Here is a 71,266-nt window from a genome sequence, read left to right as displayed (position 1 = left end):
AAGAATATAATGTCTCATATAACTCCATGCTCATCAAAATAATGAAGACAGGGCATCTTCCTCAGTGTCAATGGAACCTTTCAATGTTATTATTTCAGTCTTAAGTAACGAAATACCATATTCATCCCTACCAAGTTCAATCACTAAGATTACATTTATAATAATAATGCAGAATTAAATTTACTGAATCAGGTTGGTAGAACATCTTGAATAATAGAACAAATAGATATGTGGAGTGGTTTGCCATTAATTTATAAGTCTTTAGATTAAAAATGAATACTTAATAAATTCCCGAAAAGACTTTGTGCAAGACTTATAGGTTCTACTCCATTGATAATACCTGTCACAATTGCAGGTACAGAAATACACCCCAAGTAAAGTATTCAAGAGCTCCGATATACCCACTCGTCAGAGAACCTGATTCAATGCAAACAAATTAAGTTCAAAAAAAGTCAGAAGTTAACTCCGAGAGTTAGAGGAAACATTGAACAATGGTAACCAAGATATTGATAAGCTGATGAGAGATCTTGAGATTAAAACCATGAAAAATAAACATTCAAAACAGATCACAGAGAAAGGAGAATGCTTGTTTCTTTGGAAACTAGAGGGAGCCATGGATGTTCTTCTTGTTCATAGACACAGTTACAGTCTCTGGTAAGAAGACAAGTTAATTGAAAAACCGAAAGAAGATGACAGCAACGGATGTTATAGAGGATTAAGTGCTAATGGTATCTAAAAATGGTTTTATCTTTAATGTATCAATACGGTTCTCAAATGTGGAAAAGACTCAAAAATTATGTTAACAGAATTCTTAACCTCTCCAATTTGTTAAAATTTTACAATTTTGAATCAAATCCATGAAAAATTCTGCCTCACTTTTTCTTATCCTTATACGAAACGCAACCTTGTCTTTCACTTTGAGAAGATAATAATTTAATCATGAAGTGACAAAACAAGGAAATAAAATTAAAATACTTACTTCATACATATATATCACTGGTCCAAACCAAATATAAAAGTTTGATTCAACAGTAAGGGAAAAAAAGTGATACATCTAATCGAAATTAACCTTATCTAAGAATTATGAGCTCTTAGTTCCTGAAGTTATAATACATTACCCTAGCATTGGGCTCTACAAATATGAACATCAAGCAGATCTTTTTCATTGATGAGCTCAAAAACACAAACATCTCCAACTTCTAATGATGAAGGCTATTCAGAGTCTTATTAATCAACACTATAAAATATAATTTCATTAATACTATGTTAGTTGTTCTACTTTGATATTAAAAGATAACGTTCTACTGTAATTAGCTCAATTTAAAACTCATACAACAATTAATCGAAGCAGCTATTGAACTACCACACCAAACAACAAACGAAAAAAGAGCAATGAACTCACCAGAAGCCCTCGCCACACAAATTCAACTTCGACCCAAAAAAGATTGAGAAATATAACTGGAAAAAATTAAAGGATTCTAAAATAAATTCAGATAGAAAGATAAATAGAGGGTTTGGGTTTAAGTTCAGTTTGTATGGTGGGGCGAGGAGGGAGGAAAAAGGTAACAGATAAAATGCATTTATTTACATTATTTCAAATCTAAACAACTTAGAGAATTTTCAAGAATCCAGGTCATAAAATTGTCTTAGGAAACTGTAGAGCAGCACATGCTAATCGAGCCGTAGCAATGTACACAAACACATCAAGACTCATGGGTTCAGATATTGGGGAAAATTCAATCTGAGTGTTAAATTGAAGAAAAATTTGGCCAAAATTAATAAAAGAACGTTGTTCAAAACAAAATTTAGAAAGCATAAAGATTAAATTCATGCAATAAAAATTTTCTCAACAGCCCCGAAACTTAAATTGGGACGAGGGAGAAGAACATACCATTGAGAGGGGAGTCTATTACAATCGGCAACGCGAAGCACCGCCAAAAGGGAGAAGGCTGCCAAGGATGACACAGGGACGGATGGATTGGGATGACGCCGACGAGGACACACACATGCACAGCAGAAGGAGAAGACTCCGACGACCCCTTCTTCTTCACCTTCGTGCACGGGAGCTACACGGCTGAGGGAGGAGCCTGGTGATCGGAACAACGATGGAGCGAACTCCGTTAGATCTGACAGAGGGAAGGGTAAGGACGGCGGAGAAGGAGACCAGTGATTGCTATACCTTGGCTCTGACGAAGGGTTCTCGCGCCAAATACTTGAAGGTTATGGCGCAAAATAAATTTGGCATGGGTATTTTAGTGAGGCAAAACCCCCTTCCCCCCAAAGTTATCTGCTGCGGTGAGGGCCCAATACCGCCTCGATTCAGTTTATTTGGAGCGGGGGAGTATTTACGCAGCAAGAATCGCAACAAATCAGGCAGTTTGGAGCGGTTGGGGAGAACGGCTGACAATTTAGGCGGCAATAAGATTATTAGATGCGGTTGGAACAAAGAAGGCAACCATTTTGGATCTATTGGAGGCGGACCATCAAAACGCATGAAGAACTGCAGCAGCTCACTCGAACAGCAGCTCTCTAGAAAAAAGGCTGGTATTTTACCGCAGGTAACACCCGGTTCCCTTGTAGTGCACTAACCCAAATCATACAATAAGAAGCAATTAAACGTATAAGAAGATAGCTCATGAAAGCAGAGAATATAGAATCAAGCATTGAACCCTCACTGGTAGTGTATATGCCTTCTTGTCTCTCAAGTGTCTAGGGTTGATCACTCTACTCTTCTCTAGTCATGCTTTCTAAAACTTTATTCTTCATCTAACCAATCAACAAATATTTAATGTACCAATGCAAACATCATGAGGTCATTTCAAGGTTGTAATGGGGTTAAGGTAAGGGTGATGATATATGTATGGCCAAGTGAGCTATAAATTGAATCCTTGAGTAACTTAAGCTATCACCTAACATACACACACTCTATGAAATTTTAAAATCATGCCTAGCTACCCAAAATTCCCACTTTTGCATTAAGTACTCATGCATCAACTTTTCTTTAATTTTCTCACATATGCATTGATCTTTCTTTAAACTTGACATTGGGGTAATTTTGTCCCCTTATTTACTTTTCTACTTAATTATTTGAATATTTTTAATTTTTCTCTCTTTTTTTTAACCTGAAAACAAACATAACATTTCAATGCATATGATTTTTCCTTTTTCACATGAGTAGGCACCCAAATTCCCAATATTTAAATAGAGTAGAAACATAACACATTCCTATCAACCCATGTTCCCACAATTTCCCCACACTTAGTTAACACACTATCTTAAGCTAACCAAAGATTCAATTGGGATAATTAATTATTTTTCTGCTTAAGGCTAGTGATGTGGTCATATAAAGAACAAATGGGGATTAAAAGGCTCAAAGTGGCAAATAAAGCTAATTGAAATGGTAGGCTAATTGGGATAAGTGAGCCAATAACAAATGATGGCCTCAATCATATGCATACATATAAATACACTAAACAATGGACATATAGAGTGGAACAAAGTAAAGATTGCAATTATAGAGAAGAACACACAAAAAAAAATAAATATCATGGTTAAATAATGTAACCATATAATTAAGCTTGAAATTCACGGGTTGTATGTTCTTAGCTATAATTCATGTTCCAAATACAAGCTTTAAACAAGTTTAACATAGAATTTAGATTCGAATTAGTGAAAATTTTTCAAAAATGGAGTCTTAAAAAGAAACTTGTTTTTCAACCAAATAGAACATACATGCAAACACTTATTACTATGCAATCTATCCTATCCTAGCTAAAGAAAAATAACCTATTGGTGTTAAGAAAAAGCAATTACCTCCGAAAGTCAAGTATTGACCGACCTCCCCACACTTAAAGCTTGGCACCGTCCTCGGTGCCATCAATCAGGAACATAAGGGGGCTGGTAACAGCATCTCCACAGTCGGGGTCGTCATGGCTCCCGATGCTAGTAGGTGAAGTGGAGTCCGAAGTGTCTGGTTCTTCTTCAGGTGGGTGGTTGCCAATAATCAGCTCCTTGAGGTATGTGAATCGGCGCTTGTTACAGCGCTCCATTCGCTTTGCTTGCCGGTCCGACCTCTGAAGTATTTGAAGGAGCAGCAGATTTGTGGAAGGTGCTTGTGATGTAGAGGGAGAAGGGATATTTTCGGCCGGGTCTACAGTCTGACTGATAGTGGCTGCTAGGTCTGATGTACTTCCTATTGGGGACTTTCTGATCCTCCCGCGAAATCATGGCCTTGGTATCCCCAGCTCTGTAGGAGACTCCGGCTGCTGAGACTAGATCTAAAACCAAGGCAGGAAAAGGGTAGGTTGCCCGCAATCTGTACGTGTTCCATGACTTATCGGAGGTGTCTTGGTAAGTTGAGGAGCTGGTCTACAAGGATACACCAGATGAGAATAGCCATATTTGCAGTGAAGGAGGACTCGTGAGTGCTCGGAAAGACGTAGTGGGACATAATTTGTGCCCATACCCGAGCCTCCAAGGTAAGTGCTGAAGCCAATATGCCCTTAGGTTGGGATCGATGGTATCCAAAGATCCATCTGTTGCCAGGTTGTGCTATAACTCTGAGGACGTTGTCCTAGTCAAATTGGTATGTCTGGCACTTGACATAGGCTTCCTAGTAGGAGTCCAATCCTTCTGGAGCAGGGAAAAGATCTAAAATTTGCTAAATGGCCCCTTCAGATATAGGGACTTGCTTCTGACAGACATAGACAGACTGCAGGTTTGGCACGTGAAAATTAGAGTAGAATTCAACTACCCATGAAAGGTTTACCTGCCTTGGCTGCCTCCGTAAGAAACTCTATTGTCTACGCTCAATGCGGGGATCTACAAGATCAACAATGTTGGTAGGGAGGATGAGTAGGTGCTCATTGTGGTAATTTCACTCAGCCAAGATGGGGAACATCTCCTCACAGTAGCGGTTAGTGAACCACACAGTGTCTCTTGCTAGAAAGGCTTTCTCGGTTTCATCGATCTTGATAATCCTCTTGACTCGCTTTGTTGATGGCTTGACTGATGTTGAGGGTGGTTCCTCCGTTGGTGCTCTTTTCGTTCCTTTTTTCGCCGGTGGCTTGTTAGAAGCTTTCTCTTTACCCTTTCTGGTGGCCATCCTGAAAAGGGAGAAAAGAAAGGTACAAGTAGCTAGAACCGGGAGGAGGAAATAAACAAATAATAACCAAAGGGTTAGAGCAAGGAGGAGGGAAGTACAAGTGGTAGTCCATGACAAGGTAAAGAAGAATGTCGTAAACACATTGTCATGATTCCATGTAATTAGGATATCAATGGAAATATAGCAAGAAAAATTAAGAGAAGTAGATGCTAGATGTTTATTAGCATGCTGGCAAAGGCATGAGTAGCATAGATCAAGCATTGATTACTTAATTTGATTATCAAATGTAACAAACTAACAACCACGTTTATATTGACAATTATATTTAATTAATAAAAGAATGCAAGGATTTTGTGAAAAACAGGCAGTAGTGTAGAAGAATAGAATAATTAAGAATTTATAATGCCATATGGGCTTTTCACAAACACTTGGTGTGCATGTAAAATATGTTCGGGAAAGTATGAAATGCAAACATGCATGCAATCTAAAAATAAATATTAATTGTCAAATTACTCCTTAATACATCCACAAGCAAAAATATAGAGAGGGGATGGAGAACGTGAGTGAGAACGAAAGAAGAGGAGAGGGAGAAGAAGAAGATAGAAAAGATAGAAGAAGAAGAAGAAGAAGAGGAAAGAAGAAGAAAGAAGGAAGAGAAATTAGGATTGGGGGGAAGATAGGAAATTTGGGCGGCGTGCTGTTTCAACTGTGCGGCACATGCGACGCGTACGTGTGGGTCGCATAAAATTCAAGTGACGCGTAAGCGTCTAGGACGCGTTTGCGTGCTTTCAATTTGTGCGTTTCACATGATGGCAACCCCGTACACGCACAACTTTCGGGTTGGTGCGCACGAGGGCTAGAAAAGGCAAACGACGCGTGCGTGTCAGGCACGCGCACACGTGGATGGGGACAAGGTAAAAATGATGCGCACGCATCGGGGACGCGTACGGCTGATGAAGATTGTGCTTCTAGCACAATTCTAGCCCTAAGCCAGCACAACTTTCGGGTAGAACACCCATTTATGCCGATATCCAAGGGCACGCGTACGTGGGTGGGTGAAAGCGCAAGCAACGCGCACGCGTGAGGTACGCGTACGTGTGGGCTTGTCTGTGCAGAAAGCACACTTCCAACACCACTCCTACCCAACTCTCATTTACCTTCTTATTTGTCATGCACACACAAATGACACTTACGCGTCAATGACGCTTGCGTGTCGTATGTGCATTTTTTTAGTGCAGTATGCAGCTAATTGTGCAGAAATTATGAATGGCTACTAAGAAAAACAAAATAAAATAAAGCTAAGAATGAAAATGAAAGATCGTACCATGGTGGGTTGTCTCCCACCTAGCACTTTTCTTTAATGTCCTTAAGTTGGACGGTCCACCAGCTCAGTCTTCTGCTGTAGGTGGATCCTCCAAGAAGAAGATCTCCAGCTTCTTGTTTTTCTTCATCTTCTCACCATGATATAGCTTTAAGCAATGTCCATTGACCTTGATGAATTTGGAGCTTGAAGGATGACTTAGGTGAAAGACTCTGTATGGCTCTGCCTTCTCTACTCTATAGGGACCTTCCCATCTTGATCTCAGCTTGCCTGGCATGAGCCTCAGTTTAGAACTGTAAAAGAGAACTAATTCCCCTGGTCTGAACTCTCTCCTTTTAATGTACTTGTCATGTACAACCTTCATCTTCTCTTTATATAGCCTGGAGTTATCATATGCTTCTAGGCAAAGGTTATCTAATTCTTGTAGTTGCATCTTCCTTTCAACTCCGGCCTTCTCAAATCCCATGTTGATTTCTCTTACCGCCCAGAATGCCTTGTGCTCCACCTCTACTAGGAGGTGACAGGCCTTTCCATAAACTAAGCGGAAAGGGCTCATCTTGATTGGTGTCTTGTACGCTGTCTGATATGCCCAAAGCGCATCTTGTAGCCTGGTGATCCAGTCCTTCTTATGAGGCTTGACTATCTTCTCCAGGATACGTTTTATCTCTTTATTAGACACCTATGCTTGTCCATTAGTTTGTGGGTGATAAGCAGTTGCTACCTTGTGAATAATGCCATGCTTCTTTAGTAGAACGGTCAATCTCCTGTTACAAAAATGGGTGCCTTGATCACTCACGATTGCTCGTGGTGATCCAAAACGATAAGATAATATCATTTCTAACAAAAGAGACAACAGTGTTAGTATCATCAGTACAGGTAGGAATTGCTTCCACCCATTTAGAAACATAATCTACAGCTAACAATATATAGACAAAACTGCTAGAGTTTGGAAATGGACCCATGAAGTCAATGCCCCAAACATAAAAAATCTCATAGAATAACATAATTTTTTGGGGCATCTCATCCCTCTTGGAGATATTACCAAACCTCTGGCATGGGGAACAAGATTTATAGAAGGCAGTAGCATCTTTAAAAAGAGTGGGCCACCAGAATCCACAGTCTAAAATTTTTCTAGCGGTTCTTTGAGGGCCAAAATGTCCACCACTCTCAGAAGAGTGGCAGGCCTTTAAAATAGACTGGAATTCTGATTGGAGCAGACACCTTCTAATTATCAGGTCAGCACTATACCTCCATAAATAAGGATCATCCCATATATAATATTTGGACTCACTTTTTAGCTTGTCCTTCTGATGCTTAGTAAAATCGGGAGGAAAGGTATGACTAACTAGATAATTAGCTACAGGTGCATACCAAGGAACTACTTCAGATACTGCATGCAAGCTATCAAATGGAAAAGCATAATTGATAGGAGTGGAGTCATGCTTGATGTGCTCAAGGCGACTCAAGTGGTCCGCCACTAAATTCTGAGAACCACTCCTATCCTTAATTTCTAAATCAAATTCTTGCAGTAGCAGTATCTAATGTATCAGCCTTGGTTTGGACTCTTTTTTAGCTAATAAATATTTTAGAGCTGCATGGTCTGAGTACACTACCATCTTAGTACCAAGTAAGTAGGCTCGGAATTTATCGAGAGCAAAAACAATAGCCAGAAGCTCTTTTTCAGTAGTAGTGTAATTGGACTGAGCAGCATCTAAGGTCCTTGAAGCATATGCAATCACAAAAGGATTCTTACCTGTGCGCTGGGCCAGCACTGCTCTTACAGCATGGTTGGAGGCATCACACATAATTTCAAAAGGGTGGATCCAGTCTGGCCCTCTCACAATTGGAGCTTGAGTCAGGGCGATCTTGAGCTTATCAAACGCTTCCATACAGTCCTCACTCAGCTCAAATTCAACATCCTTCTGTAGCAGTCTAGATAAAGGTAAAGCTACCTTACTGAAGTCCTTGATAAATCTCCGATAAAAACCTGCATGGCCAAGGAACGAACGGACTTTCCTCACGGAGGAAGGGTAAGGTAAACTAGAAATGACATCTACCTTTGCTGGATCTATAGAAATACCAGTATTAGAGACAACATGTCCTAGAATAATACTTTGTTTGACCATAAAATGACACTTTTCAAAATTCAAAACAAGGTTTGAACTAATACACCTGTCTAATACTTTAGATAAACTATCCAAGCAAAGGCTAAAGGAATCACCGTATACGCTAAAATCATCCATGAAAACTTTCATACAGCTCTTAATAAGATCAGAGAAAAGACTCATCATGCACCTTTGGAAAGTAGCTGGTGCATGGCATAAGCCAAAAGGCATCCTCTTGTAAGCATATGTTCCAAAGGGACATGTAAAAGTAGTCTTTTCCTGATCTTCAGGAGCTATATGAATCTGAAAATAGCATGTGTAACCATCTAAAAAATAGTAATGCGATTTACCTGACAGACGATCCAGCATTTGATCAATGAATGGCAGGGGGTAGTGATCCTTACGAGTAGCCTAGTTGAGACACCTGTAGTCAATGCACACCCTCCAGGAATTCTGCACTCTAGTTGCTATGAGCTCTCCTTGCTCATTTTTTATTGTAGTGACTCCAGACTTTTTGGACACCACTTGTACTGGGCTGACCCATTCGCTATCTGAAATGGGGTAGATGATGTCTACCTCCAGTAGTCTGGTCACTTCCTTCTTGACAACCTCCAAAATGGTGGGATTCAGTCTTCTTTGGGGTTGACGGACAGGCCTTGTTCCCTCTTTCAAAAATATTCTATGCTCACAAACTTGAGGACTGATGCCTACCATATCCGCCAAGCTCCACCCAATTGCTTTCTTGTGTCTTCTCAGCACACTAAGCAACTGCTCCTCCTGTTAGGATGTGAGTTCCTTTGCAATGATAACTGGGAGCTTCTTATTATCCTCAAGGTAAGCATACTTGAGGTGGGGTGGAAGGGGCTTTAACTCCAATCTCTGCTCCTGACTGGGCACTGGATCTTCTGGAGCTAGTAATGTTGGCATAGTGTCATCATTGTGTTCAGAGGGTTTCCCCACACTTGGACCTTGCTCCATGTGCATCTCTTCTACTTCTTCTTGGTGAACTATAGCTACGGTCTCATCAATGATGTTGCACTGGAAGATGGAATGGTCTTCCAGAGGATGCTTCATAAGCTCACTGCTCGGCCGTCTATCTCAAAAGAATAAGTTCCTGAGAATGCAACCAACTTGAACTTTGAGGTCTTCAAGAATGGTCTTCCAAGCAAGGTGCATGACTGGTGCGCGTAAATTGTGATCATCAACAATGGCACCAAAAGACTTGGAGCTCTCAAATGTGAATCACACTTTGTCACAACTTCGAACAACTAACCAGCAAGTGCACTGGGTCATCCAAGTAATACCTTACGTGAGTAAAGGTCGATCCCACGGAGATTATTGCTATAAAACAAGCTATAGTCATCTTATAAATCTTAGTCAGGTGGATTCAAATGGTTATAATAGTTTTCGAAAATAAGAATAAACAAAGCATAAAATAGAGATAGAGATACTTATGTAACTCATTGGTGGGAATTTCAGATAAGTGCATAGAGATGATGTGTTCCTGTTGAATCTCTGCTTTCCTACTGCCTTCATCCAATCATTCATACTCCTTTCCATGGCAAGCTGTATATAGGGCATCACCATTGTCAATGGCTACTTCCCATCCTCTCAGTAAAAATGGTCCAAATGCTCTGTCACAGCACAGCTAATCATCTGTTGGTTCTCGATCATGTCGGAATAGAATCCATTGATTCTTTTGCGTCTGTCACTACGCCCAACACTCGCGAGTTTGAAGCTCGTCACAGTCATTCAATCCCTGAATCCTACTCGAAATACCACAGACAAGGTTTAGACTTTCCAGATTCTCAAGAATGGCCGCCAATAATTCTAGCTTATACCATGAAGATTCTGATTAAGGAATCCAAGAGATACACGCTCGATCTAAGGTAGAACGGAAGTGGTTGTCAGTCACACGTTCATAGGTGAGAATGATTATGAGTGTCACGGATCATCACATTTATCATGTTGAAGTACAACAAATATCTTAGAACAAGAATAAGCTGAATTGAATAGAAAATAGTAGTAATTGCATTAATTCTCGAGGTACAGCAGAGCTCCACACCTTAATCTATGGTGTGTAGAAACTCCACTATTGAAAATACATAAGTGATAAAGGTCCAGGCATGGCTGATGAGGTGCAGAAGCTGGTGAATTAAAAATTTATTAAAATGGTTACGTTGCAGGTATAGTTCTTAACTCACCGAAAATCTGCCTATCAATTTAGAAATATGTCACTGAAAGTTTAAATTAAAATTACTGGGAGTTTTAAGTCCCAGGTCATCTCCCAACGAGTTACAGAAAAATGTGATGTTTTATTAATCAGATATTCCAAAAAGAGTTGAGCTAAGTAAATTGGGATTCAAATTGAGGAATTTTAAATAATAAAAATAAGAGGCCTTGACTGGGAATTGATTGGTTAGAATCTCTATCACTGATGGTGTGATTATAAGATTAATTTATAATTAATAGTTGTTCTGTTTGGTTATCTCTTACTAGGTAAGAGAAAGTCAAACAAGTGGAAATGCTAGATCTGTTCACAAGTTGCAACCCACTTAGTTCAAAGGGATTGGCGTCGGTGACAGGATAGCAATCCAACTTTTAACCCAATTACAAATTTTTCTTTCAATCTTTCCAACTCAAGAGTTCCTTTTAATCAACTCCCCATCAAGTAATGAAACTACTCACGCATTGTAAATAAAGAATCCATGGCACATGAAAGGGAATTAAAAGAAGACATGATTATTGGAATGGAATTTAAATTAAAAAGAAATAATCCTTGCATTAATTAATCATAAAAATATCTGAATGACAAAATTGAACATAACAAAGAACATGGAAGAATAAAACCAAGTTAAGAGAACAAACTAGAGTGATGAAGTCTTGATGAGGAAAATAACTCTTCTCAATGTTCCAATGCGAAGATTAATTGAAAATTAAAATTCTAAAAACTAGAGAGAAAAACCTAAGAGAGTGAAAAACTAGATCTAAAACTACTCAATGAATGTGTCTCTTGTTTCTGCATATTCCTTGAGTCTAGTCTGCTGTTTCGGGCTGAAAACTGGGCCAAAATAGGGTCCAAAGTCACTGGTTTCAGATTTTGCAGTTTATGCAGATCGCGCATGTCACGCGATCGCGTCGTCCATGCGGACGCGTCGCTGGCGCTTTTCCTCTTCACGCGTTCGTGTCGTCCACGCTACCGTGTTGCTTGTGCTTTCCAATCCGCACGGCCGCGCAAGCCATGCGGCTGTGTCACTACGATTTACGCTCCTTCGCGCGGTCGCGTGAGCTATGCGACCGCGTCACTTTTCGCTGGTTATCTCCTCAAACTCTTATGTTCCTTCCATTTTTGCTAGCTTCCTCTCCAATCTCCGTCTCATTCATGCCCTATAAAGCCTGAAACACTTGACACACAGATTACGGCATCGAATGGAATAAAGGAGAATTAAAATTAAATAATTAAAGTCTCTAGGAAGCAATTTTCAAACATGTAATAAATTCAGGAAGGAAATCTAAATGCATGCTAAATTGATGAATAAGTGGGTAAGGATCACGACAAAACCACACAATTAAACACAATATAAACTATAAAATAGTGGTTTATCAACATCCCCACACTTAAACATTAGCATGTCCTCATGCTAAATTGAAGGAGACAAGGGAATAAGTATGAACATGCAGAAACTCATGCAATGCAATCCTACATACATAAATAAATGCAACTATATCATTATTATCCACTTGATCAAAAGTAAATAAGCCCTTCAAAACAATTACAAATCAAATTCCACTAATTCTATCATCATATAATAAAACCGATAAAAGTGCAAGAAGATAGCTTTTGAAGGCCAGAAACATGAAAATTCAAGCATTGAACCCTCACTGATAATGTATGTATGCTCTAATCTCTAGTGTATAGGGTAATCACTCTATTCTTCTCTAGTCATGCTTTCTAACTTTTGTTTTTCTCCTAACCAATCAACAACAGTTAATATACTAATGCAAACATCATGAGGTCTTTTCAGGGTTGTAATGGGGCCAAGGTGCAGGTAAGGATATACATATGGCTAAGTGAGCTTTATAAATTGAATCTTTAATTAACCTAAGCTCTCACCTAATATAAATATATTCTATATGCTTTTAAATTCATGCCTAGTTACCCATAATTCCCTTTTTCAACCCATACTCATGTTTCAACCTTGTATTTTAATTCTATCATATGTGCATTGATCTGTGAATTCTGAGTTTAACATTGGGGTAATTTTGTCCCCTTATTTATTGAATATTTTTTTTTGAATAAATAAAGCTTATCAATGCACATAGATTTTTCATTCTTATATTTTCACATGAGCGGGTATCCAAATTTCCTTTAAATTTTCATGACACACTTCCTTAACAACTTCTGTTCCCACAATTTCCCATACTTAACTAGCACACACAATTCTATCTTAAGCTAACCAAAGATTCAATTTGGGATATGCAATTGTTTTTCAGCTTAAGGTTAGTAATGTGGTGAAATATAGAACAAATGGGGTTTTAAAAGCTCAAAGTGGTTAACAAGGGTAATTGAAAAGGGTAGGCTTGATTTGGATAAGTGAGTTTAAACAAATAATGGCCTCAATCATGTGCAAGCATGTAAATATAATAAATATTGGACATATAAGATAAAACAAAATATAGATTACAATCATAGAGAAGTAAACACACAAGAATAAAATAATTATGGTTAAATAGTGTAACCATACATAAAGGCTCAAATCTTTCACAGGTTGTGTGTTCTTTAGCTCAAACATCATGTTCCAAATACACCTCAAGCAGATTTATCATAAAAAACTTTGAAAAAATTTAGTGAAATTTTGTTCCAAAGATAGATTTTTTTAAAAGAAACTTATTGTCTTTTCAATCAAGTAGAACATGCATGCAACTATCCTAACCTATGCAATTTATTCTATTCTATAAAAGAAAGAAAAAATCTAACTAAAATATCCTAATTATTGGTGTCAGAGAAGAGAATTTACCTCCGGAAGTCAGGTACTGACCAACCTCCCCATACTTAAGGCTTTGCACCGTCCTCGGTGCCATCTGTCAGGAACAGGGGTGGGCTGGTGGCAGTATCTCCACAGTCGGGACCAGTATGGCTCCCGGTGCTGGTAAAAGAAGTGGAGTCCCGGGTGTCTGAGTCTCTGAAGTGTCCCTTGAGTAGCTCCTTGAGGTGTTTGAATCGGCGCTCGTTACGGCGCTCCCTCATCTTCGCTTTCTGTTCATGCCGATCCAACTTTTCAAGTATCTGCTGGAGCAATTTCTCAGTGGTAGATGCTTGTGGTGTTGAAGAAGGAATATCTTCAACCGGCTCAGTAGGCTGGCTTGTAGTAGTGGCCAAAAATCTGAGGTATTTCCCGTTAGGAACATATTGATCATCCCGTGGAAGCATGGCTTTGGTGTCCCCAGCTCTACAGGAGACTCCGGCTGTTGAGACAAGATTTGAGACCAAGGCGGGGAAAGGTAAGTTGCCCACGATTTGTACATGCTCCATAGCATTCCGAATGTGTCTTGAGAGATTCAGAGGTTGGTCTGTAAGGATGCACCATAGTAGAACAGCCATGTCCGCAGTGAAGGAGGACTCCTGAGTGCTCAGAAAGATGTAATGGGACATGATCTGTGCCCATACGTGAGCTTCCAAGGTAAGTGCGGAAGCCAAGATTCCCTTAGGGCAGTTGCGGTGGTATCCATAAATCCAACGGCTGCCAGGTAAAGCGATGACTCTGAGAACGGAGTCCCAGTCAAATTGGTATTTCTGGCGCTGAAGGGTGGCTTCTTGAAAAGCGTCCAATCCTGCTGGAATAGGGGGAAGACTCAGAACTTGCTGAATGGCCTCTTCTGTGATGGGGACTTATTTCTACCGGACATAAACAGACTGCAGGGTCGGTATGTAGAAGTTGGAGTAGAACTCAACTACCCAAGAAAGATTGACCTGCCTTGGCTGTCTCCGTAGGAAACCCCATTGTCTTCGCTCAATTTGTGGCTCAACAAAGGTGGCAATATTGGGCGGGAGGATGAGAAGGTATTCATTGTTATAGTTCCTTTCTGCTAGGATAGGGAACATCTGCTCACAGTAGCGATTGGGAAATCGCGCAGTGTCCTTTGCTGGAAAGGCTTTCTCTTTGTCGTCAACCTTTATTATCCTCTTAACTCATTTTTTTGAGGGCTTGACTGCGGTTGAAGAAGGCTCTGCCACTAATGCTCTTTTAGTGCCCTTTCTTGCTGGTGGTTTGGAAGTAGCTTTCTCTTTTCCTTTCTTGGTGGCCATCCTGAAAGAAGGGAAGAGAAAGGAAATTAAATTCAAAGGGATAGAGCAAGGAAGAGGGTATTATAAGTGATAGTCAATGTACAATAAAGATAAATGGCACTAACACATGGTCCGGAATACATGTGAAAAGCTCATCAATGGAAATATAGCAAGTGCATGTAGGAAAATTAAATGCAAGAGGTGTATTGGCATGCAGGAAAAGGCATGAGTAGCATATATCAAATATTCAATGTCCAAGTTAGGTTACCATTTGTAACAAACTAACTATCACGTTTGTATTGACAATTAAATTTAATTAATAAAATATGAAAGGGAATATGTGAAAGTTAAGCATTGCAGAGTAGAGTAAAGTAATGTAGAAAAGTGCATAGTGCTATATGGGCTTTTTCACAAACACATGGCATGCATGGTAAACAAGATATAAAAAGTAAGAAATTGAACATGCAAGCAATCCCTTAAATAGGAGAAAAATAATTGTCAAACAATTTGCAATAATCCACAAGCATATAATGAGGAATGATGACTCAAAAGGTTTCTAACACCATGTAAAAGAAGAAGAAGGAAAAATAAAGATGTGAAAAGAAAAAGAAAAGAAAAAGAAAATAATAATATATATACATACTATAATAAGAATGATAGAAAAGAGAGAGAGAGAAAGTGAAAGGTGAGGTAGGAGGGGAAAGGGTGAAAGAAGAAAGAAGGGGGGAAAGAAAAAATAGGGTTTGGAGAAGAGAAAGATAAGATAATTTGGCTGATTGGGTGGAGCTGTGCGGCGCATGCGACGCGGCCGCGGAAGGCACGCGTTCGCGTGGATGCGCATCAGGAAGGGGGACGCGATCGCGTCAGTCACGCGGTCGCGTGACCTGCATTGTGCTGCTGGCGCGAGTGCAGCCTCGCTCCAGCACAACTCTCTGTTCAATATAATTCAATTGCCAAATTAAGGTGACGCGATCGCGTGGGTAATGCGATCGCGTGAGTGTGCATCAGAAGTTAATTGACGCGGCCGCGTCGGCGACGCGGTCGCGTGACAAGGATTGTGCTTCCAGCACCAATCCAGCACCACTCTCGCACAATATGGCATTGTGCACCCTTTTACGTCGAAAATGCAGGGCACGCGGTCGCATGGGAGGCCATACTTCCCATTCGACGCGGACGCGTCAGCGACGCGGTCGCGTGGGTCGATATGTGCCATTAGCACGCCTCCAGCCACGCTCCAGCGTGACTCTCTGTTCGTTGCTCTTCTGCACCTTCTCACCATGGTATAGCTTCAGACGGTGTCCATTGACTTTAATAAGTGCAAAACTTGAAGGATGGCTTAGGTGATAAACTCCGTACGGTTCAGCCTTCTCTATTCTGTATGGACCTTCCCATTTTGATCTCAACTTGCCGGGTATGAGCCTCAGTCGAGATTTGTAAAGGAGAACAAAATCTCCAGGTTGGAACTCTCTCTTCTTGATGTTTTGATCATGCACAGCTTTCATCTTTTCCTTGTATATTCTGGAGTTCTCATAAGCTTCTAGGCGAAGGTTCCCCAGTTCCTGCAGTTGTAACTTTCTTTCAGCTCCAGCATTCTCAATCCCCATGTTGCACTCTTTAACTGCCCAGAAGGCTTTGTGTTCGATTTCAACTGGGAGATGACAAGCTTTTCCATAAACTAAGCGGAAGGGACTCATCCCAATGGGTGTCTTGTATGCTGTTCTATATGCCCACAGTGCATCTTGTAGTCTGGTGCTCCAGTCTTTTCTGTGAGGCTTTACTATCTTTTGCAAGATACGTTCAATTTCTCTATTTGACACCTCGGCTTGCCCATTAGTTTGGGGATGGTAAGCTGTTGTAACTTTATGGATTATCCCATGCTTCTTCATCAATCCGGTTAGTCTCCTGTTACAAAAATGGGTTCCTTGATCGCTCACGATCGCTCGTGGTGATCCAAAGTGGCATATAATATGGTTTCTCACAAAGGAAACAACAGTGTTAGCATCATCAGTGCGGGTAGGAATTGCTTCCACCCATTTGGAAACATAATCTACAGCTAACAATATATAAAAATATCCACTAGAATTTGGAAATGGACCCATGAAGTCAATGCCCCAAACATCAAAAATTTCACAGAAAAGCATATATTGTTGAGTCATCTCATCCCTCTTGGATATGTTACCAAATTTCTGGCATGGGTGACAAGATTTACAAAACTCAGCAGCATCTCTAAAAAGAGTAGGCCACCAGAATCCACAGTCTAAGATTTTTCTAGCTGTTCGTTGAGGGCCAAAATGTCCTCCACTTTCAGATGAGTGACATGCTTCTAAAATAGATTGGAATTCTAATTGAGGTATACAACGTCTAATTATCTGGTCAGCGCCACATCTCCATAAATATGGGTCATCCCATATATAATATTTAGACTCGCTTTTCAGCTTGTCTCTTTGATGTTTAGAAAAAAGTGGAGGAAATGTGCGGCTAACTAAATAATTAGCAACAGGTGCATACCAAGGGACTACTTCAGATACTGCTTGCAGGTTGTCAAAAGGAAAATTATCATCTATAGGAGTAGAATCATCCTTAATATGTTCAAGGCAACTCAAGTGGTCTGCAACTAAATTTTGATTACCACTCCTATCCTTGATTTCTAAATCAAACTCTTGTAACAGCAGTATCCAACGTATAAAGTCTTGGTTTGAATTCCTTTTTAGCCAATAGATACTTTAGAGCTGCATGGTTCGAATACACTACTACTCTAGTACCAAGTAAATAAGCCCGGAATTTATCCAGAGCAAAAACAATAGCGAGTAGCTCTTTCTCAGTAGTGGTATAATTGGACTGGGCAGTGTCTAAAGTCTTAGACGCATAGGCAATAACAAAAGGATTTTTACCTTCACGCTGAGCCAGTGCTGCTCCTATTGCATGGTTAGAAGCATCGCACATGATTTTGAATGGCTGGCTCCAGTCGGGTCCTCTCATAATTGGAACTTGAGTTAGAGCAGTCTTTAGCTTATCAAATGTTTGTTTGCAATCCTCACTGAACTCGAACTCAATATCCTTTTGTAGTAATCTGGATAAGGGAAGTGCCACCTTACTAAAGTCCTTAATAAATCTCTTGTAGAAACCTGCATGGCCAAGGAACGAACAGACTTCCCTCACAGAGGAGGGGTAAGGTAAACTAGAAATAACATTCACCTTTGCTGGGTCTACAGAAATGCCATTATTAGATACCACATGTCCCAATACAATCCCTTACTTTACCATAAAGTGGCATTTTTCGAAATTCAATACAAGGTTTGTATTAATACATCTATCTAATACTCTAGATAATCCATCTAAGCAAAGGTTAAAAGAATCACCATAAACGCTAAAATCGACCATAAAAACTTCCATACAGTCCTCAATAAGATCAGAGAAAAGACTCATCATGCACCTTCGGAAAGTAGCTGGTGCATTGCACAAGCCAAAGGGCATTCTTTTATAAGCATAGGTCCCAAAAGGACATGTAAAAGTAGTCTTTTCCTGATCTTCAGGAGCTATATGAATCTGGAAATAACCTGTGTAACCATCTAAAAAGCAATAATGTGATTTACCTGACAGGCGATCCAGCATTTGATCAATGAATGGAAGTGGATAGTGATCCTTACAAGTAGCTTGGTTGAGACGTTTGTAATCAATGCAGACTCTCCAAGCATTCTGAACTCTAGCTGCTATGAGCTCTCCATGCTCATTTTTCACTGTAGTGACTCCGGACTTCTTGGGCACCACTTGCACTAGGCTTACCCATTCACTGTCTGAAATGGGATATATGATACCGGCCTCCAATAGTCTGGTCACTTCCTTTTTGACAACTTCCAAGATGGTAGAATTCAATCTTCTTTGTGGTTGACGGACAGGTCTTGCTCCCTCTTCTAAAAATATTCTGTGCTTGCATATTTGAGGGTTGATTCCCACTATGTCTGCCAAACTCCACCCTATTGCCTTCTTATGCTTCCTCAACACATTAAGTAGTTGTTCTTCTTGTTGAGAAGTCAGTTCTCTTGCAATAATAACCAGAAGCTTCTGCTCATCCTCAAGGTAAGCATATTTGAGATGTAGAGGGAGAGGTTTCAATTCTAACTTTTGATCATGGAAAGGCTCTGGGTTATCTGGGGCTTGTGAAAATGGCGAAGTGTCCTCATTGTCAGTTAAGAAGGTCCCCACACTTGGACCCTGTCCAGTGTGCCTCTCTTTAAACTCTTCCTTTTGAACTTCAGCCACACATTTGTCTATGACATCACATTGGAAGATAGAACGATCTTCTGGGGGGTTGTCAATGACTCCATTCAAATTGAAGATTACTATGCGGCCATCTATTTCAAAGGAGTATGTCCCTGAAAAAGCATCCAATTTGAATTTTGATGTCTTCAGGAATGGTCTTCCAAGTAGGATTGATGATGGCTTATCTGAATCATTATGGGGCATCTCCAAGATATAAAAATCAGTGGAAAATGTGAGCCCTTTAATGTTCACCAAAACATCTTCAGAAACTCCAGCAACTGTAATAATGCTTTTATCTGCTAACACAAAACGAGCTGCCGGCCTTTTTAAGGGAGGGAGCCTTAAAACATCATATATAGACAAAGGCATTATACTGACACATGCTCCTAAGTCACACATGCAATCATAAATTACTACACCACCAATAGTACAACTAACTATGCAAGGACCTGGATCACTACATTTTTCAGGTAATCCTCCCATTAAAGCAGATATAGAACTACCTAAAGGAATATTTTCTAATTCAGTAATTTTATCTTTATGGATACATAAGTCTTTTAGAAACTTTGCATATTTAGGTACTTGCTGAATAACATCAAAAAGGGGAACAGTTACCTCAACTTTTTTGAATATTTCTACCACTTTAGGATCAGGTTCCAGCTGCTTCCTAGGCTTCCTTGCAAGTTGTGGAAATGGAATGGGAGTAGTGTTTTCTGTGGTGCCTGCACCTTTTTGTGCCTCTTCCTGTGGTTGAGCTATCTCTTCTTCAGCTATGTCCTGTATATCCTCTTCCTCTTTAACATCTTCAATTTTTACCACCTCTTCAGCTGAGGCGTATTCTGGTGAGCTTGGTTCCTTCTGATTCCTCTCCTGCAGTGTGGTTCCGGACCTCAGGGTGATGGCATTAATTCCTCCCTTTGGATTGGGTAATGGTTGAGAGGGGATTCCAGTGGTGCTTGAAGGTTGGTTACTGGAATTTTGTGCTGAACCAAGTTGTGTCATAAAAGCTAGTAGAGTAGAGGTGAAACCATTTAAACTGGCATTAATACTGTTCACGATGGTATTTTCCATGGCCAGTTGTCTTTTCTCAAAAGCTTGTAATAATTCTTCATTAGAAGATACAGAAGAATGAGTAATTTGAGAGGGTTGCTGCTGATTGTTCGGTGGTCCTTGGTTTTGCCTAAGGTGAGGTGCTCGGTAAGGTTGATTTTGCTGCCTGTTGTTGTAATTATTCCACCTCTGATTTCCCTGATTATCTCTGCCTCCCCTATTATTGTTATCCCTCCAATTCTGGTTTGAATTGTCCTACCATCCATGGTTATTGTTTCTACTTTGATTGTACCCTTGGTTGGGGCAGTCATAGAAGTTGTGAGTGGATACCACCATGTTGTCTTCTTATTGGAGCTACGGGCATTCATCAGTGTAATGGCTGTAATCAGCACAAATTCCGCAAATTCTTTGTGGAACTAGTTGTTGGTTTTGCTACGGTTGAGTTTGCTGAGCTTGTTGATTTAACTGCATTTGCTTCAGCAGGTTGGTCATTTCACAGATGCTTCGATTTAGAGTAGCAGTCTCTATGCCAGAAGATACTTCTGCAATGGCCCTTGAACGGCCTTGCTTCTGTCTGTGGTTCCGAGTAGATTCAGCTAAATCACTGATTAATTGCCAAGCTTCATCAGTGGTCTTGTACTTCTTCATAGACCCATTGCTGGCACTTTCTAATGTGGTCTTATCTTGGGGTCTCATACCTTGTGTGACATAGCTGAGTAGCACGATCTTGTCAATCATGTGGTGGGGGCATGCTTCCAGAAGATTATTGAAGTGCTCCCAGTATTCAAAGAGAGTCTCATTGTCATCCTGAACAATTGTAGAGATATCCTTCCTCAGTTTATCAGTAACTTCAGATGGGAAGAATTTCTCCAGGAACTCCTTTCTGAGTGTATCCCAGTTGGATACGTTTGCTAGAGGTTGAATGTAGTACCACTCTCTTGCTTTTCCCTCAAAAGAGAACGGAAAAGCTTTCAGTAGAATTGAAGTTTCATCAGCGCCATCACGCCTGACAGTAGAACAGGCTGCCTGGAAATCTCTCAAGTGCTTGATAGGCTCTTGAGCAGGTAGGCCATGAAACTTCGGCATCAAATTTAGCAGTGCGGTCTTTATTTCAAAATCCATAGCTACCGCTGGATGATGCGCTTGAAACGGTTGTAGTGTAAAATCAGGAGCTCCTTCCTCCTGAATGGTAATTCTTCTAGCTGCCATGTTTTCTACACGTAAAACAACCGAATCAGTAGAACGGGGACTGGTTTCTTCCTCAGATTCACTTTCAGATCCGCCCTCAGAGTGGACTAACCTACGCTGTTCTCGCCTTATTCGTGAAATTGTTCTTTCAATTTCAGGATCGAATATTAGCAAGCGCGGATCAGGAAGTGAACGTGTCATTTGAATGAAGAAACACGCAGCTCATAGTAGCAAAATTAAAGAAAATGCAAATAAATAAATTCTAATTAATAAAATAAGCACTCTATTGCAACTCCCCGGCAACGGCGCCAAAAATTGATGGAGTGCAGAAGCTGGTGAATTAAAAAACGCTAAAAATTGATGAGGTGCAGAAGCTGGTGAATTAAAAATTTATTAAAATGGTTACGTTGCAGGTATAGTTCTTAACTCACCAAAAATCTGCCTATCAATTTAGAAATATGTCACTGAAATTTTAAATTAAAATTACTGGGAGTTTTAAGTCCCAGGTCGTCTCCCACGAGTTGCAGAAAAATGTGCTGTTTTATTAATCAGATATTCCAAAAAGAGTTGAGCTAAGTAAATTGGGATTCAAATTGAGGAATTTTAAATAATAAAAATAAGAGGCCTTGACTGGGAATTGATTGGTTAAAATCTCTATCATTGATGGTGTAATTGTAAGATTAATTTATAATTAATAGTTGTTCTGTTTGGTTATCTCTTACTAGGTAAGAGAAAGTCAAACAAGTGGAAATGCTAGATCTGTTCACAAGTTGCAACCCACTTAGTTCAAAGGGATTGGCGTCGGTGACAGGATAGCAATCCAACTTTTAACCCAATTACAAATTTTTCTTTCAATCCTTCCAACTCAAGAGTTCCTTTTAATCAACTCCCCATCAAGTAATGAAACTACTCACGCATTGCAAATAAAGAATCCATGGCACATGAAAGGGAATTAAAAGAAGACATGATTATTGGAATGAAATTTAAATTAAAAAGAAATAATCCTTGCATTAATTAATCATAAAAATATCTGAATGACAAAATTGAACATAACAAAGAACATGGAAGAATAAAACCAAGCTAAGAGAACAAACTAGAGTAATGAAGTCTTGATGAGGAAAATAACTCTTCCCAATATTCCAATGCTAAGATCAATTGAAAATTAAAATTCTAAAAACTAGAGAGAAAAACCTAAGAGAGTGAAAAACTAGATCTAAAACTACTCAATGAATGTGTCTCTTGTTTCTGCATATTCCCTGACTCTAGTCTGCTGTTCCGGGCCGAAAACGGGGCCGAAATAGGGTCCAAAGTCGCTGGTTTCAGATTCTGCAGTTTATGCAGATCGCGCATGTCACGCGATCGCGTCGTCCATGCGGACACGTCGCTGGCACTTTTCCTCTTCACGCGTTCGCGTCATCCACACTACCGCGTTGCTTGTGCTTTCCAATCCGCGCGGCCGTGCAAGCCATGCGGCTGCGTCACTGTGATTTACGCTCCTTCGCGCGGTCGCGTGAGCCATGCGACCGCGTCACTTTTCGCTGGTTATCTCCTCAAACTCTTGTGTTCCTTCCATTTTTGCCAGCTTCCTCTCCAATCTCCGTCTCATTCATGCCCTATAAAGCCTGAAACGCTTGACACACAGATTACGGCATCGAATGGAATAAAGGAGAATTAAAATTAAATAACTAAAGTCTCTAGGAAGCAATTTTCAAACATGTAATAAATTCAGGAAGGAAATCTAAATGCATGCTAAATTGATGAATAAGTGGGTAAGGATCACGACAAAACCACACAATTAAACACAATATAAACTATAAAATAGTGGTTTATCAATGGCCGAGAGGCCAGCCCCCAAAACGTTATCAATAGTCTCCTAAGATGAACAATAGATTAAAACTGAGACCAAAGATAAGACGCGGTCATATACTAAACTAGTTACTAGGGTTTACGAAAATAAGTCTTAGTGCAGAAATCCACTTCTGGGGCTCACTTTGGTGTATGCTTGGGCTGAGTTTGAGCTTTACACGTGCAGAGGCTTCTCTTGGGGTTAAACGCCAAGTTGTAACGTCTGTTTGGCGTTTAACTCTGGTTTGTGACGTGTTTCTGGCATTTTACTCTAGAATGTAGCATGGAACTGGCATTGAACGCCAGTTTGCGTCATCTAAACTTGAATAAATTACGGACTATTATATATTTCTGGAAAGCCCTGGATGTCTACGTTCCAACGTAGTTAAGAGCGCGCCATTTGGAGTTCTGTAGCTCCAGAAAATCCATTTCGAGTGCAGGGAGGTCAGAATCCAACAACATCAGCAGTCCTTTGTCAGCCTCCTATCAGATTTTTGCTCAGGTCCCTCAATTTCAGCCAGAAAATACCTGAAATCATAGAAAAACATACAAACTCATAGTAAAGTCCAGAAATGTGAATTTTGCATAAAAACTAATAAAAACATCCCTAAAAGTAGCTAGATCCTACTAAAAACTACCTAAAAATAATGCCAAAAAGCGTATAAATTATCCGCTCATCACAACACCAAACTTAAATTGTTGCTTGTCCCCAAGCAACTGAAAATCAAATAGGATAAAAAGAAGAGAATATACTATAAATCTCAAAATATCAATGAATATTAGTCTTAATTAGATGAGCGGGACCTGTAGCTTTTTGCTTCTGAACAGTTTTGGCATCTCACTTTATCCTTTGAAGTTTAGAATGATTGGCATCCATAGGAACTCAGAGTTCGGATAGTGTTATTGATTCTCTTAGTTAAGTATGTTAATTCTTGAACACAGCTACTTTTATGAGTCTTGGCCGTGGCCCTAAGCACTTTGTTTTCCAGTATTACCACCGGATACATAAATGCCACAGACACATGACTGGGTGAACCTTTTCAGATTGTGACTCAGCTTTGCTAGAGTCCCCAATTAGAGGTGTCTAGAGCTCTTAAGCACACTCTTTTTGCTTTGGATCACGACTTTAACCACTCAGTCTCAAGCTTTTCACTTGGACCTGCATGCCACAAACACATGGTTAGGGACAGCTTGATTTAGCTGCTTAGGCCTGGATTTTATTTTCTTGGGCCCTCCTATCCATTGATGCTCAAAGCCTTGGATCCTTTTTACCCTTGCCTTTTGGTTTTAAGGGCTATTGGCTTTTTCTGCTTGCTTTTTCTTTTTCTTTTATATTTTTTTTTGCCAAATTTTTTTCACAAGCTTTGTTCTTCACTGCTTTTTCTTGCTTCAAGAATCAATTTTATTATTTTCAGATCATCAATAACATTTCTCTTGTTCATCATTCTTTCAAGAGCCAACAATTTTAACATTAATAAACAACAAGATAAAAAATATGCACTGTTCAAGCATTCATTCAGAAAACAAAAAGTATTGTCACCACATCAATATAATTAAACTAATTTCAAGGATGAATTCGAAACTCATGTACTTCTTGTTCTTTTTGTATTAAAAACATTTTTCATTTAAGAAATATGAAAGATTCATGGAATTATTCATAGCCTTAAGACATAGACACGAGACACTAATGATCATGTAATAAAGACACAAACATAGACAAACATGAAGCTCAAAAACCGAAAAATAGAGAGATAAGAACAACGAAGTTAAGGAATGAGTCCACCTTAGTGATGGTGGCACCTTCTCCTTGAAGGACCAATGGTGTTCTTGAGCTCCTCTATGTCTCTTCCTTGCCTTTGTTGCTCCTCCCTCGTAGCTCTTTGATCTTCTCTAATCTCATTGAGAATGATGGAGTACTCTTGGCGTTCCACCCTTAATTGGTTCATGTCATGAATCAATCCTTCTAGAGAAATGTTGAGTTGTTTCCAATAGTTGTTTGGAGGAAAATGCATCCCTTGAGGCATCTCAGGGATTTCTTGATGATGAGCTTCTTCATGTGTCTCTTGAGATCCATGAATGGGCTCTCTTGTTTGCTCCATCCTCTTCTTAGTGATGGGCTTGTCTTCTTCAATGAGGATGTCTCCTTCTATGACAACTCCAGCTAAGTAGCATAGATGGCAAATGAGATGAGGAAAAGCTAGCCTTGCAAAGGTGGAGGGCTTTTCGGCTACTTTGTAGAGTTCTAGAGAGATGACTTCATGAACTTCTACTTCCTCTCCAATCATGATGCTATGGATCATGATGGCCCAATCCACAGTTACTTCGGATCGGTTGCTAGTGGGGATGATGGAGGGTTGGATGAACTCCAACCATCCTCTAGCCACAGGCTTAAGGTCCAGTTTTCTCAATTGAACTGGCTTGCCTTTTAAGTCTCTTTTCCATTGAGCTCCTTCCACACATATGTCCATGAGGACTTGGTCCAACCTTTGATCAAAGTTGACCCCTTCTAGTGTAGGGGCGTGCGTCTTCTTGCATCATGGGCAAGTTGAACGCCAACCTTACATTTTTCGGACTGAAATCTAAGCATTTCCCCCGAACCATTGTAAGCCAATTCTTTGGGTTTGGGTTCATGCTTTGATCATGGTTCCTAGTGATCCATGCGTTTGCATAGAACTCTTGAACCATTAAGATTCTGACTTGTTGAATGGGGTTGGTAAGAACTTCCCAACCTCTTCTTTGGATCTCATGTCGGATCTCTGTATATTCATTTTTCTTGAGCATGAAAGGGACCTCAGGGATCACCTTCTTCTTGGTCACAACTTCATATAAGTGGTCTTGATGGGCTTTTGAGATGAATCTCTCCATCTCCCATGACTCGGAGGTGGAAGCTTTTGTCTTCCCTTTCCTCTTTCTAGAGGTTTCTTCGGCCTTAGGTGCCATCAATGGTTATGGAAAACAAAAAAATTATGCTTTTACCACACCAAACTTAGAGTGTTGCTCGTCCTCGAGCAAAGAAAAGAAAGAATAGAAAAAGAAGAAGAAGATATGGAAGCGAGGGAGAGATGTGTGGGTTTCGGCCAAAGGAGAGAAGAGAGGGTTGTGTTGTGTGAAAATGAAGAAGTATGGAGGGGTTTATATAGTGGAGGGAGAGGGGGTTTATGGTTCCGTCATGTAGGGTGGGTTTGGGTGGGAAAGAAATTTTAAATTTGAAGGTAGGTGGGGTTTAGGGGGAATAGAGGATGGATGTGAGCGGTGAGAGGTGATGGGGAAGAGTGATTAAGGTGATTGGTGAAGGGTATTTGGAGAAGAGTGTTATGAAAAGGTGTGAGAGAGAGGGAGAAGGTAGGTGGGGATCCTGTGGGGTTCATAGATCCTGAGGTGATCCTGTGGAGTCCACAGATCCTGAGGTGATCCTGTGGGGTCCACAGATCCTGAGGTGTCAAGGATTTCTCATCCCTGCACCCTTTAGGCGTGTGAAACACCCTCTGTATGCAATCCTGGCATTTAACGACAGACTGTAGCATGTTTCTGGCATTAAACGCCACTTCCATGCTTGTTTTGGGCATTCAACGCCAATCTGCAGCATGTTTATGTTGTTGAATGCCACTTCCATGCTTGTTTTTGGTGTTTAATGCCAGCTCTCCTCAGGGTGTAATCCTGGCATTTAAATGCCAGACTGCTGCTTGTTTCTGGCATTCAATGACAATTTCATGCTCTGTTTTGGCATTGAACACCAGCCAGATGCTCTTTACTGGCGTTTAAATGCCAGTAAGCTCTCCCTCCAGGGTGTGCTTTTTTTCTGCTGTTTTTTATTCTATTTTTAATTTTTGCAATTGTTTTATGACTCCACATGATCATAAACCTAATATAACATAAAAGAACAATAGAAATATAGATAAGTAGAAATTGGGTTGCCTCCCAATAAGCGCTTCTTTAATGTCAATAGCTTGACAGTGAGCTCTCATGGAGCTTCACAGATGTTCAGAGCATTGTTGGGACCTCCCAACACCAAACTTAGAGTTTGAATTTGGGGGTTCAACACCAAACTTAGAGTTTGGTTGTGGCCTTCCAACACTAAACTTAGAGTTTGACTGTGGGGGCTCTATTTGACTCTGTATTGAGAGAAGCTTATCGTGCCTCTTTTCCAGGTTTACAGAAGGATAACCTTGAGCTTTAAACACAAGGTAGTCCCCATTCAATTGAAGAACTAACTCTCCTCTGTCAATATCAATCACAGCTCCTGCTGTGGCTAGGAAGGGTCTTCCAAGAATGATGGATTCATTCTCATCCTTCCTAGTGTCTAAGATTATGTAATCAGCAGGGATGTAAAGGCCTTTAACCTTTACCAACACGTCCTCTACCAATCCATAAGCTTGTTTTATTGACTTGTCTGCCATCTCCAATGAGATTCTTGCAGCTTGTACCTCAAAGATCCCTAGCTTCTCCATTATAGAGAGTGGCATAAGATTTATACCTGACCCCAGGTCACACAGAGCCTTCTTAAAGGTCATGGTGCCTATGGTACAGGATATCAAGAATTTACCAGGATCTTGTTTCTTTTGAGGTAGAGTTTGCTAAACCCATGTATCTAGTTCACTAATGAGCAAGGGAGGTTCACCTTCCTAAGTCTCATTACCAAACAACTTGTCATTCAGCTTCATGATGGCTCCTAGATATTGAGCAACTTACTCTTCAGTTACATCTTCATCCTCTTCAGAGGAAGAATAGTTCTCAGAGCTCATGAATGGTAAAAAGAGGTTCAATGAAATCTCTATGGTCTCTAGGTGAGCCTCAGATTCCTTAGGTTCCTCAGTTTGGAACTCCTTTTTGTTCAGAGGACATCCCAGGAGGTCTTCCTCACTGGGATTCACGTCCTTCTCCTCCTCTTTGGATTCGGCCATTGTGATTATGTCAATGGCCTTGCACTCTCTTTTTGGATTCTCTTTTGTATTGCTTGGGAGAGTACTAGGAGGGGTTTCAGTGATTTTCTTACTCAGCTGGCCCACTTGTGCCTCCAAATTTCTAATGGAGGACCTTGTTTCACTCATGAAACTTAAAGTGGCCTTAGATAGATCAGAGACTATGTTTGCTAAGCTAGAGGGGCTCTACTCAAAATTCTCTGTCTGTTGCTGAGAAGATGATGGAAAAGGCTTGCTACTGCTAAGCCTGTTTCTTCCACCATTATTAAAGCCTTGTTGAGGCTTTTGTTTATCCTTCCATGAGAAATTTGGATGATTTCTCCATGAAGAATTATAGGTGTTCCCATAGGGTTCACCCATGTAATTCACCTCTGCCATTGCAGGGTTCTCAGGATCATAAGCTTCTTCTTCAGAAGATGCCTCTTTAGTACTGTTGGATGCATTTTACCATCCATTCAGACTCTGAGAAATCATGTTGACTTGCTGAGTCAACATTTTGTTCTGAGCCAATATGGCATTTAGAGTATCAATTTCAAGAACTCTCCTCTTCTGAGGCGTCCCATTACTCATAGGATTCCTCTCAGAGGTGTACATGAATTGGTTATTAGCAACCATGTCAATGAGTTCCTGAGCTTCTGCAGGCATTTTCTTCAGGTGAATAGATCCACCCGCAGAATGGTCCAATGACATCTTAGACAATTCAGACAGACCATCATAGAATATATTCAGGATGGTCCATTCTGAAAGCATGTCAGAAGGACACTTTTTGGTCAACTGCTTGTATCTTTCCCAAGCTTCATAGAGGGATTCACCATCTTTTTGCTTAAAGGTTTGAACATCCACTCTAATCTTACTCAGCTTTTGAGTAGGAAAGAACTTGGCCAAGAAGGCCGTGACCAGCTTATCCCAAGAGTTCAGGCTATCTTTAGGTTGAGAGTCCAACCATACTCTAGCTCTGTCTCTTACAGCAAAAGGGAAAAGCATAAGTCTGTAGACTTCGGGATCAACCCCATTGGTCTTAATAGTATCACAAACCTACAAGAATTCAGTTAAGAACCGAAAAGGATCTTCTGATGGATGTCCATGAAACTTGCAATTCTGTTGCATTAGAGAAACTAATTGAGGCTTCAGCTTAAAATTGTTTGCTCCAATGGCAGGGATTGAGATGCTTCTTCCATGTAATTTGGAATTTGGTGCAGTAAAGTCACCAAGCATCTTCCTTGCATTATTGTTGTTATTATTTTCGGCTGCCATCTCCTTTTCTTGTTCAAAAATTTCAGTTGGGTCCTCTTCAGAGTACTGTGCTTTAGCTGCTCTTAGCTTCCACTTCAAGGTCCTTTTAGGTTCAAGGTCAGCTTCAACAAGAATGCCTTTTTCTTTGTTCCTGCTCATATGAAAGAGAAGAAAACAAAGAAAGAAGAGGAATCCTCTATGTCACTGTATAAAGATTCCTTTATGTGAGTAGAAAAAGAGGAGAATAGAGGAAAGAGAAGAAAAAATTCGAACACAGAAGAGAGGAGAGGGTTCGAATTTTTGAGATGAAGAGAAGTGTTAGTAAATGAATAAATAAATAGAAGAAGATGAGAGGGAGAGAATTTTGAAAATTGTTTTTGAAAAATGGTTAGTGATTTTCGAAAATTAAGAGAAGAAATAAAATTAAAATTAAAAATTTGAAACAATTAGTTAATTAAAAAGAGTTTTTAAAAAAGAGAGAGGTAATTTTCAAAAATTAGAAAGAGGAAAGTAGTTAGGTGGTTTTGAAAAAGATAAGAAACAAACAAAAAGTCAATTAGTTAGTTGAAAAAGATTTGAAAATCAATTTTGAAAAGATAAGAAGTTAGAAAAGATTTTTGAAATTGATTTTGAAAAAGATATGATTGAAAAAGATATTTAAAAAAAAGATTTGATTTTTAAAATTAAAATTTATTACTTGACTAACAAGAAACTAAAAGATATGACTCTAGAATTTAAAGATTGAACCTTTCTTAACAAGAAAGTAACAAACTTCAAATTCTTGAATTAGTCACATTAATTGTTAGTAAAGTTTTTGAAATTTTGAAATAAAGATAAGAAAAAGATTTTGAAAATAAATTTTAAAATTTTCGAAAAATAAGAAGAAAAATGAAAAAGATTTGATTTTTGAAAAAGATTTTGAAAAGATAGGAATTTTAAAATTGAAATCTTGACTTGACTAACAAGAAACAACTTATTTTAAAAAAAATTTGACTAAGTCAACCCAAAGATTTTGAATTTTATGAGAGAAATAAGGAAAAGATATTTTTTATTTTTTTTGAATTTTTAATGATGAGAGAGAAAAACACAAATATGACCCAAAACATGAAAATTTTGGATCAAAACCAATGATGCATGCAAGAACACTATGAATGTCAAGATGAACACCAAGAACACTTTGAAGATCAAGATGAACATCAAGACTTATTTTTGAAAAATTTTTAAGAGAGGAAAACATGCAAGACACCAAACTTAAAAATTTTTCATGCTTAGACACTATGAATGCAAAAATGCATATGAAAAATAACAAAAAACACAGAACAAGAAAATATGAAGATCAAACAAGAAGACTTATCAAGAACAACTTGAAGATCATGAAGAACACATGCATGAATTTTTTTTGAAAATTTTTAGAAAAATAAAAATATGCAATTGACACCAAACTTAAAAATTGACACTAGACTCAAACAAGAAACACAAAATATTTTTGGTTTTTATGATTTCATTAATTATTTTGGATTTTTTTTTCAAAAATTATTTTGAAAAAAAATGAAAAAGAGAAAAAAATTTTGAAAGATTTTTGAAAACTTTTTGAAAACAAAATTACCTAATCTGAGCAACAAGATGAACTGTCAGTTGTCCAAACTCGAACAATTCCCGGCAACAGAGCCAAAAACTTGGTCCGCGTAAATTGTGATCATCAACAATGGCGCCAATAGACTTGGAGCTCTCAAACGTGAATCACACTTTGTCACAACTTTGCACAACTAACCAGCAAGTGCACTGGGTCGTCCAAGTAATACCTTACGTGAGTAAGGGTCGATCCCACGGAGATTGTTGGTATGAAGCAAGCTATGGTCATCTTAAAAATCTCAGTCAGGAAGATTCAAATGGTTATAATGGTTTTCGAAAATAAGAATAAACAAAGCATAAAATAGAGATAGAGATACTTATGTAATTCATTGGTGGGAATTTCAGATAAGTGCATAGAGATGATGTGTTCCTGTTGAATCTCTGCTTTCCTACTGCCTTCATCCAATCCTTCATACTCCTTTTCATGGCAAGCTGTATGTAGGTCATCACCGTTGTCAATGGCTACTTCCCATCCTCTCAGTGAAAATGGTCGAAATGCTCTGTCACAGCACGGCTTATCATCTGTCGGTTCTCGATCATGTCGGAATAGAATCCATTGATTCTTTTGCGTCTGTCACTACGCCCAACACTCGCGAGTTTGAAGCTCATCACAGTCATTCGATCTCTGAATCCTACTCGGAATACCACAGATAAGGTTTAGACTTTCTGGATTCTCAAGAATGGCCGCCAATAATTCTAGCTTATACCACGAAGATTTTGATTAAGAAATCCAAGAGATACACGCTCGATCTAAGGTAGAACGGAAGTGGTTGTCAGTCACGCATTCATAGGTGAGAATGATGATGAGTGTCACGGATCATCACATTCATCATGTTGAAGTGCAACGAATATCTTAGAACAAGAATAAGCTAAATTGAATAGAAAATAGTAGTAATTGCATTAATTCTCGAGGTACAGCAGAGCTTCACACCTTAATCTATGGTGTATAGAAACTCCACCGTTGAAAATACATAAGTGATAAAGGTCCAGGCATGGCCAAGAGGCCAGCCCCCAAAACGTGATCAATAGTCTCCTAAGATGAACAATAGATTAAAACTGAGACCAAAGATAAGACGCTGTCAAAAGACACTCAATACAATAGTAAAAAGTTCTATTTATACTAAACTAGTTAGTTACTAGGGTTTACAGAAATAAGTCTTAGTGCAGAAATCCACTTCTGGGGCCCATTTTGGTGTGTGCTTGGGCTGAGCTTGAGCTTTACATGTGCAGAGGCTTCTCTTGGGGTTAAACGCCAAGTTGTAACGTCTGTTTGGCGTTTAACTCTAGTTTGTGACGTGTTTCTGGCGTTTTACTCTAGAATGCAGCATGGAACTGGCGTTGAACGCCAGTTTACGTCATCTAAACTTGAATAAAGTATGGATTATTATATATTGCTGGAAAGCCCTAGATGTTTACTTTCTAACGCAGTTGAGAGTGCGCCATTTGGAGTTCTATAGCTCTAGAAAATCAATTTCTAGTGTAGGGAGGTCAGAATCCTACAGCATCAGCAGTCCTTTGTCAGCCTCCTATCAGATTTTTTGCTCAGGTCCCTCAATTTCAGTCAGAAAATACCTAAAATCACAGAAAAACACACAAACTCATAGTAAAGTTCAGAAATATGAATTTTGCATAAAAACTTATAAAAACATCCATAAAAGTAGCTAGATCCTACTAAAAACTACCTAAAAACAATACCAAAAAGCGTATAAATTATCCGCTCATCAATGACGGTCATCCTGTGTCATTTTGGGGCATCTCCAAGATGTAGAAGTCAATGGGAAATGTGAGCTCCTTAATGCTCACCAGCACGTCCTCAGCAACTCCAACCACTATAATAATGCTTTTATCTGCTAACACAAAACAAGCTGCCGACCTTTTTAAGGGAGGGAGCCTCAAAGCATTATATATAGACAAAGGCATAATACTCACGCACGCTCCTAAATTACACATGCAGTCAGAAAATATTACACCCCCAATAGTACAATTAACCATGCATGGACTTGGGTCACTACATTTTCAGGTATATCCCCCATCAAAGCAGATATGGAATGATGAGCGGATAATTTATACGCTTTTTGGCATTATTTTTAGATAGTTTTTAGTTTGATTTAGTTAGTTTTTAGTATATTTTTATTAGTTTTTAAGAAAAATTCACATTTCTGGACTTTACTATGAGTTTGTGTATTTTTCTGTGATTTTAGGTGTTTTCTGGCTGAAATTGAGGGACCTGAGCAAAAATCTGATTCAGATGCTGAAGAAGGACTGCTGATGTTGTTGGATTCTGACCTTCTTGCACTCGAAATGGAATTTTTAGAGATACAGCAACCCAAATGACGCGTTCTCAATTGTGTTAGAAAGTAGACATCCAGGGCTTTCCAGCAATATATAATAGTCCATACTTTGCTCGAGTTTTGATGATGCAAATTGGCGTCCAAACGCCAATTCCCTGCCCTATTCTAGTGTTAAAAGCCAGAAACAAGTTACAAGCTAGAGTTAAACGTCCAAAACAGGCTACAAACTGGCGTTTAACTCCAAGAGAAGTCTCTGCACATGAAAGCTTCAATGCTCAGCCCATGCACACACCAAGTGGGCCCAGAAGTAGATTTCTGCATCATTTACTTATTTCTGTAACCCTAGTAACTAGTTTAGTATAAATAGAACTTTTTACTATTGTACTCAGATCTTTGGACGATCTTTTGGAATATTTTTGGGATCATTTTTAGTCCTTAGACATTGGGGGCTGGCCATTCGGCCATGCCTGGACCTTCATCACTTATGTATTTTCAACGGTGGAGCTTCTACACACCATAGATTAAGGTGTGGTGCTCTGCTGTTCCTCGAGTATTAATGCAAAGTACTATTGTTCTTCTAATCAATTCAAGCTTATTCTTATTCTAAGATGTTCACTCGCACTTCAACATGATGAATGTGATGATCCGTGACACTAATCACCATTCTCAATTTATGAACGCGTGCCTGACAACCACTTCCGTTCTACTTGCAAAAGCTAGAGTATGTATCTCTTGGGTTTCTAATCAACGATTCACATCGACTCCCCTCTGACAATGGGGCATCTGTATCTGAGATTAGAACCTTCGTGGTATAGGCTAGAATCAATTGACACCATTCCTGAGATCCGGAAAGTCTAAACCTTGTCTGTGGTATTCCGAGTAGGATCTGGGAAGGGATAACTGTGACGACTTTCAAACTCATGACTGTGGGGCATAGTCACAAACGCAAAAGGATCATTGGATCTTGTTCTAACACGATCGAGAACCAACAGCTGATTAGCCATGCGGTAGCTATGCCTGGTATTTTTTATCCGAGACAAGAAATCCGACAGTTGATTAGTCGTACAAAAATCGTAGAGGACCATTTTCACTGAGAGGATGAGAGGTAGCCATTGACAACGGTGATCCCCAACATACAGCTTTCCATGAAAAGGAGTATGAAGAATTGGATGAAGGCAGTAGGAAAGCAGAGATTCAGAAGGAACAACGCATCTCCATACGCTTATCTGAAATTCCCACCAATGAATTACATAAGCATCTCTATCTTTATTTTCTGTTTATTTATCTTTTAATTATCAAAACTCCATAACCATTTGAATCCGCCTGACTGAGATTTACAAGATGACCATAGCTTGCTTCAAGCCGACAATCTCCGTGGGATCGACCCTTACTCACGTAAGGTTTATTACTTGGACGACCTAGTGCACTTGCTGGTTAGTTGTGCGAAGTTGTGAAAAAGAGTTGAGATTACAATTGTGCGTACCAAGTTGTTGGCGCCATTGAGATCACAATTTCGTGCAGCATGGAACTACCTAATGGAATAGTTTCTAATTCATTGATCTTATCCTTATGCATGCACAAATCATTTAGAAACTTTGTATATTTAGGTAGTTGCTGAATAGCATCAAAAAGGGGAACAGTTACCTCAACCTTTTTGAAGATTTCTACCATTTTGGGATCGAGTTCCATCTGCTTTCTGGGCTTCCTTGCCAGGTGGGGAAATGGGAGAGGAATGGCGTCTCTGGTAGCTTTAGCTTCTTTTGGTGCGCCATTCTCTGGTTGAGTTGCTTCGTCTTCAACCATGTCTCGTACTTCATCTTCCTCTTCAACATCCTCCACTTCAACCATGTCCTCAACTGGGGCGTGTTCTTGTGGACTTGGCTCCTCCCGATTCCTCTCTGCAGTGTAGTCACGGACCTCAAAGTAATGGCATTGATTCCTCCTTTGGGGTTGGGTAAAGGTTGAGAAGGAAGTGTATTTGAGCTGACTGGCTGATTGTTTGAGGTATTCATTTATCCAATCTGTGAGATGAGAGCTCGTAAAGTAGAGTTCAGACCATTTAAGGTAGAAGTAAGTGTGTTCTCCATGGTCTTCTGTCTTTGATCAATAGAGTATAGCAACTCGTCATTAGAAGAGGAAGAGGGGTAAGTAATCTGAGGGGTCTGCTGAGATGCTTGGGACTGCCTTAGGTGAGGTGCTCTATAAGGCTGGTTCTGGTTTTACTATTGATATGGAGGATTCTACTGATACCGGTTTTGCTTGTTGCTATTATTATTCCACCTCTGATTTTCATGGTTATCTCTGCCTCCTCTGTTATGGTTGTCCCTCCAGCCTTGGTTGGAATTATCTCTCCACCCCTGGTTTGAGTTGTCTTGCCAACCTTGGTTAAATTTCCCATTTTGGTTATAGTTGCCGCCTTATTGATAGTATCCTTGATTCGGGCAGTTATAGAAATTGTGAGTAGCTATCCTCATGTTGGAGTTGTAGATACTCATCAGTGTAATGACTATAATCAGCACATATTCTACATACTCTCTGAGGAACCAGTTGTTGACTATGTTGTGGTGAGGGGGGGTTGAGACTGTTGCTGGCTCAGATGTATCTGCTTCAGTAAGTTGGTCATCTCACATAGTGATTGTGTAAGAGCAGTATTCTCACTGCTAGAGGAAACCTCTGCAACAGTGGTACACAAAATCGTGAGTTCACACTTTTCTCACAACTCCGCACAGCTGACTAGCAAGTGCACTAGGTCGTCCAAGTAATACCTTACGTGAGTAAAGGTTGATCCCACAGAGATTGTCAGCTTGAAGCAAGCTATGGTCATCTTGTAAATCTCAATTAGGTGGATTCAAATGGTTATAAGGCTTTGATGATTAAAAAAGAAATAAAACATAAAATAGGATAGAGATACTTATGCAATTCATTGGTGGGAATTTCATATAAGCGTATGGAGATGCTTTGTTCCCTCTGAGCCTCTACTTTCCTATTGTCCTCATCCAATCATGCGTACTCCCTTCTATGGCAAGCTGTATGTTGGTGGATCACCGTTGTCAATGGCTACCATCCGTCCTCTCAGTGAAAACATATCCGCTACGGTTTCTCGCATGGCTAATCAGCTGTCGGTTCTTGATCGTGTCGGAATAAGATCCATTGATCCTTTTGCACACTGTCACTGCGCCTAACAATCACAAGTTTGAAGCTCGTCACAGTCATCCCATCCCAGATCATACTCGAAATACCACATACAAGGTTTAGACTTTCTAGATCTCAAGAATGCTGCCAATTGATTCTAGCTTCTACCACGAAGACTATGATCTCACGAAATGGAAGGCTCTGTTGTCAGGAGAGGCAACCATGCGTCGTGAATTAGGAGGCCAAGAGATACACACTCAAGCTTTTGCAGATAGAACGGAGGTGGTTGTCAGGCACGTGTTCATAAGGGAGGATGATGATGAGTGTCACGGATCATCACATCCATCAGTTTGAAGTACGAGTGAATATCTTAGAACAAGAATAAGCGTGAATTGAATAGAAAAATAATAGTACTTTGCATTAATTCATGAGGAACAGCAAAGCTCCACACCTTAATCTATGAGGTGTAAAAACTCCACCGTTGAAAATACATAAGTGATGAAGGTCCAGGCATGGCCGAATGGCCAGTCCCCAAAACGTGATCAAGAGATCAAAAGTGATCCAAAGATAGTCTCAAAAATGATCTAAAGATATGAATACAATAGTAAAAAGCGCTATTTATACTAAACTAGTAAATTAAGTTTACAAAAAATGAGTAACTAAGTGTAGATAGTACAGAAATTCACTTCTGGGGCCCACTTGGTGTATGTTTGGGCTGAGCATTGAAACTTTCACGTGCATAGGCTCTTCTTGGAGTTTAAACGCCAGTTTTGATGCCAGTTTGGGTGTTTAACTCCAGCTTTGGTGCCAATTCTGGCATTTTACGCCAGAAAAGGGTCTCTGGTGGGTGTTTGGACGCCAGTTTGGGCCATCAAATCTTGAGCAAAGTATGGACTATTATACATTTCTGGAAAGCCCATGGTGTCTACTTTCCCATGCAATTGAGAGAGCGTTAATTGGGTTTCTATAGCTCGAGAAAATTCACTTCGAGTGCAAAAAGGTCAGAATCCAACAGCATCTTCAGTCCTTTCTCAGCCTCTGAATCAGATTTTTGCTCAGGTCCCTCAATTTCAGCTAGAAAATACCTGAAATCACAGAAAAACACACAAACTCATAGTAAAGTCCAAAAATGTGATTTTTTCATAAAAACTAATAAAAATATACTAAAAAATAACTAAAACATATTAAAAATTATGTAAAAACAATGCCAAAAAGCGTATAAATTATCCGCTCATCAAATAGCTTTGGGGTGGTTGTTCCTGTGCCTAGCGTTCTGAGAGGATTAAACCAGGTCGGCGATCAATTGCCATGCTTCATCTGTGGTCTTGTACTGTTTCAGAGAACCATTACTCGCACCATCTAATGTAGTCTTGTCTTGAGACTTCATGCCCTGTGTGAAGTAGCTGATCAACACTAACTTGTCAATCATGTGGTGGGGACAAGTGTCTAGGAGGTTCTTGAAGCATTCCTAATACTCGTACAGAGTCTCATTGTCGCCTTGAATAATGCAGGAGATTTCTTTCCTCAATCTATTAGTCACTTCAGCTGGAAAGTATTTTTCTAAGAATTCTCTCCTGAGCGTATCCTAGTTAGTAATAAATGCTTCGGGTTGAGTGTGGTACCACTCCCTCGCTTTTTCCTCAAGAGAAAATGGGAAGGCGAGTAGCAGAATAGAAGTCTCGTTTTCACCTTGATGCCTAACAGTAGAACAGGCTGTCTGAAAATTTCTGAGGTGCTCGAGAGGCTCTTGAGCAGGTAAGCCATGAAACTTTGGGAGTAGATTAATTAGTGCAGTCTTCAGTTCAATATCTGCACCCAGATTTGGATGACACGCTTGGAAAGGTGGCAGTGTAAAGTCAGGAGCTCCTGCTTCCTGGAGAGTGACCCTTCGGCGTGCTGCCATGTTATCTGCGCGTAAATCAACAGAGTCAGTAGAAGAGGAGCTTGTTTCCTCCTTAAATGACGCTTCAGATTCGTCCTCAGATAGGATTGGTGAATTGGTAGTGACCACTTCACCACCTTCAGAGGCTAACCGACGCCAAGCTCACCTAATACGTGAAAGAGTTCTTTCAATTTCAGGATCAAATGCGGCTAAGCTCGGATCAGGCAGTGAACGCGTCATTCAATGAAAGAAACATGCAGCTCATGGTAATAGAATAAAATAAAATAAAATAAAATGCAAATAAATAAATTCCAAACAATAAATTAGCACACTGTTGCAACTCCTCGGCAACGGCGCCAAAAATTGACGTGGCAGAAATTGGCCAATTAAGAGTTTATAGAGAAAACCGCGTTGCAAGTACAGTTCTTAACCGACTAAAATCCGTTTATCAATTTAAAAAAAGGTTGTCACAATTTTAGAATAAAAATATTGGGAGTATGAGTCCCAGGTCGTCTCCCAACGAGTTGACAAAAGAGTGCTATTTATTAATCAGAAGTTTTTCGAGAAATTTTTTATTTTGAGAAACAGAAAAATAAATAATAGTAAATTTAAGCAATGGAAATTAATGAGAGTGAATGGGCAATAAAAGAGTAAAGGAATAGTAAAACAAACTAGAATAATGAAGCTTCAACGGAGGTAATAACTCTTCTCAATATCCAAAGCAAAAGCAATAAAACTCTAAACACTATGAACATGAAAAAAAACCTAGAGGAAGTAGTAGAATTCTCTCCAAGATTTAAAAAACTAAAATTATGCGTAATGAAAATGTGTGTTGAGTCTCTACTGTTCCCTGGCTCTAGTCTGTGTTTCTGGGCCAAAAACTGGGTCCAAACTCGGCCCAAAGTCGCCCCCAGCGTTTTCTGTGATTTCTGCAGGTCGCGCATGTTACGCGTACACGTCAGGTACGCGCACGCGTCGCTGTGCAAACTCGCTTTTCGCACACACGCGTCAGGTACGTGCACGCGTCGTTTCTAACCGGTCAGCTCCTTAGTTTCTTGTGTTCCTTCCATTCTTGCAAGCTTTCTCTCCACCCTCTAAGCCATTGCTGCCCTATAAAGCCTGAAAACACTTAACCCACAGATCACGGCATCAAATGGTATAAGGGGAATTAAAAATATATAATTTAGATGTCTAGGAAGCAAGTTTTCAACCATAGAATAAAATTGGGAAGGAATTGTAAAATCATGGAAATCATATGAATAAGTGAGTAAAGTGTTGATAAAAATCACTCAAATTAGCACAAGATAAACCATAAAATAGTGGTTTATCAGGCTACCAGCAGCAGATGGCAATTTTTCTATTAAATCAGCTTATGAAGTATATTTCACAAAAAAAAAAGAAATAACAGCAGCTTACACAAACTACTTTAGAAAATCAAATTACCTCAACGTTTAAAAACCTTCAGTTGGCTCCTCACGCATGAAGCTCTGTTAACCAACCATAAGAGAAAGCTCAGAAACCTCACGAAAGATGGTGACTGTCCAAGATGCTACGAAAAGGAGGAGACTTTGCTCCATGTCCTACGTGATTGCCCCTACATCCGTATGGCATGGATTAGCATAGTAAACAGAGACACATAAGACATTTTTTTCTCTTAATCTTTTCAAGATTGGCTCAGTACTAACCTTTCCTTAGTCTCTCGAAAGCACTATGGGACCCCGTGGCCTATAACTTTTGTTACAGCTTGCAACATAACTTGGAAGTGCAGGAATGACCTCATCTTCAGAAACGAGACTCTGCCAAACAATCAACTTTCCAAATGATAAAAAAATTGGCAGAGAATTACAATGGCACAATGAAAATTATGAAAAAGAGCAATGGCTTGCTAAGCCTTACCAGAGAGGAGTTTATTGGTTAGGAGGCGCCAAATTGAAATTGGACCAAACTTAATGTGGATGGGTCGGTTAACCAACCTGACAGTAAAGGCGCTTGTGGAGGACTCATTAGGGATTGGACAGGTCGCACTATTGCCGGCTTCTTGATGAACATTGGAATTTGTACCATTACCATGGCTAAGATTTGGGGCATGTATGTTGGGGTTAAACTAGCATCTGAGCTGGGTATTAGGAAGCTGGTGGTGGAATCAGACTCAAAGTGCACTATAACACTGACTCAGAAGATGTCACCGGAGATCCATAGTAACTCCTCCCTCATTCATTCTATCAAGGAGCTTTTGGTGAGGATGGAAAATGTTGAAGTTAGACACATCTACAGATAGGCGAATTTCTGTGCTGATGCTCTTGCTAAACTCGGACAAGAACATGAATCGGGAATTAAAGTTTGGGAACAGCCACCTTCATGTTTGTTCCATCATCTTCTTACTGATGCAAGCAAGATGAAGTTCAGCAGAATTGTAGTGCAGTAGGTTTCCTTTCCTTTGGGCCTTGGCCCCGTCACTTATAAAAAAGTTGTAGTCGTTGTTCCAAGAAAAAAAAATACTAAAAGACTAGCAAAATATATTTTTTTTATCAATATTTAGTCAATAATATTTAAAAATATAAACTAAAAATATATTATTGGGTTGCTAAACTAAAATTATTGGGTTGATAGTGTTTTTTGGAAATGAAATTCTTTTTCATTTTGAGGTAGCTAACCTCATCGCTTTATTTTGATTTTTCTTAGTGAATTTTAACTCGCAAAGTCAGTTACCTTTCAAGTTCAACATTATTACTACTTGACCAAAAACAAAAGGGGTTTAAAAGGTTAATTTTTTTTTCTCGCTTTGAAAAGACATGTTAATAATCCTTTCTTTAAGGGGCAAATGCACGGGCTATGCTTCTTTGTTGAGGCGAGAGGTCCAACTAATTTTGTTCCAAGAAATTGAAGAGAGGCTCGTGAAGAGTTAGCCATGGCAACATCAGCATCATGGGGTAGTCTTTGGCTCTTTGCGATTACTTAAATTCACGGGATGGATGTTAATTATTTAAATATTTGATTTGGTGATGTATGTGACTAATAATAATAATGCGTTATGCACATTGCGACAAGGTTCCGTGACAATTCCGGGCCCTCCTTGCCATGGCTAACTAGTAATATTTTAATAAAATAAAATAATCAGTTCTTTTGGATTAAAATTAATTAATTAATGGTACTATTTCGCAGCCAATACCCATAATTGGGCAAGGCCAAGGGAATCTTAATCTATTACTACTTCAAGCATTAGTAAATAAGACAGGAACATACACTAGTGCATCCACAGCATATTTCCACTCAATTTAGCATAATTATATGAAACTTGTGAAGGTTAATGGCGGGTTGGTGTGCTTGGGCACCATTGAAATGGATATAGAGCGAGATAAGTGATGTGTGTCCATTTTTTAATTGGTGGGAAGATAAGGCACCAATTGAAGACACACTAGGACTAGGACTAGGGCATGCCCACTCCACTCTCGTAACAGATCAGAGGCAACACACAAGCTATAGTGAGTGGGGTACAAGGGAACCACAACCACATGTCAAAGAGTACAAAGACTGAAATGGCCTTGTAATAATGCCATTTTTTCTTCTATATCCATTCACACCTAATCCGATGAGCAGATGAAAAATTAGACTTGGATTCTTATAATGTGAATCATAAACAAAATTTTATGACGATGAAATTGTTGTTCACACGAAACATTTCTCAGAATCATAAGAGTCAGACTAGTCAGTTATGAAGCCCAATAATTTTAAAGTCTTCCAAAAAAAAAAAGCTTTCACATGCATTCTATAACTTAGTAATTTCCTACTACGATATGTAACTGTAGATCCAGTAATTCCGTTAAGTATTCCACTCAAACTCTTTTACCCCTATCAATCATGTGCCAACATAAAAGAAAACCATATCAACTGATCACATGAGAAATAAGAAATGTGATTTATGGGACCCGGAAGCATAAATGAAAGTGACATAGTTAATGCCCTATAACAATGTCACTAATATATACACCTAGAATGTCTTTCTATGTTAACATACCAACATCTAAAGTCTAAACTCGGCATCTGTTCTCCGAGAAAACCTCAGGTACAATAACAATAACAATAACAAATTCGTTTCTCTCTTCTTGTTTCTTTCTTAGCATTAGGAATCAAGGCATGTTGATTCGTTTTGTTGAATGCGTATAAACTATTTGAAATGTGAATTTGGCAGGTCATGGATACATTGTTATTGTTACTACTAGTTCTTATGTTTGTTCCACCAAGTCTAAACATGGTAGAGAGTCGCAAGGCTCCAATTTCGGACTACTTTGAGTACAGTGCTGTTAACTGCAGAGCTTACAGTGCATCGCTCACAGATTTTGGTGGTGTTGGGGATGGAACAACTTTGAACACAAAGGCTTTTCAATCAGCCATAGATCATATGAGCCAGTTCTCATCAACTGGAGGCTCTCAACTCTTTGTTCCTCCCGGAAGATGGTTAACCGGTAGCTTCAATCTCACTAGCCACTTCACTCTATTCCTACACCAAGATGCTGTCATCCTTGCCTCTCAGGTATATGATATGCAAATGTTTTTCTTTTTAACTGTTTCAATTTTATGTTTGTACTATTGAAACTTTGGTATTAGGATGAGAGTGACTGGCCACTCATTGATCCCTTGCCGTCGTACGGCCGAGGGAGGGATGCGCAAGGTGGAAGGTATAGCAGTCTAATTTTTGGAACCAACCTTACAGATGTGATCATCACTGGTAATGAACTCAAAAGATGTTCCAGGAATTTAAAGTCTAGTCCAACTTAAAGAATTTCCTTCTTCTAATGATTGATTTCAAATTTATTTGCAGGGGACAATGGTACAATAGATGGACAAGGCGATGTTTGGTGGAAAAAATTCCACAAGGGTGATCTCAGTTATACTAGGCCTTACCTTATTGAAATAATGTATTCAGAGAATGTTCAGATATCTCATCTAACTTTGGTCAATTCTCCTTCCTGGAATGTTCATCCTGTATATAGCAGGTTCATCATTTCGCCTCTTCTCCTTTTTCTGTTTTCAATATTGAATTAATAATCACCATTCACCAACACTGGAAACATCAGGCAGGGAAAGCTCACTATAATTTCTAATGAATATTAATATATGAATTTGAATGCAGCAATATTGTTGTTCAAGGGATCACAATACTTGCTCCAGTTAATTCACCAAATACTGATGGAATCAACCCTGGTATGTTCAGCTAACACCTGCATAACTTCCTCAATATGGCAATATTAACACACTAAAACTAAGGTTTCAGAATGCTTATGATGCAGACTCATGCACAAACACAAGAATTGAGGACTGCTACATTGTTTCTGGGGATGATTGTGTGGCGGTTAAGAGTGGTTGGGATGAGTATGGTATAGCATATGGAATGCCAACGAAACAACTAGCAATCCGGCGCCTGACGTGCATTTCACCAACCAGCGCTGTGATAGCGTTGGGGAGTGAAATGTCCGGTGGGATTGAGGATGTGAGGGCTGAGGACATTGTAGCCATCAACTCAGAATCAGGTGTTAGGATCAAAACTGCTGTAGGAAGAGGAGGCTATGTTAAGGACATATATGTGAGAAGGATGACTATGAGTACCATGAGATGGGCATTTTGGATGACAGGAAATTATGGTTCTCATGCTGACAACAACTATGATCCCAATGCACTTCCTCTCATTCAGAACATCAATTACCGGGACATGGTTGCTCAGAATGTGACTATGGCAGCAAGATTGGAGGGTATATCCAATGCTCCATTCACTGGCATATGTATATCCAATGTGACTATTCAACTATCAAAGAAACCTTACAAAGTTCAATGGAATTGCACCAATGTGGCTGGGATTTCTAGTGGTGTGACTCCAGAGCCATGTATGCTGTTGCCAGATCAGGGACCGGAGAAGATTGGGGTATGTACCTTCCCAGAAGATGGTTTGCCCATCGATGATGTCAAGTTCCAAACTTGCACTTATGCAAGGCATTTATGACTTATGACAGTGTAAAAGGAATCACCATACTTTATCAGAACAATGCAAATTGACAAACACAACAATGAAAATTTACATGTTTTTATTTTCTGCTTCTTAAACTCACTGATTGTATCCACTCACTTCGCAGAATAAAAAAACCGGTAAAAGCTTAAATAACATATGATCCTTTTCATTGTAGTGCTGCATTCAGTATTGTTTATGTAGGCTACTAGGATAGTTTCATTTTGCAGAGTTTAGTATTGTTTGCCATGGCGTTGGGATAGAATTCAAGCCATGTTCAACAAGACATGCAAAATAATTTTTTGCTCATTTTAACATAAATGCCGATATCACAATTTATTTTCATTTAATTCGTCAACTGTGAAAGAAGAAAAATCCTCATCAATGACCATAAGTGAAAGGCAGGTTCATAAGCGTGTAAGAAAATGCTGGTAAATCTAAAAATCGAAATTCGGAAAGATAATTGTTAGGTATTAATAAGAAAGAGAGTCCATAAGCTTGCAATGATAATGGGTCCCCAGAGAGTGTCCTAAAGCAAAGTCGAGCATAATACAACAGATTTAATTATTATTTGTCTAAATGCTTGTAACATCCACGAGAAATTTTGTTTATACCCTGATTGGTGACATTTAGGTCTAAGATTACAAAGGAAGAGAAGTTTGTTGTCCCTAGCAAATCATCTGCATAGGATGATGATGGTATTTATGTGGTAACAGAAATCAATTAGTGAGAAGGTGGATCTGGATTGAACTTGACAGATTCCCTCCATATGAGCTCCTTGACATCCTCTTCAGTGCATGTTGGATGCTCAAAGTCAAAACTGAATGGCCTCGGACAAACCGGCTCATCATTGATGTTGTGAAGTGATGCTAGATATGGATGACAAAGTGCCTCATCAACTGCATCATATTCAAATTATGTTTGATAACATCATTTAAGTAATTAAGCCATGATGAGTTCGAGAATGGCGCATATATAATATACAAACCTGTGATGCGCTTGTTAGGATCAAACATGAGCATCTTTTCTAGGAGATCAAGTGCCTCAGGCATGACATTGGGGAACCTAGCAGCAAATTTTTGCTTGCGGTACTGCGGAAGCTGCTTGATGTATCTTCTTGCATTATCACTTCGGAGAAACCCAAGGCTGGCATCGTCAGGTGAACCTATCAACTTTTATATATGAAAAGGGAACACAGAATAGAATTGTCAAGTGGTTGATCTAATCATGAAATGAATGTATTAAGTAAGTCTATATACCTCAGTAATGAGCCTAAGTTGATGAACATAGTCCTTGCCAGGGAACAAGGGCTCTCGGGTCATAATCTCACCAAGAATGCATCCCACAGACCAGACATCAATGGCAGAGGTGTACTCAGAACAGTTAAGGAGCAGCTCGGGGGCACGGTACCATCGGGTGACAACATACTCTGTCATGAAATCCTGCTCAGAAGTAGTCCTTGCCAATCCAAAGTCGCCAATCTTGAGGTCGCAGTTGGCATTCATGAGCAGGTTACTCGGCTTCAGATCGCGGTGCAACACATTCGCTGAATGCACATATTTCAGTCCCCGTAACAGCTGGTACAAGAAGTACTGCACCCCAACCCAACCCAACCCAACCCAATCAATCAATTCGAAAATAATGATAACAAGAATTCAAATATCAGAGGAAGCAGCAGAGTGTACCTGACAGTGGCCATCAGTGAGAGGTTGGTCAGAATGAATGATGTGATGAAGATCAGTGTCCATCAATTCATAAACAATGTATACATCGTTGAATGTCTCCCTTTTCGGTGGTCGTATTATATCCTTTATCGCAATGATCTGTCAAAACATTATTATATACCAATTTCAGACTCTCTATCTAACTAAACACCTTAACACAGATACTCATACATACATTTTCATGATCCATGTGACGAAGGAGCTTGATTTCTCTGAGTGTCCTTCTAGCATCAATAATGTTGTCAAATGCGTTACCAATCTTCTTGATGGCAACTTGTTCGTGCGTCTCTGAGTTCACAGCAGCACTGATACCAAACGCACATCATGAATCAACTTGGTTCATGTAATAATAATAATAATAATAATAATAATAATAATAAGAAGAAGAAGAAGAAGAAGAAGAAGAAGAAGAAGAAGAAGAAGATTAGGTTACCAGATGATGCCATAAGCACCTCTGCCAATGGGGCGAATGGGAGGGACATACTTTGAAGTCACCTCGAACAAGTTGCCATACACATTGTACTGTGCATATCTGCCTCCATGGGTCACTACCCTCTTGATTTTAGCGTCCCCTGTTGCCGAACCAGAACCAGAACCAGAACCAGAACCAGCAGAGCTTGACTCTTTCGTTGCCATCTTCAGCTTGCCTTCAAGTTTCCTCTATCTCTTGTGTCTCTGATTCCGTTTTGTTTCTCTCTACTCAAATCCTATCATCTGTAGAGTCGTCCAATTCAGGTGACCAGTAGGATAACATAACAATAATAAAAAAAAAATGAAAATAGAAATTAGAAGATAGATACTTATGGTCTTGGACCAAACATTTGTTGCAAGCTAAGCTAATCTTGACACGTTGTAGCTAGAACCCATGAAAAGCTAAGCAAAAGAGTAGTTGGAGTAATTGAAATGTTTAAATAAAAATCTTTTTCGCGGTACCTGTAAAATAAAAGGCCTGAGAAGTAACGTGATCTCTAGCTGCTAACAAAAGCATTGCATGTAGCTAGTTTGTCACGAGATGTATAATCCCCAACATGGTTAGTTGAGGCTCTAGAACCTGGGTTTGTTTCTCTTTTTAGGGTTGGTGTACAGAACCATGCCCCATTCTGAGTTTCACGAATTGCATATGATGTGGGTTGGTTGCTTTGAGTATTAAAAGTGGGGTGTCCGTGGTTTACAAATTCCCACGTATAGCAGTCGTTATGATATCAAAAGAGAAAAAAAGATGAAATGAACATGACTCGAAAAGGATTTGTTGGAAAGAAAGCAATTATATTGTGCAGGTGAACGTACGTTCGTTCGTATGATCAGTATGTTGGCCAAAGCAATTAATTAGCGTCAACACATCTATATAGCTCTCAATTGTTGTGAGAGATGCTATGAAATATGAGATACAGAGTTGATCATTTTTGGGGTCGAAGTGGAAGTGGAACCATCACATTCGCATGTCTCATGTCTTGCTCTTCGTTTGAATAATCGTTATCAACAAATAAACGCTTGTGAAAAGTATGCTTCAAAGATTGTCAACAACGTCCTCAATAAGCATTACAGCAGTATATGCAAAACAAAGTAGTAACCATGTTAGGATAAGACATTAGGTGAATCTCAAACAAGCTCTAAACTAGTAAACTACATGCAAACAACAGAAACTAAGTTCCTCTTCAAACTTCAAATATAAGAAATGAAAACTTTGCCTTTTTCACTTGCATATTGTTATTAACTTATTATACAGTTCTTCTGGGGATATGATGAGAATAACAATTTAAACCGATTTGGGCGTTTTCTTTTTTGGACTTTATGCTGACAAATAACTGCCAAAAATTTAACTAAACAGTAGCCCAATACAGCCCACAGTTGGTTTTGTGAAAAATCGTATGCCCACGGTTGGTTTATAGGAATGGGCCTATTCCAATCGATAGGTCTTTTGGACTAAGTAAAGCAAAAACAATACCTAAATGAAACTGAAACAAGTTCGGCTGTTGGATCGAATAAAAAAGCCGACCCAAGTATACCAAAAAAAAATGTTCAAATCAGAAACAAAAAGATAGCGTGCGGGTAGTGTGCGAACTGCGAACCAACATTCCACACGTAACATCTATAAAGCAACTATTTAAAATTTTAAATGAATATGGCAAAAACACATTTTTTAACAACATAAAAATTAAAAATAACACCTTTATAAAAATAGCACTTTTATAATATATTAAAATCTAACCATATAATCTATTATCTAAAGATAAAAAAAATATTTTTATATAAAGACATTCTCACCTTTATTAAATCTAAATATAAAAAAACCCAAAACTAACCGCTAAATGTATGCATCCAAGTTTGTGTGTTAAGTAGGAGCGTGTTCTAGTAGTATATAATAGAGAAATCTATTGATGAAAAAGGGCAGGTAGCGTGGCAAAATACGGAAGTGAAAGCAAAGCGGAGAAAAGTCCAGAAGCTTTGATATTTGTCTATGTTCTTCCCAGATGTAATATGTGATGCCCCAGAAGCATGTCCTCACCTTATATATATATATATATATATCACCTTACAAATTAGGCATATACATTTGCATCATTCACTGCCGTTGTACACTGCAAATAACAATAACCGAGTTTGAGTATGGCTGAGGTTCACATGGGAGAGTCTGAGACTTTTGCATTCCAGGCTGAGATCAACCAACTGCTTAGCTTGATCATCAACACCTTCTACAGCAACAAGGAGATCTTCCTTCGTGAGCTCATTAGCAATGCTTCCGACGTATGTGTTATTGTTGTTGTTATTATTATATTAGCAATCGTGATTTTGTGAGTTAATATCTTAATTGTGTGATATATAATGGCATGCAGGCACTGGACAAAATCAGATTCGAGAGCTTGACAGAGAAATCGAAGCTTGATGCTCAGCCTGAGCTCTTCATTAGGATTGTTCCTGACAAGACAAATAAGACCCTCTCTGTTATAGACAGTGGCTCTGGCATGACCAAAGCTGGTTAGTTATTAGTAACAGCATACATAGAAAGTATTATTCTATTCTATACTTTACTATAAGCATAACATTTAATTGTGTGTAGAGTTGGTGAATAATCTGGGGACAATAGCGAGGTCTGGCACGAAGGAGTTCATGGAAGCACTGCAGGCGGGTGCAGATGTTAGCATGATTGGGCAATTCGGTGTTGGCTTCTACTCTGCCTATCTTGTTGCCGACAAGGTCATTGTCACCACCAAGCACAACGACGACGAGCAATATGTCTGGGAGTCTCAGGCCGGTGGATCCTTCACCGTCACTAGAGACCTCCAAGGTGAACCCCTCGGTAGAGGCACCAAGATCACCCTCTTCCTCAAAGATGATCAGGTTCAACTCTCACTTATTACTGCATCCTGTCACTTCATATGTTTTGGTGATCCAATGATTCACGTGAATCTTGTGTTTGTCGCAGTTGGAATACTTGGAGGAGAGGAGAATCAAGGATTTGGTGAAGAAGCACTCGGAATTCATCAGCTATCCTATATATCTATGGACGGAGAAGACCACGGAGAGGGAGGTGAGCGACGACGAGGAGGAAGAATCCTCCAAGAAGGAGAAGGAAGAGGAAGGGGATGTGGAGGAGGTGGATGAGGACAAATCAAAAGAGAAGAAGAAGAAGAAAGTGAAGGAAGTGAGGCATGAGTGGCAGCAGATTAACAAGCAGAGACCGATTTGGCTGAGGAAGCCAGAGGAGGTAACGAGGGAGGAATATGCAGCATTCTACAAGAGCCTCACCAATGACTGGGAGGACCATCTCGCAGTGAAGCACTTCTCCGTGGAAGGCCAGCTGGAGTTCAAGGCTATTCTCTTCGTTCCAAGAAGAGCACCCTTTGATCTCTTTGACACCAGAAAGAAGCTCAACAATATCAAACTCTATGTGAGGAGGGTCTTCATCATGGACAATTGTGAGGAACTCATCCCTGAGTACCTCGGTTTTGTGAAGGGCGTCGTGGACTCCGATGATCTCCCACTCAACATCTCCCGCGAGACGCTTCAGCAGAACAAGATTCTCAAAGTCATCAGGAAGAATTTGGTGAAGAAATGCATTGAGATGTTCTTTGAGATTGCGGAGAACAAGGATGACTACAACAAATTTTACGATGCATTCTCCAAGAACATCAAGCTTGGGATTCATGAGGATAGCCAGAACAGAGCCAAACTGGCAGAGCTTCTTAGGTACCATTCAACCAAGAGTGGTGATGAGATGACAAGCCTCAAGGACTACGTTACCAGGATGAAGGAGGGTCAGCAGTCTATATACTACATCACCGGTGAGAGCAAGAAGGCTGTGGAGAATTCACCGTTCCTCGAGAGGCTTAAGAAGAGGGGCTATGAGGTGTTGTTCATGGTGGACGCAATTGATGAGTATGCTGTTACTCAGCTCAAGGAGTATGACGGGAAGAAGCTTGTCTCTGCAACCAAGGAAGGGCTGAAGCTGGAAGACGAGACGGAAGAAGAGAAGCAAAAGAGGGAGGAGAAGAACAAGTCATTCGAGAATCTGTGCAAGACAATGAAGGAGATTCTTGGGGACAGGGTGGAGAAGGTGGTTGTGTCTGATAGGATTGTGGACTCGCCGTGTTGCTTGGTGACGGGGGAATATGGATGGAGTGCAAACATGGAGAGGATCATGAAGGCGCAGGCTCTCAGGGACAACACAATGAGCTCGTACATGAGCAGCAAGAAGACTATGGAGATCAACACTGAGAATGGGATCATGGAGGAGCTCAGGAAAAGGGCTGAGACTGACAAGAACGACAAGTCCGTCAAGGATTTGGTACTGCTCCTCTATGAGAAGGCGCTGTTAACATCCGGTTTCAGCCTCGACGATCCCAACTTGTTTGCGTCGAGGATCCACAGGATGCTCAAGTTGGGTTTGAACATTGAGGAGGGTGAGGCTGCTGAAGATGCAAACATGCCGCCCCTTGAAGAGGAAGCAAACGAGGAGAGCAAGATGGAAGAGGTTGACTAAACTAGACACCATCATGTAATAGTTTTGTATATGGTATCATGTAGCTTCGGTGCTTGCTTTGGATTTGTTTCGGGTTAAACTAATACTATTACACTATAGTGAATTAGTGATACCAGCCAAGACTTTCTAATAATAAATCAGAGATATCACCCGTTATGTTCCATAATAAATTGCATGTTGCTTTGTTTGGAAAACTATATATATACAGACTAGGATCGTTCGTCTGGAGTTATAATACATTCAACTCAGATTTCACCAACAAATATTGCCAAATGCCATGTAATAATTTGGACTATATTGTTAATTCACCATTTTAAAGCTTACAAAGTAAATGATTAAATTATTGATACCCATAGCCCAGATTAGCTGGACAATAAATTAAAAACATACTAGTTCTCATTCTGATTCTCATTTCGACCAAAACAAATAAGATCTTTTATTCTGTTTTGAAAACGGAATTTTATATATATTCAATAGTTAGCCCGATCAAAATAAGTTTACTATCTGTTTGGCTCATGATTTTGTACGATTAGGGGGCGTCACCCTAGCACAAACCTCACATGGCATGGATACGAAGTATCAATTGGTATCACTTCAACCCAACGGTGGCTAAACGCCAGACTTATACAGTTTTTTATTCTCTCGTATCTGGATCGCATTAATACTACCAAAAAGCTGGGAGAATAAACCTGAAGCGAACACCATAGTAAACGAAAATACTATAGATTTGGTGGAGGGGAAGTAACCACATGCAAATGGCGGACAAGTTACCAAGAACGTCTCAATTCAAAATTTCTTTGCATGACTAGGGAACCGATCATCAAAAGTGTAAGTATAGAGTTCTTCAATTTCTAGGTAAGGATAACTAAACAGAGCCAGAAAATTAAGCAAAATCTAAGGTTGACCATTACACTCATGGAAGATTTGAGCTAGATGGTGGTGCCCCACCAAAACTGCCAGAACCTCGGCCAAAGCCTGGTCTTCCACCAGCACCCTGCAATATAGCAAACCAACTTACTCAGTTAGAATCGAAAAGATTACAGAACATATGGAGCACAAACAAGTGCCAATGCAGTTTTGAGCACTAGAATACTGCTATGATAAAGAGCTACGTTACAACAACCGAACTGTTTCACTAACTCCAATAAAAGAGCCTACTGAGACAATCATATAGTAAATGACAATAATAGTGCTTAAGTCATCCAAACAAATTAGACATCTCAGATGGGAGAGTCAGTATTGACATAGGATGAAAAGTGAGTTGCAGAAAGCCCAAAACTTCAGCTTCTAGGTTGCAAACTTGATATTGAACCTAAAATTAGAGTTCCTAAGAAAAAGAAAGTGGAGTTGTGTTTCTAGCAAATAAATGTTAAACATGAAGTACAGATTTAAAATGTTAGGCAGAAATAGACAGAAATTGCACCTCCACAAACAAGGCATTTATGCACATGTTAATCTTGTTCAATGAAAGATAATGACAAAGTAACATTACAACTAACAGCAAATTATAAAATAAATTTTAAAACAAATGAAAGAAATATGGAAAATTGCAATCGCAGAAGCATTACCCCAAAAGAAGGCTTGTAATCTGCAGGTGCCCCTCCCTTATCACCTCCAAAATCACCACCAGGACCACGGGGACCTCCACGGTATCCATCACGGTCACCAAACCTACGCTCTCCTTCAAAGCGTGGAGGAGCCCTGTTCAACATCCATACACATCAAATTTACAATCGATCGCAAAATCCAAAAAAACAACCAACGGAACAGAATATGACGGTGAGATAGGTTACTAGAAGTATACCTAGGGCGATCGCCAGGTGGACCACCAAATGGACGACCTGGAGCCTTTGCTTGTTTCTTTAGAGTGGCAGGTACAATTTCCGAAGGAAGATTGAGGTAGGTTCTGAGGTGTTCAATGCCATCATTGGTGAGAAACCAATAATAGTGCATCCAAGCAAATGTCTCCCTCACATACTCCTTTGACTTGAAACTCTGCATCAGCTTAATCACCTGTAGATTTGGCACCTCAATCTCAGGGTGCTTCGCCAGGTTGAAGTCCTTCTTTGCATAGCAAACTCCCTCTGAACCCACACAATTTTCACATGACAATGTAACTTCAAAACCATCCATTTATGACTTATGAGACAAAACAGTTACCTTGGAAGAGATATTTGCAGATCTCTTTGCGGTTCTTCTCCGGAATGATCTAAGCAAGCAAAAATTCATTTGAGCAAATTGAAGCAAACATTTAAGTAACTGACATAAGAAGGGGACACAGGAAACATACCATGATTTCAAGGTTGGGGTTGGCAGAAGAGGACTCTGCAAACAAATCCAAACCATTAGCATTTAGACACGTGAACATAACACATCATATGCAGCAGATAGTATCTAGGACAATCCAACACAAATAGTTCTAAGTTCTACCATAATTACAGGATTGACAAAAAAATAACCTCATCAATCATACTTTAACCGTGCACTTGATCAACTTAGTCATTGACAGGCTTTAAATAATTAACCAGAACTTTAAAATTTCAATTATAAGCAAATCCAGGGTTTCAAACATGATGACATATAATTACTGACGAAATGCTAAAGGTAATACAGAGCACAGAAAGTTTATTAACGGCAAGCATTCACCTAAGAATATAAGGCTTTAATGAAACAAAAAAAATGAAGATAAGAAATAATCACGACCTAATTAGTAACACCAGTAAACCCAAACGCAACGGAACCAAACAATCAGGATTTCAATCAACGGAAAGATGAAGGTTCATTGGCTGCAGATAAATTATTAAAAACAGAGAAGTTTCACTGAACCTTTCACCGATTTTAGTAAATATATTGCTGAATTCGTGAGAGGCTAAGAGGATAAGAGATTCATAGCTCACCTAAAGATGATGCAAGCTCTTCGGGGATCGGCTGCTAAGATTGAGAAAAAGAAGAAAACCCTAGGTTTGGGAGTTGAGAATTCATTTTATATTTGGTTTATAAAGATTACGTGGACGACTAAGATTGGCACTTATACTTCCATAAATTCAACGGTTTGGATTTGTGTAACGCAGATCCCCCTCCAACGTCTAAGTGGCATCCGGCCATCGGATCATGTTGGTACTTCTATTTTTTTTTTTTTTACTTAAAAAGTATTAAAAACTTTTTTCTCCTTAAAAGTAAATTTCTGTGCTCTTTTTTCACATTTTTATATAAGGCAGATCCCTCTCTGATGCATGTTTTTATGCAAAAAAAAATTATGTTTTCTGACTCAAAAAAATTCACTGAATACGAATATTATATTTAAATTATTAAATTTTAATTGTTAAATTTATTTAATTTATTATTTAATTAATTATAATTTGACCAAATTTTATATTTTATTTACCTTATTTAAAATTTTGTCCTCAAAATTTGTTCTTCTATCTTCATATAGGTTTCGTCAAGTTCAACCATCTTCATACCATTCATTTCACCTTTCTCCAATATCATTTTCAATACCAAATCACGTTCTTCACCCTCATACACAAGATCATGAACTTGATCAAATTTAAATCTAAGCTATATTCATCTGTTTCACTTTTAGCTTCTTTTAGATTTCTCCCAATAACTAATCAATGTCAAGTTCACCTCACCCTTCATAAAACTTTCTAAGCTAAAACTCCCGATTGAAATCATAACTTAAGATCTCTAAACTATTCAAGTTCTTTTAGAATTCCGATAGAACCTCCCTTATAAATCTGGGTTTACCACCCTTCACGGGTTCTCGCAAACCGATCTCAATAAAACATCGGCATTTGAATTTAATGTTTTCCAAATTCATCTTTCAAATGTAATCATTATACATTTCAATCTAAATCCAAGGTCATCATGATCAAATATCGTAATACTTATCTCTCAAACATGACAATTGGTACTCATTTATTACCTAAATCTAATGACACACCAACAATCTTTTCCGTATCCAGTTCAGAATCAGTCAAAGTTCACAGTCACAATTAAATTCAATTATCTAGGAATCATTACTTGCATTAACCCACTAAACCCTTTGAGTATTTTAAGCTTAAGATATTCTAGTCAACTTTACACCTCCTATTCGTAACTATCCTGTGTTACTGCTTCCACAAGCTTCCGCTGCGTCACTCTGATTTGTAACCACCAAGAATCCAATCATGCATTCACGTCATATTCTCATATCGGATCACAAAACCTAGGCCCACTCCTAAGCTTTCTTAACCTGACCGTAATAATGCTTATGCTTATCCTAAGACTCAATCAAAATCTCTTAAAAATTCTTGATCTCCATACTCACATTACGTAATTGTTCAAAATCTATGATATCAATTGCCTAGCAATTAGTCATTCTCCAATTTCTACACAAGTGCTCAATTTCACAAACTTTTATTCTAATTCAAATCCAAACTATACTAATGCAAATTACAAGCCCCCTCTACTCTAAATTATCAAGTTCCAATCAATTCAAGCCTAATTAAATAAATCATCTAACCAATTATTCGCCTCCAAGTATTTCACTCAACAATCCAAACCAACACACCAATCTCAAATATACCACTGCCAAGATTCCTATATCGGTGTTCCCTCATCAATTTGTTCTTGGGAATTCCTCCCCGAGTACCTCAATCATGTACATGAGATGCCATTCGGGTACTGTCCACACCAAACAAACGATATCCAGGTGATCAATCCCAATATCTCAAGTTAAGTTCTTCAAATTACCAAAGGTACACTCATGAACTTCATGCTAGACGTATCAGTTAGATACCCTAACTAGCACAGGCATAGACTCAGAGTATGCATTGAACTATAAGTAGTCCCTCCCTCAGGCTCACGAGGATGAACTGCTCTGATACTATAATATAACACCTAATATTAAAATCCTTATGCTCGAGATATAAGTCAATGATAATAAGGTGGTACTGATGAGCGGATAATTTATACGTTTTTGGCATTGTTTTTAGGTAGTTTTTAGTAGGTTCTAGCTACTTTTTAGTATGTTTTTATTAGTTTTCATGCAAAATTCATATTTCTGGACTTTACTATGAGTTTGTGTATTTTTCTATAATTTCAGGTATTTTCTGGGTGAAATTTAAGGATCTGAGCAAAAATCTAATTCAGGCTGAAAAAGGACTCCTGATGTTGTTGGATTTTGACCTCCCTGCACTTGAAATGAATTTTCTAGAGCTACAGAAGTCCAATTGGCGCTCTCTCAATTGCGTTAGAAAGTAGACATCCAGGGCATTCCAACAATATATAATAGTCCATACTTTGCTCGAAGATAAATAACGTAAATTGGCGTTTAACGCCAGTTCCATGTTCCATTCTGGCGTTAAACGCCAGAAACAGGTTACAAGTTGGAGTTAAATGCCCAAAACAGGTTACAGCCTGGCATTTAACTCCAGAAACAGCCTATGCATGTGTAAAGCTCAAAGCTCAGCCCCAGCACACACCAAATGGGCCCTAGAAGTGGATTTCTGCACTATCTATCTCAGTTTACTCATTTTCTGTAAACCTAGGTTACTAGTTTAGTATTTAAACAACTTTTAGAGATTTATTTTGTACCTCATGACATTTTTAGATCTGAACTTTGTACTCTTTGACGGCATGAGTCTTTGAACTCCATTGTTGGGGGTGAGGAGCTCTGCTGTGTCTCGATGAATTAATGCAATTATTTCTATTTTCTTTTATTCAAACACGCTTGTTTCTATCTAAGATATTCATTCGCACTTCAATATGATGAATGTGATGATCCGTGACACTCATCACCATTCTCAACCTATGAACGCGTACCTGACAACCACCTCTGTTCTACATTAGATTGAATGAGTATCTCTTGGATTCCTTAATCAGAGTCTTCGTGGTATAAGCTAGAATCCATTGGCAGCATTCTTGAGAATCCGGAAAGTCTAAACCTTGTCTGTGGTATTCCGAGTAGGATTCAGGGATTGAATGACTGTGACGAGCTTCAAACTCACAAGGGTTGGGCGTAGTGACAAACGCAAAAGGATCAACAGATCATATTCCAACATGAGTGAGAACCGACAGATGATTAGCCGTGCGGTGACAGCGCACCTGGACCATTTTCACTGAGAGGACGGATGGTAGCCATTGACAACGGTGATCCACCAACACACAGCTTGCCATAGGAGGAACCTTGCGGCGTGAAGAAGAAGACAGGGGAAAGCAGAGATTCAGAAGACAAAGCATCTCCAAAACTCCAGCAAATTTTCCATTACTGCATAACAAGTATTATTTAATCCATGCTTTTTATTTACTACCAATCAAAACTGAGAATTATTATCCTGACTAAGAGTTACAAGATAACCATAGCTTGTTTCAAGCCAACAATTTCCGTGGGATTTGACCCTTACTCACATAAGGTATTACTTGGACGACCCAGTGCACTTGCTGGTTAGTGGTACGAGTTGTGAAAAGTGTGATTTACAATTTCGTGCACCAAGTTTTTGGCGCCGTTGCCGGGGATTGTTTGAGTTTGAACAACTAACGGTTTATTTTGTTGCTTAGATTAGGAATAATTTATTTTGCTAGAGTCACTAGGATTGCATCTTATATTTTTCCTTTCAAAAATCCTTTAAAAATATCATTTTTCCTTATTAATTTTTTAATTTTTCTTTGAGTTTAGTTTTATATTTTAAGTTTGGTGTCCATTGCATGTTTTTATTTTTCTTCATAATTTTCGAATTGCATGCTTTTTGTTTTCCTTCAATTTTTCAAAAAGACTTCTCTTTTGTTTAATCCCTGCATTTGTTGAATGTGTCTATGTTCTTGTGTATTTTCTTGTTTGATCTTTAGTTTTTCTTGTTCCGTGTCTTTTCTTGTTTTTCTTGTGTCTTTTTCAAATTATCAGTATTCAAAAATTTATTTATTAAATACCCTATTAAAACACGTTAAATTTGTAGCTCAATTGGCTAGAGTGTGTGCTTATGTTCTTGGTAATTGGGTATCTTCCTTTTAAAACTTTTTCAAAAATAATTTTTCTTTGATTAAATCTTGTGCCAATTTTTAAGTTTGGCATTCTCTTGTTAATTTTCCTTTAGTTTTCGAAAATTTTATTTTGATTTTCTAAAAATTTAAGTTTGGTGTTCTATCTTCATGTTCTTGTTGTTCTTGTGATTCTTCAAAGTGTTCTTGAGTCTTCCTTGTGTTTTGATCTTAAAATTTTTAAGTTTGGTGTTCCTTGGTGTTTTCCCTCCAAATTTTCGAAAACAAGGAGCATTAGATCTAAAAATTTTAAGTTGTGTGTCTTTTGTGTGCTTTTCTCTTTCATCATAAAATTCAAAAATAAAAAATATCTTCTCTAACTATTTTTGAGCAAATATTTCGAAATTTTTCAAAAAAATTCAGATTTCAATTTCAAAAGTTTATCTTATCATATCTTAGTTGTCAAGTTTTTAAAAATCATATCTTTTTCAAATCATATCCTTTTAAAAAAAAATTTTAAAAAAATCATATCTTTTTCAAAAATTCCTAACCACTTTTTCTCTTTCTTCATTTTTCGAAAATCCTCACCCATCTTTCAATTATTTTATTATTTTATTTCATTTTTTTATTTCCGTTTTCATAAAAAAAACATTTTAATACTATTTGAATCTCCAATTCACAACATCTCCTTTCTCCATCATGGACCTAAGTCGAAATGAACAGTCCAAAAGGACTCTGGGGTCATATGCTAACCCCACTACTACTTCATATGGGAGTAGTATCTGTATACCCTCCATCGGAGTCAGTAGTTTTGAGTTGAATCCTCAGCTCGTTATCATGGTGCAACAAAGTTGCCAGTATTCCGGTCTTCCACAGGAAGAACCTATAGAGTTTCTGGCACAGTTTTTACAAATTGCTGACACAGTACATGATAAGGAAGTAGATCAGGATGTCTACAGATTATTACTGTTTCCATTTACTGTAAACGACCAAGCTAAGAGGTGGTTAAATAACCAACCTAAGGCTAGCATAAGGACATGGAAACAGCTGTCAGGAAAATTTCTGAATCAATTTGTCCCTCCAAAACGGATGACACAGCTAAGGCTGAACATCCAAGGCTTTAAACAAGGAGATAATGAATCTCTTTATGATGCCTGGGAGAGATACAGAGAGATGCTAAGAAAATACCCCTCTGAAATGTTTTCAGAGTGGGTGCAGTTAGACATCTTCTATTATGGGCTTACAGAGAAAGCTCAGATGTCTTTGGACCACTCAGCTGGTGGATCTATACACATGAGAAAGACAATTGAAGAAGCTCAAGAGTTCATTAATACAGTTGCCAGAAATCAGCATCTGTACCTATGTAGTGAGTCTTCCATGAAAGAAGAGGCTAAAACAGTAACAACGGTGATCCACCAACATTTGCCATAGGAGGAACCTTGCGTGCGTGAAGAAGACGACAGTGGGAAAGCAGAGATTCAGAAGACAAAGCATCTCCAAAACTCTTAACATATTCTCCATTACTGCATAACAAGTATTATTTAATCCATGCTTTTTATTTACTACCAATCAAAACTGAGAATTATTATTATCCTGACTAAGAGTTACAAGATAACCATAGCTTGCTTCAAGCCAACAATCTCCGTGGGATTCGACCCTTACTCACGTAAGATATTACTTGGATGACCCAGTGCACTTGCTGGTTAGTGGTACGAGTTGTGAAAAGTGTGATTTACAATTTCTTGCACCAGTACGACTCAAGGTGGATTATAATACATACATATATACATACATATATATATATATATATTGATGAGCAGATAATTTATACGCTTTTTGGCATTATTTTTAGGTAGTTTTTAGTAGGATCTAGCTACTTTTAGTAATGTTTTCATTAGTTTTTATGTAAAATTCACATTTCTGGACTTTACTATGAGTTTGTGTGTTTTTCTGTGATTTCAGGTATTTTCTAGCTGAAATTGAGGGACCTGAGCAAAACTCTGATAAGAAGGCTAACAAAGGACTGTTGATGTTGTTGGATTCTGACCTCCCTGCACTCGAAATGAATTTTCTGGAGCTACAGAACTCCAAATGGAGCGCTCTCAACGGCGTTCAATTACTTACTTCTGTAAACCCTAGTAGCTAGTCTAGTATAAATAGGACTTTTTACTATTGTATTAGATATCTTTGGTCTCAGATTTATTTTATTATTCATCTTAGGAGACTATTGATCATGTTTTGGGGGGGCTGGCCATTTGGCCATGCCTGAACCTTCATCACTTATGTATTTTTAATGGTGGAGATTCTACACACCATAGATTAAGGGTGTGGAGCTCTGTTGTACCTCAAGTTTCAATGTAATTACTACTATTTTTTATTCAATTCCGCTTGTTCTTATTCAAAGATATTCGTTGCACTTCAACATGATGAATGTGATGATCCGTGACACTCATCCTCATTCTCACCTATGAACGCGTGACTGACAACCACTTCCATTCTACCTCAGACCGGGCGCATATCTCTTGGATTCCTTAATCAGAATCTTCGTGGAATAAGCTAGATTGATGGCGGCATTCATGAGAATCCAGAAAGTCTAAACCTTGTCTGTGGTATTCCAAGTAGGATTCAGGGATTGAATGACTGTGACGAGCTTCAAACTCACGATTGTTGGGCGTGATGACAAACGCAAAAGAATCAAGGGATTTTATTCCAACATGATCGAGAACCGACAGATGATTAGTCGTGCCGTGACAGAGCATTTGGACCTTTTTCACTGAGAGGATGGGATGTAGCCATTGACAACGGTAATGCCCTACATACAACTTGCCATGGAAAGGAATAAGAAGGATTGAAGGAAGACAGTAGGAAAGCAGAAATCCAACAGGGACGAGCACCTCCACACACTTATCTGAAATTCCCACCATTGAATTACATGAGTAACTCTATCTTTATTTTCTGCTTTATTTATTATTCGAAAACTCCATAACATTTACTATCCGCCTAACTGAGATTTACAAGATGACCATAGCTTGCTTCATACCAACAATCTTCGTGGGATCGACCCTTACTCACGTAAGGTATTACTTGGACGACCCAGTACACTTGCTGGTTAGTTGAGCGAAGTTGTGAAGTTATGTTTAGACCATGGTATTGAGCACCAAGCTTTTGGAGCCATTACTGGGACAATCAATTTCGAACAACAATTTAAGTATGAATCATAATTTTGTCCACCAAGTTTTTGGCGCCGTTGCCGGGGATTGTTCGAGTTTGGACAACTAACGGTTCATCTTGTTGCTCAGATTAGGTAATTTTCTTTTTGTTTTATTTTCAAAAAAAATATTTCCCATCTGTTTTCAAAAAATTATTCTAAATTTTTAAGAATGAATTCTAGTGTTTCATGAAGCATGTTGAAGCCTGGCTGGCTGTAAAGCCATATCCAAATTCTTTTGGATTGAGGCTTCCAACCATCAGCATAGAGGTAAGTTAATTGAAATATCAGCTGTTGTATGACTAATTTATATCCTAAAGCTGGCTGGCTATTAAGCCATGCCCAACCCTTGGATTGGAGCTTTAGGCTAACATTAAAAGATTCCTGGAATTCTTCTTAAAAATTTTGAATTTCTTATTTTCCTTTTCGTATATGTTTTTCGAAAAATATAAAATAAAATCCAAAAAAATAATAAAATTACAAAAATAAAATTTTTTTTGTTTCTTGTTTGAGTCTTATATCATGTTTTAAGTTTGGTGTCAATTGCATATTCATATTGTTCTTGCATTTTTCGAAAAATTCATACATTCATAGTGTTCTTCATGATCTTCAAGTTGTTCTTGGTAAGTCTACTTGTTTGATCTTGATAATTTCTTGTTTTGTGTTCTTTGTTGTTTTTCATATGCATTTTTGCATTCATAGTGTCTAAGCATTGCAAATTTCTAAGTTTGGTGTCTTGCATATTTTCTTTGCATAAAAAATTTTTCAAAAATATGTTCTTGATGTTCATCATAATCTTCAAAGTGTTCTTGGTGATCATCTTGACATTCATAGTATTCTTGCATGCATCATGTGTTTTGATTCATAATTTTCATGTTGTGAGTCATTTTTTATGTTTTTCTCTCTCATAATTAAAAATTCAAAAATAAAAAATATATTTTCTTTTTTTTCCTCAAAATTTTGAAAATTTGGGTTGACTTAGTCAAAAAAATTTTAAAATTAGTTGTTTCTTATAAGTCAAGTCAAATTTTCAAATTTAAAAATCTTATCTTTTCAAAAACTTTTTCAAAAATCAAATCTTTTTCATTTTTTTCATTGATTTTCGAAAATTTGAAAAAAAAATATTTTTCAAAATCTTTTTCTTAATTTTATTTCAAATTTTCGAAACTTAACTAACAAGTAATGTGATTGATTCAAAAATTTGAAGTTTATTACTTTCTTATTAAGAAAGGTTCAATCTTTAAATTATAGGATCATATCTTTTAGTTTCTTGTTAGTCAAGTAATCAATTTTAAAAATTAAATCTTTTTAATCACATCTTTTTATCATATCTTTTTCAAAATTTTATCTTTTTCAAAAATTTGATTTCAAAATATCTTCTTATCTTCTTATCTTTTCAAATTTGACTTTCAAATCTTTTTCAACTAACTATTTGACGTTTTGTTTATTTCTTATCTTTTTCAAAACCACCTAACAACTTTTCTCTCTCTAATTTTCGAAAATACCTCCCTCTTTTTCAAAAATTCTTTTTAATTAATTAATTGTTTTAAATTTTAATTTTAATTTTATTTCTTATCTTAATTTTCAAAAATCATTAACTCTTTTCAAAATTATTTTCGAAAACTTCTGTCTCTCATCTTATTCTATTTATTTATTCATTCACTAACACTTCTCTTCATCTCAAATTACTGCCCCTATCCTCACCTTTGTATTTGGATTCTACTTTCTTTATTCCCTTTCTTCTTCTACTAATAATAAGGAACCTCTTTACTATAACATAGAGGATTCCTCTTCTCTTCTTTTCTTGTTCTCTTCTCTTTCATATGAGCAGGAATAAGGAAAAAGGCATTCTTATTGAAGCTGATCCAGAACCTGAAAGGATTCTGAAGAGAAAACTAAGAGAAGCTAAATTACAACAATCCAGAGACAACCTTACTGAAATTTTCGAACAAGAGAAGGAGATGGCAGCCGAACCTAACAACAATAATGCAAGGAGGATGCTTGGTGATTATACTACACCTACTTCCAAGTTTGATGGAAGAAGCATCTTAATTCCTGTCATTGGAGTAAACAATTTTGAGCTGAAACCTCAACTAGTTGCTCTAATGCAACAGAACTGCAAGTTTTATGGACTTCCATCAGAAGATCCCTACCAGTTTTTAACTGAGTTCTTGCAGCTCTGTGAGACTGTTAAGACTAATGGAGTAGATCCTGAAGTCTACAGGCTTATGCTTTTTCCTTTTGCTGTAAGAGACAAAGCTAGAACATGGTTGGATTCACAACCTAAGGATAGCCTGGACTCCTGGGATAAGCTGGTCACGACCTTCTTGGCTAAATTCTTTCCTCCTCAAAAGCTGAGCAAGCTTAAAGTGGATGTTAAGACCTTCAAACAAAAAGATGGTGAATCCCTCTATGAAGCTTGGGAAAGATACAAACAGATTACCAAAAGATGTCCTTCTGACGTGTTTTCAGAATGGACCATGATAGATATATTCTATTATGGTCTATCTGAGTTCTCTAAGATGTCATTGGACCATTCTGCAGGTGGATCCATTCACCTAAAGAAAACGCCTACAGAAGCTCAAGAACTTATTGACATGGTTGTAAATAACCAGTTCATGTACACTTCTGAGAGGAATTCCGTGAATAATGGAACACCTCAAAGGAAGGGAATTCTTGAGATTGATGCTCTGAATGCCATATTGGCTAAGAACAAAATATTGACTCAGCAAGTCAACATGATTTTCTAAAGTCTGAATGGATGGCAAAATGCATCCAACAGTACTAAAGAGGCATCTTCTGAAGAAGAAGCTTATGATCCTGAGAACCCTGCAATGGCAGAGGTAAATTACATGGGTGAATCTTATGGAAACACCTATAACTCATCATGGAGAAATCACCCAAATTTTTCATGGAAGGATCAACAAAGGCCTCAACTAGGCTTTAATAATGGTGGAAGAAATAGGTTTAGCAATAGCAAGTCTTTTCCATCATCTTCTCAGCAACAGACAGAGAATTCTGAACAGAGCACCTCTAACTTATCAAACATAGTCTCTGATCTGTCTAAAGCCACTTTAAGTTTCATGAGTGAAACAAGATCCTCCATTAGAAATTTGAAGGCACAAGTGGGCCAGCTGAGTAAGAAAGTCACCGAAACTCCTCCTAGTACTCTTGCAAGCAATATAGAAGAGAATCCAAAGAGAGAGTGCAAGGCTATTGACATAGTAAACATGGCCGAACCTAGAGAGGAAGGAGAGGACGTGAATCCCAATGAGGAAGACCTCATGGGATATCTCCCAACCAAGAAGGAGTTCCCTATTGAGGACCCAAAGGAATCTGAGGCTCATATAGAGACCATAGAGATTCCATTAAACCTCCTTCTGCCATTCATGAGCTCTGAAGAATATTCTTCCTCTGAAGAGGATGAAGATGTAACTGGAGAGCAAGTTGCTCAATATCTAGGAGCCATCATGAAGCTAAATGCCAAGTTATTTGGTAATGAGAGGAAGTATGAACAGCTTCTCTCAATGCAGAGTTAAACAGAGCCCCCATAGTCAAACTCTAAGTTTGGTGTTGGGAGGCCACAACCAAACTCTAAGTTTGGTGTTGAACCCGCACATTCAAACTCTAAGTTTGGTGTTGGGAGGTCCCAACAATGCTCTGAACATCTGTGAAGCTCCATGAGAACTCACTGTCAAGCTATTGACATTAAAGAAACGCTTATTAGGAGGCAACCCAATTTTTATTTATCTAATTTTGTTTTTCTTTTTATTGTTCTTTTATGTTTTATTAGGTTTATGATCATGTGGAGTCACGAAAAAAATACTAAAATTAAAAACAGAATCAAAAACAGCAGAAGAAAAAATCACACCCTAGAGGAAGGACTTACTGGCGTTTAAACGCCAGTAAGGAGCATCTGGCTGGCGTTCAACGCCAGAACAGAGTATGGATCTGGCATTGAACGCCAGAAACAAGCAACACCCTGGCGTTCAAACGCCAGGAATGCACCCTGAGGAGAGCTGGCGCAGAACGCCAGAAACAAGCATGGAACTGGCGTTCAACGCCAGAAACATGCTGCAGTTGGGCGTTGAACGCCCAGAACATGCATCACCTCGGTGTTTAAACGCCAGAATTGCATGCAAAGGCATTTTACATGCCTAATTGGTGCAGGGATGTAAATCCTTGACACCTCAGGATCTGTGGACCCCACAGGATCATCTCAGAATCTGTGGATCCCACAGGATCCCCACTTACCTCAACTCACCTTCTTTCTTCTTCACCAATCACCTCAATCCCTCTTCCCCATTACCTCTTCACCATTCACATCCATCATCTTTTTCCCACCCAAACCTACCCTACATAGCCGAATACACACCTCTCTCCCTCTCCTCCATATCTTCTTCTTCTTCTATTCTTTCTTCTTTTGCTCGAGGGCGAGCAACATTCTAAGTTTGGTGTGGTAAAAGTATAGCTTTTTTGCATTTCCATAACCATTGATGGCACCTAAGGCCAGAGAAACCTCAAAAAAAAAGAGAGAAGAAGAAAAAGGGAAGACAATTGCTTCCACCTCTGAGTCATGGAAGATGGAGAGATTCATCTCAAGGGTCCATAGCTCAGTAATAGAGCATTTGACTGCACATCAAGAGAGCATGAGGAATTTCCTCATCAAGAAGTCCCTGAGATACCTCAGTGGATACATGTTCCTCCACATAATTATTGGAAGCAACTAAGGATAGGAACACCAAAATCACTAGGGATCATGCAACAGAAGCAAGGAAAAGACATAAAGGAGCTCAAAAAGCACCATTGGACCTTCAAAAGGCGCCACCCTCACTAAGGTGGACTCATTCCTTAACTTTCTTGTTCTTATCTCTCTATTTTTCGGTTTTTTATGTTACATGTTTATCTATGTTTTGTGTCTCTACTTCATGATCATTAGTATTTAGTAACTATGTCTTAAGGCTATGAATAATTCCATAAATCCTTCACCTCTCTTAAATGAAAAATGTTTCTAATTCAAAAGAACAAGAAGTACATGAGTTTCGAAATTATCCTTGAATTTAGTTCAATTATATTGATGTGGTGACAATACTTTTTGTTTTCTGAATGAATGCTTGAACAGTGCATAATTTTGATCTTGTTGTTTATGAATGTTAAAATTGTTGGCTCTTGAAAGAATGATGAACAAAGAGAATGATATTGACAATCTGAAAAATCATGAAAATTGATTCTTGAAGCAAAAAAAAAGTAGTGAAAAAGCAAAAGCTTGCGGAAAATTTTTTTTGCGAAAAAAATTAGAAAAAAAAGAAAAAGCAAGCAGAAAAAGCCAATAGCCCTTAAAACCAAAAGGCAAGGGTAAGGATCTAAGACTTTGAGCATCAATGGATAGAAGGGCCCAAGGAAATAAAATCCAAGCCTAAGTGGCTAAAATCAAGTTGTCCCTATCCATGTGCTTGTGGCATGCAGGTCCAAGTGAAAAGCTTGAGACTGAGTGGTTAAAGTCGTGATCCAAAGCAAAAAGAGTGTGCTTAAGAGCTCTGGACACCTCTAACTGGGGACTTTAGCAAAGCTAAGTCACAATCTGAAAAGGTTCACCCAGTTATGTGTTTGTGGCATTTATGTATCCGGTGGTAATATTGGAAAACAAAATGCTTAGGGTCACGGCCAAGACTCATAAAAGTTGCTGTATTCAAGAATCAACAAACTTAACTAGGAAAATCAATAACACTATCTGAAATTCTAAGTTCCTATAGATGCCAATCATTCTAAACTTCAAAGGAAAATGTGAGATGCCAAAACTGTTCAGAGGCAAAAAGCTACAAGTCCCGCTCATCTAATTAGGACTAATACTCATTGATATTCTGGAATTTATAGTATATTCTCTTCTTTTTATCCTAATTGATTTTCAGTTGCTTGGGGACAAGCAACAATTTAAGTTTGGTGTTGTGATGAGCGGATAATTTATACGCTTTTTGGCATTATTTTTAGGTAGTTTTTAGTAGGATCTAGCTACTTTTAAGGATGTTTTCATTAGTTTTTATGTAAAATTCATATTTCTGGACTTTACTATGAGTTTGTGTGTTTTTTTGTGATTTCAGGTATTTTCTAGCTGAAATTGAGGGACCTGAGCAAAACTCTGATAAGAAGGCTGACAAAGGACTGCTGATGCTGTTGGATTCTGACCTCCCTGCACTTGAAATGAATTTTCTAGAGATATAGAACTCCAAATGGTGCGCTCTCAACGGCGTTGAAAATTAGACATCCAGAGCTTTCCAGCAATATATAATAGGCCATACTTTATTCGAGATTTGATGACGTAAACTGGCGCTCAACGCCAGTTCCATGATGCATTCTGGAGTCAAACGCCAAAAACGCTTCACGAACCAAAGTTGAACGCCAAAAACACGTTACAACTTGGCGTTCAACTCCAAGATAAGCCTCAAATCGTGTAAAGATCAAGCTCAGCCCAAGCACACACCAAGTGGGCCCCGGAAGTGGATTTTTGCATCAATTACTTACTTCTGTAAACCCTAGTAGCTAGTCTAGTATAAATAGGACTTTTTACTATTGTGTTAGATATCTTTGGTCTCAGTTTTATTTTATTATTCATCTTAGGAGACTATTGATCACGTTTTGGAGGGGCTGGCCATTTGGCCATGCCTAAACCTTCATCACTTATGTATTTTTAACAGTGGAGTTTCTACACACCATAGATTAAGGGTGTGGAGCTCTGCTGTACCTCAAGTTTCAATGCAATTACTACTATTTTTTATTCAATTCCGCTTGTTCTTATTCTAAGATATACGTTGCACTTCAACATGATGAATGTGATGATCCGTGACACTCATCATCATTCTCACCTATGAACACGTGACTGACAACCACTTTCGTTCTACCTCAGACCGGGCGCATATCTCTTGGATTCCTTAATCAGAATCTTCGTGGTATAAGCTAGATTGATGGCGGCATTCATGAGAATCCGGAAAGTCTAAACCTTGTCTGTGGTATTCCGAGTAGGATTCATGGATTGAATGACTGGGAAGAGCTTCAAACTCGCGATTGTTGGGCATGATGACAAACGCAAAAGAATCAAGGGATCCTATTCTAAGATGATCGAGAACCGACAGATGATTAGCCGTGCCGTGACAGAGCATTTGGAGCTTTTTCACTGAGAGGATGGGATGTAGCCATTGACAATGGTGATGCCCTACATACAGCTTGCCATGGAAAGGAATAAGAAGGATTGAAGGAAGACAGTAGGAAAGCAGAAATCCAACAGGGACAAGCACCTCCACACACTTATCTGAAATTTCCACCATTGAATTACATGAGTAACTCTATCTTTATTTTCTGCTTTATTTATTATTCAAAAACTCCATAACATTTACTATCCGCCTAACTGAGATTTACAAGATGACCATAGCTTGCTTCATACCAACAATCTCCGTGGGATCGACCCTTACTCACGTAAGGTATTACTTGGACGACCTAGTGCACTTGCTGGTTAGTTGAGCGAAGTTGTGAAGTTATGTTTAGACCATGGTATTGAGCACCAAGCTTTTGGAGCCATTAACTCACGTATTGACAAGTAGAAGACAAAGCATGAACCGAAAACTATACAAAGATAAATCCATAAAGAAGAGTATGAATAAGACAAAGTATAGATATATAACATAAGTAAATAGCCACTAATTGTGACCTGCTAAGTTTAGGCCGGTTAGGGTACAGTATAAAAGTAGTTGACAACATTATCTCCTAATCTCTCTCAAATGATACATAAAGGCCTCTATAGGCAAGTCCCAAAGGAGATCAATACAAAATATAAGTTTTTCAAAATAAAGGTAGAGAGATTCTAAGCAAAATATAAAGCAAAGAATATAAAGGTCTTTGCCATCTCTCAGATGAACCACAACTCACTTCTGAGCACCTGGACTTGCATTTGAAAAACAAGATATATATACGGAATGAGAACCCCCAAACCATGGGTTTTCAGTACGGTAAAAGTGCCAAATAAATACAATGCACTATAATAAAAACTCACTAAGCATCATAAATTTTCTTTATTTATTTATTCATCTTAGGTTCTCACTAATCCATAAATTAGGCAACTGTTTTAGGGGATACTAAGTCTAGTCAACTCCTCATTTTTCCCTTCTTTCCAAACCTCTTAACACTCAGTTCTGAATTAAACCATAGCCAGTAACTTTGAACTCAGCGTTTAAATATCAATTATCTCATTCTCTACATGGAGTAAGTGAAATCTCTTCACTACATCTACCTAGGGAGCTCAAGTTACCTCATTCAATAATCATCATTTTAAATTAATCATTTCATTATTTCATTTCAACAAGAACAACCCTCAGCGTTAACCAACACCAGCATGAGGGACCTCTCAATTATTCAAACACAAGCAATACAGACAAATAATACACAATTAAGGTATAAGTAGAATAAGTAGCATCTAATCAGGTAACATAGCATATATGATTTAGCAATCCAAAATAAACAGGCAAACCCAAACAAGTCAAACATATGCATATGATGTATGTCTGTCCTACTGACCATGAGCTCACGTGTCGGTTACTTGCCAGAACCCGACATATCCGGTAGCTAACCCGAACATAATTCTCAATGCTGTTTACTCGCTATATAGCATAGCCTCGTGGGGTGAGTGCCATGTACACCTCGTAGAGTTAATACTCTGCATATATAACTCGCAGGAAGAGTGTATCTCTCACATGGTTAGTACCCTGTCATATCATCATTCTACCATTCACAATTTCATTATCACTTTTCTTATCTCGCAGGCAGCACAGCCTGTATCTCTCCTTAAACTCATTATTTGTCTCGTAGGGTGAGTGTCATGTATACCTCGCAAGCTTTAAACCTGTATCTCTTTATTTATAACCATAATAACTAAGGGGAATTCTAAACCCTGACTTATCTATTCATCTTGGGATATAGTGCCCGTCACACTTCTCAAACCTTATCTCATCAGAACCTCGACTTATGTCATTTTCATCATAATTTCAACCCACACTTAGTGCGTTCATCATAAGTTCAAGCCACACTTAGTTCCCTTTCACTTCAATTCATTAACTCACTCTTTAGGTCTTGTTCTTACCTCCTCTATACTTAATTTTACCGGCTCTAGAAACTTATCGACATTTATAAAGGTTTGGGAGAACAAAAGATTGGTTAAAAGTCATAAAAATACTTTTATTCCAAATTTTGGAAAGTGTGCATACGCATGCATGTAGTGTGCGTACGCACAAGCTGAAAATCTGGGTGTCCGCATACGCATGCAAAAGGTCCGTGTATGCATACATCGATTTTGGACCATATCGCGTACACAAGCAGTATCCGCATAGGCAAAGGCACTTGGCAAAGTCGAATGTCCGCGTACACATGTCCAGAGCCGCGTACGCATCCATATCAGAAAACCGAAAGTCTGATATGTTGCAGAAATAAGTTTTTCAGTCCAATTTTCAAAAACTCATAACTTTTTCCACAAAATTCCTTCTTCAACCATTTTTGAACCGTTGGAAAGATCGTTAAATAAACTTTCATAAAAATCTAGTTTTGAATAATTTCCAACTCTGAGGACCAAGTTAGGGACCACCGAAGTTGACCAAAAATATGTTTTTAACCAAAAATGACTTTTACCAATCTTTTCAAATGCCCACAAGCCAAAACAGTTTTTATTCATCAAATTGAGCCCAAACCAATCAAATTCACCTATTTACTCTCAACCACATTCAAACCCATCTCATCTACATAATCCAACCCAAATTCATCACATTCCACTCCTAAATTCCTAAATTCTCATTATTCAACAGTCATTCCATATATTCTCACATTTAATATTCAAAATCCATTCAATCTCCTATGATATCACACAATACATACATCAACTCACCTTTCTTACCTTTTCCGGCCTCCGGCCCAAAATTCATCAAATATATATATATTTATTCAATACTAATTCCGACAATATATCAATTTTGTACTATTACATTAATCTCATCCAAACCCTCAAATACCACAACATGTTATCTACGCATATCGAATTCATCCAAATACATAATTCAAACCTAATCCTAGGGGCATTTAACCTAGGAATTCTCATCACACCACACGGTACTTAAAT

The 71,266-nt window shown here is 38.7% G+C and overlaps 4 protein-coding genes and 2 non-coding genes across 9 annotated transcripts; 3 read left to right on the top strand and 3 right to left on the bottom strand.

Annotated features, from left to right (window-relative positions):
• Nucleotides 1-28,823: 28,823 nt before the first annotated feature.
• LOC127746140 (small nucleolar RNA R71) lies at nucleotides 28,824-28,930 on the top strand. Its single transcript, XR_008007759.1, has one exon. It is a non-coding gene; the product is annotated as a small nucleolar RNA R71 (small nucleolar RNA).
• A 13,216-nt stretch (nucleotides 28,931-42,146) lies between these two features.
• On the top strand, nucleotides 42,147-44,328 carry LOC107479877 (probable polygalacturonase). The gene is made up of 6 exons (XM_016099973.2): nucleotides 42,147-42,311; nucleotides 42,438-42,779; nucleotides 42,854-42,974; nucleotides 43,068-43,242; nucleotides 43,380-43,450; nucleotides 43,537-44,328. The coding sequence occupies exons 1-6, from the start codon at nucleotides 42,252-42,254 to the stop codon at nucleotides 44,241-44,243; spliced, it is 1,476 nt and encodes a 491-aa protein (XP_015955459.1). The 5' UTR covers nucleotides 42,147-42,251; the 3' UTR covers nucleotides 44,244-44,328.
• A 201-nt stretch (nucleotides 44,329-44,529) lies between these two features.
• On the bottom strand, nucleotides 44,530-47,169 carry LOC107479878 (mitogen-activated protein kinase homolog MMK2). 3 transcript variants are annotated; one of them, XM_016099976.3, is made up of 7 exons: nucleotides 46,904-47,169; nucleotides 46,404-46,684; nucleotides 46,146-46,275; nucleotides 45,932-46,069; nucleotides 45,506-45,838; nucleotides 45,235-45,418; nucleotides 44,530-45,145 (listed from the first exon to the last, which is right to left on the bottom strand). In XM_016099976.3, exons 2-7 carry the CDS (start codon nucleotides 46,604-46,606, stop codon nucleotides 44,970-44,972), a joined length of 1,164 nt encoding a protein of 387 aa, XP_015955462.1. In that variant the 5' UTR covers nucleotides 46,607-46,684; nucleotides 46,904-47,169; the 3' UTR covers nucleotides 44,530-44,969. The 3 variants fall into 3 exon arrangements, with proteins under 3 accessions (XP_015955462.1, XP_015955461.1, XP_015955460.1); XM_016099975.3 differs by having other exon boundaries at nucleotides 46,771-46,904; XM_016099974.3 differs by lacking the exon at nucleotides 46,904-47,169 and having other exon boundaries at nucleotides 46,404-46,748.
• A 1,190-nt stretch (nucleotides 47,170-48,359) lies between these two features.
• On the top strand, nucleotides 48,360-51,443 carry LOC107479876 (heat shock protein 83). The gene is made up of 4 exons (XM_016099971.3): nucleotides 48,360-48,715; nucleotides 48,805-48,946; nucleotides 49,029-49,309; nucleotides 49,395-51,443. The coding sequence occupies exons 1-4, from the start codon at nucleotides 48,578-48,580 to the stop codon at nucleotides 50,949-50,951; spliced, it is 2,118 nt and encodes a 705-aa protein (XP_015955457.1). The 5' UTR covers nucleotides 48,360-48,577; the 3' UTR covers nucleotides 50,952-51,443.
• A 275-nt stretch (nucleotides 51,444-51,718) lies between these two features.
• LOC107479875 (40S ribosomal protein S10-1) lies at nucleotides 51,719-53,958 on the bottom strand. Of its 2 annotated transcripts, none has more exons than XM_016099970.3 (6): nucleotides 53,849-53,958; nucleotides 53,242-53,276; nucleotides 53,112-53,160; nucleotides 52,756-53,035; nucleotides 52,520-52,652; nucleotides 51,719-51,945 (listed from the first exon to the last, which is right to left on the bottom strand). In XM_016099970.3, exons 2-6 carry the CDS (start codon nucleotides 53,242-53,244, stop codon nucleotides 51,865-51,867), a joined length of 546 nt encoding a protein of 181 aa, XP_015955456.1. In that variant the 5' UTR covers nucleotides 53,245-53,276; nucleotides 53,849-53,958; the 3' UTR covers nucleotides 51,719-51,864. The 2 variants fall into 2 exon arrangements, with proteins under 2 accessions (XP_015955456.1, XP_020994289.1); XM_021138630.2 differs by lacking the exon at nucleotides 53,849-53,958 and adding an exon at nucleotides 53,655-53,722.
• Nucleotides 53,959-63,476: 9,518 nt separating this feature from the next.
• LOC127745911 (small nucleolar RNA R71) lies at nucleotides 63,477-63,580 on the bottom strand. The gene has a single exon (XR_008007534.1). It is a non-coding gene; the product is annotated as a small nucleolar RNA R71 (small nucleolar RNA).
• Between the last annotated feature and the right edge of the window lie 7,686 nt (nucleotides 63,581-71,266).

The sequence above is a fragment of the Arachis duranensis genome, chromosome 3 (genome assembly GCF_000817695.3).
Source record: "Arachis duranensis cultivar V14167 chromosome 3, aradu.V14167.gnm2.J7QH, whole genome shotgun sequence".
NCBI classification, from domain to species: domain Eukaryota; kingdom Viridiplantae; phylum Streptophyta; class Magnoliopsida; order Fabales; family Fabaceae; genus Arachis; species Arachis duranensis.
Note: the sequence above shows the minus strand (reverse complement) of the source record. Positions and strands in the feature narration are given on the sequence as shown.

Coding starts and splice junctions, on each gene's coding strand:
- LOC107479877 (XM_016099973.2), top strand. CDS start 42,252: ATGTTAACATACCAACATCTAAAGTCTAAACTCGGCATCTGTTCTCCG. Junction 43,243..43,379: donor GTTCATCCTGTATATAGCAG/GTTCATCATTTC, acceptor ATTTGAATGCAG/CAATATTGTTGTTCAAGGGA. Junction 43,451..43,536: donor TACTGATGGAATCAACCCTG/GTATGTTCAGCT, acceptor CTTATGATGCAG/ACTCATGCACAAACACAAGA.
- LOC107479878 (XM_016099976.3), bottom strand. CDS start 46,606: ATGGCAACGAAAGAGTCAAGCTCTGCTGGTTCTGGTTCTGGTTCTGGT. Junction 46,070..46,145: donor GTCACATGGATCATGAAAAT/GTATGTATGAGT, acceptor ATGTTTTGACAG/ATCATTGCGATAAAGGATAT. Junction 45,839..45,931: donor TCACTGATGGCCACTGTCAG/GTACACTCTGCT, acceptor GTTGGGGTGCAG/TACTTCTTGTACCAGCTGTT.
- LOC107479876 (XM_016099971.3), top strand. CDS start 48,578: ATGGCTGAGGTTCACATGGGAGAGTCTGAGACTTTTGCATTCCAGGCT. Junction 48,716..48,804: donor TCATTAGCAATGCTTCCGAC/GTATGTGTTATT, acceptor AATGGCATGCAG/GCACTGGACAAAATCAGATT. Junction 49,310..49,394: donor TCTTCCTCAAAGATGATCAG/GTTCAACTCTCA, acceptor TGTTTGTCGCAG/TTGGAATACTTGGAGGAGAG.
- LOC107479875 (XM_016099970.3), bottom strand. Junction 53,036..53,111: donor CTGCAAATATCTCTTCCAAG/GTAACTGTTTTG, acceptor GTGTGGGTTCAG/AGGGAGTTTGCTATGCAAAG. Junction 52,653..52,755: donor CCACCTGGCGATCGCCCTAG/GTATACTTCTAG, acceptor GATGTTGAACAG/GGCTCCTCCACGCTTTGAAG.